Here is a 72089-nt window from a genome sequence, read left to right as displayed (position 1 = left end):
TGCGGTCCCTCCTTGCAATCCTCCTCCTCCGCTGACCACAATGCTGCCTGTGTATCCATGTAACCAATTTAAAACTGCCTTGAGCCTATTTTTAGTTTTTTTAGGCCTTGTAAGCCTGTCTGCGGTCCCTCCTTGCAATCCTTCTCCTCCGCTGACCACAATGCTGCCTGTGTATCCATGTAACCGATTTAAAACTGCCTTGAGCCTACTTTTTGTTATTTTAGGCCTAGTAAGCCTGTCTGCGGTCCCTCCTTGCAATCCTCCTCCTCCGCTGACCACACCAATGCTGCCCGTGTACCCCTGGAACCTATTTTAAAGTGCATAGAGCCTATTTCTTTATTTTATGTAATATTAAAAAAGCCATGATGGACTACGCTGTCCCATGCTACGAGCTACCCAGTCGACACTTCTTTTGCAAGAAAAGCCATCCCAGCCCTCCACCAGCACCACCTCCATTGTCCATGCACTCTGGCAATCTGTGAGTACAAAGGTGAACCTGACAACAGACGCATGGACCTGTAGGCATGGCCACGGAAGGTTACGTGTCCATTACGGCGCAATGGGTTAATGTGGTGGATGCATGGTCCACAGGGGACAGCCTACTAAGTCTGTCTGCAGTCCCTAATTCAAATTGTCCTCCACTGTCTAAATCTGAGCTTCAACCTTCTGGCTCTCATTAAGTGCTTTTTTTAAAAAAAATTGGTGGTTGGGGCCTAATAACTTTGTTTGCCGCTCCCTGGTGTTGTCCTCAACTGAATAAATCTGAGCTTCAACCTTCTGGCTCTCATTAAGTGTTTTTTAAAAAATAGTTGGTGGTTGGGGCCTAATAACTCTGTTTGCCGCTCCCTGGTGTTGTCCTCAACTGTCTAAATCTGAGCTTCAACCTTCTGGCTCTCATTAAGTGCTTTTTTAAAAAAAATTGGTGGTTGGGGCCTAATAACTCTGTTTGCCGCTCCCTGGTGTTGTCCTCCTCCTGAGTGTTCTCCCCCTCCTTGGTGTTCTCCTCCAGGTTGCCTTGTCTGAGCTTCAACCTTCTGGCTCTCATTAAGTGCTTTTTTTAAAAAAAATTGGTGGTTGGGGCCTAATAACTCTGTTTGCCGCTCCCTGGTGTTGTCCTCAACTGAATAAATCTGAGCTTCAACCTTCTGGCTCTCACTAAGTGCTTTTTTAAAAAAAATTGGTGGTTGGGGCCTAATAACTCTGTTTGCCGCTCCCTGGTGTTGTCCTCCTCCTGAGTGTTCTCCTCCTCCTTGGTGTTCTCCTCCAGGTTGCCTTGTCTGAGCTTCAACCTTCTGGCTCTCATTAAGTGCTTTTTTAACAAAAAATTGGTGGTTACGGCCTACTAACGGTGTCTGCCGCTCCATGGTGTTGTCCTCCACTGTATAAAGCTGAGCTTCAGTCTTTAGGCTTTTGGCCTATAGTAGCAGATATTAAACTGCATTTGGCCTACTAGTGTGGTTGGGCCCTTAAAACAGTGTCTGCTGCTCCTGGGTTTGCTACTCCACTAAACAAAGCAATGCCGCCTGTTTAGTCCTGTTACCAATTTTGAACTGCATTTAGCCTACTTTATTCTTTGGCCCTATATCTGTGTTTCCTCCTCATCCTGCCCATTGCCCAGCCACTGCTAGATGAGTCTGCTGGTACATTGACCTAGACCACTACATTCCCCTTGCACTCTACACAGCCAGAATCTGACCCTGCTGAAAGTAAGGTTCCCCTTCCCGCATGTTATACCACCTTACACAGGGACAAAGAGGAAGGTGCAGATGAAAGTGCAGGTTCCTTCATCAGGTGGGGGGCATACTCATTGGCGACGTCACTGGCACAGGGCCCCTCAGAGTACGCAAAAGTGTCGCTGCTGGTGGGAGGCGCCCCCGCCGTGCAAACACACCGCTGTACTTTGAGGGGCCCTGTGCCAGTGCCAATGCCAACGAGTGGGCCCCTCCTGCTTGCTTAAGATCACAGCACTTGCAACGTTGAAATACTTACCTCTCCCTGCTCCACCGCCGTGACGTAGTCCACGTTTCCTGGGCCCACTAAAACCTTGAACCAGCCCTACCCCCCCACAACTTTTGCCAAATGACCCCCAATTTCCAATGCCCAACTATTATTATAAAGTTAATTAAGATTGACAAGCTTCAGAAACAAGAATGGATGTTTTTGGCATTAAAATGGGCACTGTAGGTGTTTTCCTGGCCTCCACTCACTGCCGACTATGCTTCCCCATTGATTAGCATTGCGTTTCGTGTTTCGGTCGATCCCCGACTTTTAACGATAATCGGCCGACTGCACTCGACTCGACTTTGGACAAAGTCGGGTTTCGCAAAACCCGACTCGATCTTAAAAAAATGAAAGTCGCTCAACCCTACTTATCAGAGAAGGTCCCAGTAAACATAAGACATAAGATAAGGTAAAAAAAGACAAAAGAAAGGGAGAAGAAGATAAGAAAAAAGAACAAAGAAAAAGAAAAAAAGAATAAAGAGGAAAAAAAGAGGGAAAAAAGGGGGAACAAGATGGGACAGTATACTATATAAATGAGGCAATATAATAGCCATTAAACAGGTTATAGGGAAAACAATATGTAGGTACTTGTATAGAAAATCTGTCGGTATATTGCCAAGTTTTCAAAGTGGTATGGTGAAAATCATGCAAAATAGCACCATGCAGGAACAGCCCAATTGCTAAAGGTAATTTGCCAGAAGATGTAATAAAAATGGAAGGTAAAATATGAGAATAAATATGAGGCATAATACAATATAAGGACAGAGGTAGATAGATATCAATAAGGGGGGTGTATGTACAGATTCCTGTGATCAGGAGATGCCGGCATGCTTCCGATGATAGGTGCGGTGGAATGAAGGAGGCATTAGGAAGCTGCTTAACCCCTTCACCCCCAAGGGTGGTTTGCACTTTAATGACCAGGCCAATTTTTACAATTCTGACCACTGTCCCTTTATGAGGTTATAACTCTGGAACGCTTCAACGGATCCTGGTGATTCTGACAATGTTTTCTCATGACATATTGTACTTCATGACAGTGGTAAAATTTCTTTGATATTACCTGCGTTTACTTGTGAAAAAAACTGAAATTTGGCGAAAATTTTGAAAATTTCGCAATTTTCCAACTTTGAATTTTTATGCAATTAAATCACAGAGATATGTCACACAAAATACTTAATAAGTAACATTTCCTACATGTCTACTTTACATCAGCACAATTTTGAAACTAAAATTGTTTTTTGTTAGGGAGTTATAAGGGTTAAAAGTTGACCAGCAATTTCTCATTTTTACAACACCATTTTTTTTTAGGGACCACATCTCATTTGAAGTCATTTTGAGGGGTCTGTATGATAGAAAATACCCAAGTGTGACACCATTCTAAAAACTGCACCCCTCAAGGTGCTCAAAACCACATTCAAGAAGTTTATTAACCCTTCAGGTGTTTCACAGGAATTTTTGGAATGTTTAAATAAAAATGAACATTTAACTTTTTTTTGCAAAAAATTTACTTCAGCTCCCATTTGTTTTATTTTACCAAGGGTAACAGGAGAAAATGGACCCCAAAAGATGTTGAACAATTTGTCCTGAGTATGCTGATACCCCATATGTGGGGGTAAACCACTGTTTGGGCACATGGGAGAGCTCGGAAGGGAAGGAGCGCCGTTTGACTTTTCAATGCAAAATTGACAGGAATTGAGATGGGACGCCATGTTGCGTTTGGAGAGCCACTGATGTGCCTAAACATTGAAACCACCCACAAGTGACACCATTTTGGAAAGTAGATCCCCTATGGAACTTATCTAGAGGTGTGGTGAGCACTTTGACCCACCAAGTGCTTCACAGAAGTTTACAATGCAGAACCGTAAAAATAAAAAATCATATTTTTTCACAAAAATTATCTTTTCGCTCCCAATTTTTTATTTTCCCGAGGGTAACAGGAGAAATTGGACCCCAAAAGTTGTTGTCCAATTTGTCCCGAGTGCGCTGATACCCCATATGTGGGGGGGAACCACCGTTTGGGCGCATGGGAAGGCTCGGAAGGGGTGCCATTTGGAATGCAGACTTAGATGGAATGGTCTGCAGGCGTCACATTGCGTTTGCAGAGCCCCTAATGTACCTAAACAGTAGAAACCCCCCACAAGTGACACCATTTTGGAAAGTAGACCCCCTAAGGAACTCATCTAGATGTGTTGTGAGAGCTTTGATCCCCCAAGTGTTTCACTACAGTTTATAATGCAGATCTGTAAAAATAAAAAATATTTTTTTCCACAAAAATTATTTTTTAGCCCCCAGTTTTGTATTATTCCAAGGGTAACAGGAGAAATTGGACCCTAAAAATATTGTTGTCCAATTTGTCCTGAGTACGCTGATACCTGATATGTGGGGGGGAACCATCGTTTAAGCGCATGGCAGAGCTCGGAAGGGAAGGAGCATCATTTGGAATGCAGACTTAGATGGATTGGTCTGCAGGCATCACATTGCGTTTGCAGAGCCCCTAATGTACCTAAACAGTAGAAACCCCCTATATGTGACCCAATATTGGAAACTGGACCCCCCAAGGAACTTATCTAGTTGTGTTGTGAGAACTTTGAACCCCCAAGTGTTTCACTACAGTTTATAACGCAGAGCCGTGAAAATTTTTTTTAAAAAAATTTCCCCAAAAAATTATTTTTTAGCCTGCAGTTTTGTATTTTCACAAGGGTAACAGGAGAAATTGGACCTCAAAAGTTGTTTTCCAATTTGTCTTGAGTACGCTGATACCCCATATGTGGGGGGAACCACCGTTTGGGTGCATGAGAGGGCTCGGAAGGGAAGGAGCGCCATTTGGAATGCAGACTTAGATGGAATGGTCTGCAGGCATCACATTGCGTTTGCAGAGCCCCAAATGTACCTAAACAGCAGAAACCCCCCACAAGTGACATCATTTTGGAAAGTAGACCCCCTAAGGAACTCATCTAGATGTGTTGTGAGAGCTTTGAACCCCCAAGTTTTTCACTACAGTTTATAACGCAGAGCTGAGCAAATAAAAAATATTTTTTTTTCCACTAAAATTATTATTTAGCCCCCAGTTTTGTATTTTCCCAAGGGTAACAGGAGAAATTGGACCCCAAAATTTGTTCTGCAATGTGTCCTGAGTACGTTGATACCCCATATGTTGTGGTAAACCACTGTTTGGGCGCACGGGAGAGCTCGGAAGGGAAGGAGCACTGTTTTACTTTTTCAACTCAGAATTGGCTGGAATTGAGATCGGACGCCATGTCGCGTTTGGAGAGCCCCTGATGTGCCTAAACAGTGGAAACCCCCCAATTATAACTGAAACCCTAATCCAAACACATCCCTAACCCTAATCCCAATGGTAACCCTAACCACACCTCTAACCAAGATGATGTTTTCAGCTGTACCATGGTTATTTATATCCGTCTTTTTGATCGCGTGTTATTCCACTTTTTGTTTGGCGGTATGAGACTAAAGTGTTGTTTTTTGCCTCGGTTTTTTTTTTTTTACGGTGTTCACTGAAGGGGTTAACTAGTGATATAGTTTTATAGGTGGGGCCGTTACGGATGTGGCAATACTAAATATGTGTACTTTGATTGTTTGATTTTTTTTTTATTTAGATAAAGAAATGTTTTTATGGGAATAATATTTTTTTTTTTCTTTATTTAGGATTTTTTTTTTCTATTTTTCTTACACACATGGAAATTTTTTTACTTTGTCCCAGGGGGGGACATCACAGATCGCCGACCTGACAGTTTGCACAGCACTCTGTCAGATCACCGATCTGAGTTCCAGCGCTGCAGGCTTACCAGCGCCTGCTCTGAGCAGGCACTTGGTAAGCCACCTCCCTCCCTGCAGGACCCCGATGCCGCGGCCATTTTGGATCCGGGCCTGCTGCAGGGAGGAGAGGTAAGAGACCCTCGCAGCAACGCGATCACATCGCGTTCCTCCAGAGGTCTCAGGGAAGCCCGCAGGGAGCCCCCTCCCTGCGCGATGCTTCCCTGTACCGCCGGCACACCGCGATCATGTTTGATCGCGGTGTGCCGAGGGTTAATGTGCCGGGGGCGGTCCGTGACCGCTCCTGGCACATAGTGCCGGATGTCAGCTGCGATAGGCAGCTGACACCCGGCCGCGATCGGCTGCGCTCCCCCCGTGAGCGCGGCCGATCACATATGACGTACTATCCCGTCGGTGGTCATACGGGCCCACCCCACCTCGACGGGATAGTACATCCAATGTCAGAAAGGGGTTAAGTACAGCCCCTTACAGGATAAGAAACACTCCAAATTCCTACGTGATATGGAGGATTATCATCGGAATTCAGTGTATAAATGACGTGACCCTAATCCCCAGAGGGATAGATGCACATATAGAAGTGACTATTCTTTTAATTCATCTAGTTCAGACAATGATTCTAATCCCCATACCACCTTTCCTTTTTAAGATCAAAGGTGAGGTCGGTCAAAGCAATGCGCACAAATTAATCAGCGTCTTCTACAGATCAAACGGAACTGTACTGCACTAGAAAGCAAGGCCCTTGATAGCCTCATAACCAATAAAGCCATAGCTATCAAACCGGCTGACAAGGGGGGTGCAATCATGGTCATGAACACTTCTTATTACATCTCAATGGTTCATGAACACCTTGACGATAGGTCTACATATTTACCTCTTAATAGAGATCCCACCCTTGAGGTATATAATGAAATACATCAGATTGTTGACACTTTCAGAAACCAACACGTTATTGATTCCAAATTGAGTGAATTTCTGATTAACCAGCACCCTACCATTCCAGTTTTCTATGCATTGCCCAAAATTCATAAACATCTGACACAACCACAAGGGCGACCCATAGTAGCATCCACAAACTCTATACTCTCACCATTAGACATTGGAGAAAATTCTCACTCCACTTTTGATACATGTTACTTCCTTCATAAAGGACACCTCGGATTTCTTGGCAGGACTGTGGACATTAAGTACATTACCTAGAGATTGTTTTTGGTTACTATGGATGTTAATAGCTTGTATACCAACATAGACCACACTAGGGGCATTGAGGCAGTTTGCCTTTTTCTTGATATGTATACCAGCTTTACATTTACCCAGAAAGATTTTTGTATGGCACTTTTGGTTTTGATCCTTACCAAAAACATCTTCCTTTTTACAGACCAGTTTTTTTATTCAGAAAGTGGGCACAGCAATGGGATCTAAGATGGCGCCCCAGTATGCCAATATATATATGGCGCTATTTGAGGAGAAATACGTATATACCCATCTACTTTTTCAAAAACATGCTGTACACTGGAAAACATGCACAGACGATGTCTTCCTGATATGGAATGTGGACGAATTCTCCCTTACACAATTCTACTCAGACATCAATTCTCAGATCAACTGTATCATCACTGATCCGACTCTAAGATAACGTCCAATCTCAGAGATGTGTAATACATTTACCAACCGGGGATATCCTCACAAAATACTAGAGATGGCATCTCAATTCACCCCATCTCAAACTACAAAGGATAGCTTTCACTTCTACATATCATCCATATATGAATTTTCTAAAAAAATGTGTCCTTGAACATTGGCCACTTCATGGTAAGGCCTACCCTACTATCCCAGAATTTAGTATTCCTCCTCTGATTTGCCTCAAAAAACCCTAAAACATTAGAAATTTACTGGTAAAGGCAGTCATTGGCTCTACTAAACAGGCACAACGACATTTAACATTAATGGCCCAAAAACATTCCACCCAAAAATGTTCCCTCATTTCCCTGTTTGCACTGCCCCCAATGTTCAAATATCACTAAAGGTGACACCTTTTCAAATCCCAGATCCGGAAAACATTTACTTATTAAGGGTTTCTTTACATGTGACTCTACATATGTGGTCTATTTAATTAAGTGCCCATGATGTCTCGGATATGTTGGTGAAACTACCCAACATATCCGGGACCACATATCCCAACATAAATCTACTATTCACTGTAAAGATATGATGCTGCTGGTTCCCTCGCATTTTGTTACGGCAGGACATACAGTGTCCCAATTTAAATTCCAGGTGTTGGAAAGTGTTACTACATCTAGACGGGGTGGTGACAGAGTGCACAATCTGAAAGAGAGGGAATCATTCTGGATTTTTACATTTCAGACACTTCATCCATGGGGGATGAATAGAGAATATGAAGTCCTCCCACGATAACTTAACCTCTCTCAATTTCATACTATTTTGATAAAACGTTATTGTCAGTTTTTGAACAGACTCTATTTAAATATTTTTGCTATTATAATTATACCCTATAATGCACTAACTATATTTCTCTGATTTCTTTTAGATCCCCTTATGACTGCAATATTCTCCATAGATACCGTTTTCCTACTGGGTGACACTCCCTCATGCTGTTTGTTTTCCATTCCTTTTACTTTTAGCACTTAAGGACCTCAGTGTCAATCTTATTCCCCTCTCTCCTTCATTTTCCAGTATCCTATCCTGGTTCTTTGTTTTTATTCCCTTTAGTTGCATTTTCTCCCCTTTACTATTATTTCCCCTTCCCCTCCCTTCTTCTCCTCCTATCAATAACTCCTGCCTTCATTAATTTTAACTATTCTGTTTCTCCTGTGTCAGTGTGAGCCGGCTGTGATTCAACCGCTATCCAAATCATCTGGATCATCATCGAACTGTATGGATTATCTTCACATTGGACAGGTGAGAGATATGGTTGTTTATTATATTTCTCATTTTCCAGGCGATATGGCTTCAATTGTTTAGATTTAAAGGTGAGTATAACTGTGCTTTTTTATTTCTATTTCAAATAAAGGAGTCTGCCACTATTTTAATAAAATATTTAAATATACAGATTTCATTCTAGGTGTGTCTTTTTTACAATCTAACTAAGGGGATAGTAATGGGGGCATCTTATAGACGCCTCTCCATTACTAACCTGTGGGCTTGATTAAATCAACCCCACAACCATTACCTCATTTGCCATCACACCAGGGCAAGTGGAAAGAGCCAGGCAAAGTGCCAGAATTGGTGCATCTAATAGATGAGCCTTTTCTGGGGAAACTGCAGGCTGCTATTTTTAGGCTGAGGGAGCCAATATCACCAGTCTGAGAATACCAGCCCCCAGCTGTTTGCTTTAGCTTGGCTGGTTGTAAAAAAAAAAGGCAGGACCCCATGCATGTTTTTTTAATAAAAGTATTTATTTAAATAATTAAAAAAAAACATTGTGGGACCCCTCTATTCTTTATAACCAGCTATAATAAAGCTGACAGCTGATGGTTGCCCACAGGTGTCAGTTTTGCATGTCTGGTTTTCAAAAATAGGAGAGACCCTATGTCACTTTTTCATTTATCTATCTATAGCACAGGCACCGGCTGATCAATACTCCCATCAGCGGCTCCTGCTTTCGCTATTACCAGCAGACATTTTGTCCGCTGACGCCATTACAGATATATCACAATTAAAAACTATACCATGGCATTATAAAACCTTTCACCAGTGCAACCCTAAGTCTTTCATGGTCAGAGGGATCCAACACATTCAATGCATGATTAGAGGGGGAGATATCAAACGTCTCCTTGCACAGATTGAGTGCAAATGGATTGTGACCCTGGGAACAATAATTCCTCATAGCCTCAATGAGTCCTTGGGATTTGCATCCTTTCTCTAATATTGCTATTTATGGATTTATATAGTGGTTCTTGATCTGCTACCCCCTTTTCATTTTTAATAGTTTTTTTTATATATTTTATTTGGTTATTTGCTAATTTTGTTCTTTTTGCCTCTAGCTCTCTGCCCAGTATTTTGACATTCCTGCATTCCTCCATGACTATTATTCTTTTATTTCAAGACAGCGCATATACTTTTTGGAGACTCTTTACCACGGATTACAGACTGTATCAGAGATCCAGTGGACAATTTTTTTTTTTTTTTACTTCACTTTGTCATTTTCCGTTCATTTTTTGCTGTTGTCAGTAGTGTTGAGCGATACCGTCCGATACTTGAAAGTATCGGTATCGGAAAGTATCGGCCGATACCGGCAAAGTATCGGATCCAATCCGATACCGATACCCGATACCAATACAAGTCAATGGGACTCAAGTATCGGACGGTATCCCTGATGGTTCCCAGGGTCTGAAGGAGAGGAAACTCTCCTTCAGACCCTGGGATCCATATAAATGTGTAAAATAAAGAATTAAAATAAAAAATATTGCTATACTCACCTGTCCGACGCAGCTTGGACCTCAGCGAGGGAACCGGCAGCGTTGTTTGTTTAAAAGTCGCGCTTTTACTTGGTTACGTGAAGTCCCGGCTTGTGATTGGTCAGGGAGGCTGGACACGCGCGCTTTTTAAAATACGCGCATGTCCAGCCTCCCGTGACATCACGGCTTGTGATTGGTTAATGGCGGCCATGTTGCCGGGACGCGGACCAATCACAGCAAGCCGTGACGTAATTTCGTCACGGCTTGCTGTGATTGGTCTGCGTCCCGGCAACATGGCGCCGTGACCAATCATAAGCCGGGACGTCACTGGAGGCTGGACACGCGCGCTTTTTAAAATACGCGCATGTCCAGCCTCCCGTGACGTCACGGCTTGTGATTGGTTAATGGCGGCCATGTTGCCGGGACGCGGACCAATCACAGCAAGCCGTGACGTAATTTCGTCACGGCTTGCTGTGATTGGTCCGCGTCCCGGCAACATGGCCGCCCTGACCAATCACAAGCCGGGACTTCACGTAACCAAGTAAAAGCGCGAAATTTAAACGAACAACGCTGCCGGTTCCCTCGCTGAGGTCCAGGCTGCGTCGGAGAGGTGAGTATAGCAATATTTTTTATTTTAATTCTCTCTTTTACACATTATTACATTAATGTTGTTGCGATACCCGATACCCGATACCACAAAAGTATCGGATCTCGGTATCGCAAATTCCGATACAGCAAATATCGGCCGATACCCGATACTTGCAGTATCGGAATGCTCAACACTAGTTGTCAGTATACATGTATGTATAATTGCTATTAAAGGGAACCTGTCACCCCCAAAATCAACGGTGAGCTAAGCCCATTGGCATCAGGGGCCAATCTACAGCATTCTGGAATGCTGTAGATAAGCCCCAGATGTATCCTGAAAGATGAGAAAAAGAGGTTAGATTATACTCACCCAGGGGCGTTCCCACTGCGGTCCGGTCCGATGGGTGTCGCGGTCTGTTCCGATGGATGTCGCTGTCCGGTCCAACGCCTCCCATCTTCTTACGATGATGTCCTCTTCTTGTCTTCATGCTGCCGCTCCAGCACAGGTGTACTTTGTCTTCCCTGTTGAGGGCAGAGCAATTTACTGCAGTGCGCAGGTGCCGGAATGGTCAGAGAGGCCCGGCGCCTGAGCACTGCAGTACTTTGCACTGCTCTCAACAGGGCAGGCAAAGAGTGCCTGCGCAGGAGCTGCAGCATGAAGACAAGAAGAGGACGTCATCCTATGAAGATGGGATGCCCCGGACCGGACAGCGACGCCTATCAGATCGGACCGCCCACCCAGGTGAGTATAATATAACCTCTTTTTCTCATCTTTCAGGTTACATCGGGGGCTTATCTACAGGCTTCCAGAATGCTGAAGATAAGCCCTTGATGCTGGTGGGCTTAGCTCACCGTCAATTTTGGGGGTGACAGATTCCCTTTAAATACTTCTCATTAGGAAATATGTCAATTGATTGCATTTATACACTTGTATAAATATTATATAGATAGATAGATTGTCCATCTTTCCTATGTCATCTTGTTGTTCTTTCCATTTATTCATTGTGGTTATGCACCTTTTAACTTGCACTGAATTTTTTTTTTTGGGGGGGATTATACTTACTTCACTTGTCCCTTTGCTCATCCTTGTGCACGTGTGCGCCCTCTCTCTTGCTTCCAGCTCCGTTCATCTCTCCCTTCCAGTGTGTAGTTGCTTGGTTACGGCTAGGCGCTGGCCATTCCATGTGACTGCATCCAGCTGGTGGGCAGTCGGGAGTGAGCGGTGTTGTTGGGAGAGAGTTCTCATGCACTGTGACACCCAAGGTGATTAACTACTGTGAATCATGTGTTCTGGGCAACTGGGTATATAGAGGCACATGTGATTGTATTGGCCACGCCCCCTGAGGAAGCAATATTCATTTTGAAACGTATGTCGGGGACTGCTTACCGGTGCACTTTACTTACTGCAGCAATGGGTATATTTTGGATTTTTTTTCTTTGATTACACTCATCCATATGATCCTGGATTTTCTGATGTTTGTAGTTGAACTAACTTTCCTCATAGTCATTCCCACAATACCCATTATGATACTTACCTCTTGTGGTTGGTCTCTGGGGAAAGTTTTTGCATCAATGTATTTGCTATCAACCTCTGTTACTACTTTACTTGGACACTTTGTCCCTCTGAACGGAGCTATGCTTATCATATATTTTGAAGCAGGCTACTAACATGAGTTTTTAGATGAGTGTCTTTTCACCCTGCATTTATTTTACATCTTAGCGCAACCGGCCAGCATTTTTTTCTTCGGGTATTCTGATTACTGCATATGCCATTTACTCATTCACTTTACCATTTTAATGTGTTCTGTCTTCTGCATTTATGTGTCTTTTTGTATTTGATTAAAAATGTAAATATTTTTTGGTAATTTTGACTCAGGTTCTCCTTTTTCCAATTGCTCAGTCAGTGGGTCTGCTCTACATTATATTTGTTTTGGGTCTTATGTGCATACAATTGCGTTACGACTATGCTTATCTTGAGAATTTTTTTCTTATTAATTGTTCCTGTTTTTTCACAGTTACTCGCTCCAAACCCAACATGGACTACAAGGCATGTGAACAGACATGGTTAACACATATTGATGAGATATTTAATGATATATCTGGAGTTTCGGTGGCAGGTAGCAGCAGTGATTCACAGGAGGCCATTAAAACTTAAAAATGTATTGCATAGACGCGCCAAGGTTTTGGTGGAACCAAGTATATGGAGAAAGGGCTTATCCCAAGAGGCATGGAGGGTCCATGTGTTCCCTTCATTCACAATTGAGGATATTACCATATGACAAAAATGGGAGAACCTTGGAAGCGGTTGCTCCAAAGGTTTCATGGAGCTGCTGGCTCAAATGAATAAGGATACTTTATTAACCCTTGAAATTGAGGAAATACAAAATAAGCTTTAAAAGGAGATGTCCGGAGAGGATCTGATAGATCTTAACCGGGAATTGGATAATGAACTTACTAAATGGGAAAAAGAAATTTTCGAAGTCAACAGAAAAAAATTTCAGAGAGACATGGGGGATCAACAATCAAACACTGTCTATAAATGGAATTGCAAACTAAGATCTTTTAGGGGTACTTTCAGAGGAAGATCTATGTCTATTACTTCTCATGCATCAAGTGAAAGCTCAACCAAGTCTAGTACCAGATTCATGGAATTACATAATATGGGCGTCAACCGAGAAATTGCAGGTACAAAACGCAAGATCTCTACATCTACTAATAAAAAGAATATAAATGTACCTGAAGTTATTACAGTAATTTATCTAATCATGTCTTAACACCTATCCAAATAGATGTACTTTCTAAAGGGATAACTTTCTCTCCAACTAATTCTTTCAATTTTTTCACAGCAAAAAAGGATTTGTATTTATTTTCGAGAAAGTTGATCCTACAGAAATTATACGCTGGTGGGAAAAAAGATCCAGTCACTGATGGTCAGTTGGAGGAAGAGGCCTTATCGGCCTTGGAAGAACTGTTAAGGGAGCAGGATATTGGTATTTCAGGTATGTTCCCTCAATCTGCATATCCACGATCCACTAGGTTTTCCCCCTTGTCTTTGTGTCCGGCAGTAGAGATCTTTACAAAATTAGTCATTGAGGACTTCTGTCAAATATCAACTCGACGGAGATTTGACAACCTCACTGAAAAACAGCATGTTGCCATAAAAGAGATACTGACCTGTCTGGATATTGTGATCAAACCTGCTGACAGGGGGGGAAACATAGTGGTATGGCCTGAGCAACTGTATGAGAGGGAGGCTTACAGGCAGTTGAGGGACTAAAAGACCTACCTAAAATTAGTAGATCACAGCCCCTTAAAGGCCTTCTCAGATGATTTGGAAGACATATTGGTTAGAGTTTTTGAGAGGAGAATTATCCCCAAAAAGATTCTAGAAGACCTTCTGACAAAGTCTCCAAAGATTCCAACCATATACTTTTTGCCAAAGATTCATAGAGATCCAGTTGAACCACCGGGGCGTCCTATTGTGTCAGGCATGGGAGGCTTGTGTGAACCAGTATGCAAATTTATTGATTTTATTGAATTTATTTAAAATCTTTGGTTGAATCCCTGCCCTCCTATGCTCATTACACAATGGACGTCCTGGCAAGAATCGATGGAGTGACTCTGGAGAAGGACATGCTGTTGGCAACTGCCAACACTGAGTCCTTATACACTTGCATCCGACACCAGGACGGATTAGAGGCATGCAGATTTTTCCTGGCAGGTAGCAACTGGGATGGCCCGACTTGTGATTTAATTTTGGAATTATTGGATTACGTTTTAACACACAATTTTTTTGCTTTCCATGATGTTTTTTATTTACAGTTACGCAGCGCTGCCATGGGTGCAGCCTGTGCACCCTCTTTTGCTGGCCTCTTCTTTGGGTACTGGGAGAGGGAGGTTTTCGGCAGGGAGGGGATGACCATGTGAGTCGCCCACCAGGGACGTGGGGTACCCAGTACTGGGTCTGGTGTTCACAGAATCATGAAATTCTTGCAAAAGGCATAATCTGAGATACACAGGGATGAACAGCTTGTATCTGGGGTATTGGAAGGAGCCAAGGACTGAGCAGTACGGATCTCAGCTTCCGGCTCAGAGGAAACCATGGCCACAACAACACCCTGAGGGAGAATGGAGGAAGGAGGTTCAGGAGGAGACACAGAATCAAGACTATGAGACAGGGCATCCGCCTTCACGTTCTTAGACCCTGGTCTGAACGTGATAGAAAAATTGAATCGTGCAAAAAACAAAGACCATCGGGCCTGTCTAGGTGTCAACCACTTGGCAGATTCAATACAAGCAAGATTTTTGTGATCCATCACAACAGTGACTGGATGAACAGCTCCCTCCAAAAACTGTCTCCACTCTTCAAAGGCCAACTTGACCACAAGCAACTCCCGATTACCTACAACATAGTTTCTCTCAGCAGGAGAAACATTTTTAGAGAAGAAAGCACATGGTCGCAGGATAGATAAAGTCTCAGGACTTTGAGACAATACAGCCCCCTCCCCGACCTCAGAAGCATCTACTTCCACAGTAAACGGCCTCTGGAGGTCTGATTGCACCAGAACAGGAGCTGACATAAAATATTTCTTTACATTTTCAAATGCCCCAACCGCTTCGGGGAGACCAAACCTTTAGCCTCGCCCCTTTACGAGTGAGGTCCATAAGAGGCTTGACAATCTGAGAAAACCCTCTAATAAATTTTCTGTAATAATTTGAGAACCCTAAAAAGCACTGTAGAGCCTTAACGTCCCTGGGTTGAACCCAATCAAGAATGATATTTCTTGAACAGAAAAGGCATATTTTTTCAATTTTAGCGAACAACCAATTAACTCTCAACCTTTGCAAAACCAAATGGACATGTTTATGATGTGAATGCAGGTCATGTGAGAAAATCAGAATGTCATCCCAATAAACCACAATAAATCTCCCAATATAATCAGAAGAAATATCATTCATAAAATTTTGAAAAACTGCAGGTGCATTTGTTAGACAAAAAGGCATGCTGAGATTTTCAAAGAGACCTTCAGATGTTAAAAATGCTGTCTTCCACTCATCACCCTCACAAATCCGTATAAAAATATATGCCCCTCTAAGATCCAGTTTGGAAAACTATTTGGCCCCAGAAAGTTGATTATATAGATCAGGAATGAGTCTATGTGGATAAGTAATTTTAACCATTATTTTGTTTAATTCTTGGAAATCGAGGCAGGGATGAAGACCTCCATCTTATTTTTTAACAAAAAAGAATCCGGCAGCTACCGGCGATGAGGAAGGGTGTATATGACCTTTTCGTAAATTCTCGCTAATATACTCTTTCATGGCAGACCGCTCAGGGCCAGACAAGTTATACAAGCGAGCCTTGGGTAATTTGGCATTAGGAATGAGATTAATTCACAGTCATAGGGGCGGTGACAAGGTAATATCTCAGACTCTTTTTCCGAAAAAACATCTCCAAAGTTTTTCAGGTATTCCGGAAAACCCTCCAGACTAACGGAACAAACATGCACAGGTTTAAGACATTTTTCAATACAAAAAGGACCCCATTTGACAATATCTCTCCAATTCCAGTCAATAATTGGATTATGCGTATGCAGCCAAGAAACACCCAACACAATTCCAAAAGGTAAATTGTCCAAAACATAACAGGAGATATTTTCCATATGAAGAGACCCCACCTTGAGTGTGAACTCCACTGTAACTAACCGAACCAGATTTTTGAGCAACGATGTTCTGTCAATGGACACAATTTGAATAGGGCTTTCTAGCTTAACTATTATACAACAAAAAAGCTACTTGAAATAATTAAAGAAGAATCATATAAAATTTATGAATATTTTATTTAACACCAATAAGGCAATACACAAAAATATTTAAAAACAAGAGGGGCAGTTGATAGCACTCAAAAACAATATATATAAAAATCCATAACAAATGTTACTTTTATGACATTAAGTACTGGTAGTCCGCTATGATATCAAATTGGTATATATCCCAAGTGGGACAAGAATAAAAAAGGTGCAATTTAATAATTATACCAAAGAAAAATTAATCAATCAACTGTAAGAATAATTTAGAAAGTGCATAGTGCTAGTGCATAAAGAGATGTATACTAACCAGTACTCATAATAAATGTGCTGACACTGCCACCTCACACTCCAACGCGCGTTTCACACGTCTTGCTTCCTCAGGGAGTGATGTGAGGGAGGTCATACTTAGCTTTATATATCCAATAAATCAAGGCCGCAGCCAATCCAGCAAAGAATCGTTAATGGCGGCGCATCGCATGCTGCCCCGGCGAGGCACCCCCGCCCAACGCCAACCCGCGCCGTCACAAGAGGGCGCGTCGCGCCATCCGTGACGTCACAGGACAGGCATGTGACGGAGCATGCGCACACCAGGGAACCAAGGGATGCGCACAGTACTTGCTGGTCATATCCGGTATGATGCCTTGATGTCGGCGCATCGCATGCTGCCACGGCAACGGGATCGCCACCCCACATCCCGCGGCAACATCACAGAAACGCGCCATAGCGCGATCTATGATACAACAGGCGGGGCATGGGACGGCGACGCCGCAACCCGGAAACAGGAAATGCGCACAGCAGCACAGCGGACATGATAACTAAGGGTAAAGATATGTGGGCGAACCAAGTAGTTATAATAAGGGGAATTTTAACAAACATATATCCAACATAACATAATTAAATGATTTTAAATAGTGAATAAAATATATGTGCCACAAAGAATATACATATAGCCAAAATAGGGCATAAAGTTTGTAAAAACTACATTATAATTAAATAATCTTAAATAGTGAATGAAAAATATGTGCCTCAAAAAATATACATGTAGCAAAACTAATTGTCACCATAAGGGGGCATAAAGTTTATAAAAAGCTACATTATGATAAAAATATGCAAATATACAGTGCATCAATTATAAACATAAGCCAATAATAATAAATATTGATATGAAAAAGTGACATTTTTTATTATTTCTATCAATATAAAGTGATAAATTCTTCTTTAAGGTCCATAACCACGATTTTTCTTCACCAAGGTGCATCCTCAAAATTTTATTATATATGATAGATACCTAAATACAAAAGAAGAGAGAAAAAGACACAAACCAATGAATGACCATTCAGCACAAACTACTTAGGCGAACCCCAAATTTAAATAAAATAACCAGAGGACAGAAGGTCCCCTTAGACCAACCCTAAACAGGACAAACAAACAAAATTTAAAACTAACATCATTTTGATACAAAATGATGAAAGAAGAAGAAAAGATTAAAAACTAAATATCTAAATGGCAATATAGGCAACAGCTAAAGAATCAAACTACAAAAAACTTTCGAATCCCCATTGATCATTTAAGCCGTATGGTTTCATTGTTCTCAAATCTGTGATCCATCGGCATTCCCTTTGAGCTAATTTGTTCATAATATTCCCTCCCCGAATACCAAGATGTGCAACATCAATACCTCTTATCTGGAAGTCTATTGCTCCTGTTGGATGAAATTCCCTATAATGGGCAGGTATTGTCTTCAGTTTGGCAATCTCCTCTCTCTGTGAATCTTCTGAATTGAGTAATCTTGCTGTGCGAATATCCTTCACATGTTCTAATACACGTACCCGCAATTGTCTTGACGTTAAACCTATGTATATAAGTCCACACGGGCATGTTAGATGATATATCACTGCCGTTGTTTTACAATTAATAGAGTGGACGATTTTAAAATCGCGGGTCTTGGCCGAATTGCTAAAGCTTTCAGTTTTTATCATATACTTGCATGCACTGCAATTTCCACAAGAACGTGAGCCCCACTTGGGGCCTTTTGAGTCAAAAATAAAGTTGGATTTTGGTGCAACATAGTGACTATGTACAATAGTTTCTCCAATAGTCTTACTCCTTCTTGCCACGACCTGTGCTTTATCTTCAATAAATCTTGTCAATTCTAGCTTAACTGTCTCTAATCCTAACTTCAGAACCAGTTCCGCATCTATGAAATTAGCAGCAGAGCTGTAGTCAATAAAGGCAAATGTGAACAGACACTGATCTTGAAAAAGAGGTTCAGCATTCAACAACACCTTATCAGTAGTGTTGAGCATTCCGATACCGCAAGTATCGGGTATCGGCCGATACTTGCGGTATCGGAATTCCGATACCGGGATTCCGATACTTGCCGCGTATCGGATACCGGAATCGGAAGTTCCCAGATTCAAACTGCACGAATTCAGCTAATGAGAATGATTCCAAGTGTGGGCACATCCTGTTCAGCATGGAGGGCATGAAACTACTGGCAAGGCTGTGATTGGCTGCTGAAATGATGTCATGCTGCAGTTTAAAAGTCGCTGGCGCCATTTTGCGCTTACTCTGCTGTGAATTCAGTTAGTGACAGGACGCTGTTTGCTGACTGAGGGCCAGTTTAGAGATAGCGATTTGCTTCATTGTTCTTTTCCAAGGCTAATTTAGCAACCGCTGTGTTCACCTACTAATCACCTTGCTTTTGCCTTGCAGCGCTGTTTTCACAGCAATCTGCAAGGTCTCTGTGTGTGTGTGTGTGTGTGTGTGTGCAGCCCACTCTCTAGTCTGTATGCAGCCATAGGCCATAGCTGGTTGTATTCAGTTCAGGGAGGGTGGTTTACTGCCTCATACTGTTCAAATTTTTTTTTTTTCAAGTAGTGCAGGTTGCTGCACATATTTTCAAAAAATTCCTATTAGTGTCTTTCCACCCGTATCCAGCTAACTTGTGGAAAAACACTACATAGGAAAACGTAGAGGAGTGTTTTTGGGCCTTGCAGCGCCGTTTACGGCTGTCTGCACGGTCTCCGTGTGACTGCAGCTCGCCCTGTAGTCTGTGTGCAGCCATAGCCGGTTGTATCCAGCTCAGGGTTCTTCACTGCGTCATACCGTAAAATCAATTTTCCTTTTGTTTTAAGTAGTGCAGGCTGCTGCACATTTTTTCAAAAAATTCCTATTAGTGTCTTTCCACCCGTATCCAGCTAACTTGTGGAAAAACACTACATAGGACAACGTAGAGGAGTGTTTTTGGGCCTTGCAGCGCCGTTTACGGCTGTCTGCACGGTCTCCGTGTGACTGCAGCTCGCCCTGTAGTCTGCGTGCAGCCATAGCCGGTTGTATCCAGCTCAGGGTTCTTCACTGCGTCATACCGTAAAATCAATTTTCCTTTTGCTTTAAGTAGTGCAGGCTGCTGCACATTTTTTCAAAAAATTCCTATTAGTGTCTTTCCACCCGTATCCAGCTAACTTGTGGAAAAACACTACATAGGAAAACGTAGAGGAGTGTTTTTGGGCCTTGCAGCGCCGTTTACGGCTGTCTGCACGGTCTCCGTGTGACTGCAGCTCGCCCTGTTGTCAGTTCAGCCCCCAAAAATAAATAAATAATAAAGTTCACCAAACACACCACTTTACATTTGTGTAGGCCACATTAGCTCATATAAAAGTCTAGTCCACACTTTAGAAAATTAGTGTTTCTTATACCTGTTAGGACTCGGAGCTGTTCAGGAATAAGCACACAAAGCCGTTAGTACTTTTCTGCTTATGTTTATCAGTCAACCAAGATGAAGAAGGCAGGGAGTAAGGCACGTGGGCGTGGGCGCGGAGCAGGGAGAGGACGTGGGGATTCTGTGCCTGCTGCGGGCACCGGTGACTCATCAGCACCCACTTTCAGCAGGGAACAGTCGTTCATGCGCAGCTTTGTCGGAGAGCGCCGTACACCGCTGCTGCGTGAAGACCAAATTGAAGCCGTTGTTGGATGGATGGCAGCTAATGCATCAACTTCAATTAGTGCCACATCCTCTCAGACACAGAGCACTGGAGAGCACCCATCTGTCTCTTCACCACCTGCCAAATTGCCCAGGCAGACAGAGAGCCCAGGACAGGAGCCGTCTCTACTTCTGTTCTCTGAATCTCTTGGCTTGGAAACAGGGGGCCAGCCAAGCAGCATTGGAGAAATGGAAGAAGAGGCAGGGTGCAGTGATGCCCAACAGCTTTTTCTCCCTGAGTCTGAAGAGGCGGGTGGGCCAGTGCCTCCGGTCACCACATCGCAGGACGCATCCGCTGATGACACTCAGGTGCCACTTTCTGGTGCGTGCTCTGCTGCTGAGACTACCCAGGAGGAGCAGTTGGTGGCAGAGGGCAGTGTAGATGATGAGGTCCTTGACCCATCTTGGCGTGAGGGACAGGAAGGTGGTATGAGCAGCTCTGAGGAAGAGATTCCCCGAACGGGCCAAAGAGGGAGAGGGAGGGGGAAGACTGCGGATCCTGCAGCCTCCACTTTGGCACCCGTTAGGAGCATGTCTCTTTCAAAAGCCAAAAAGGGTGCTCCCAAGACTTGCAGTGCCTGGTCCTTTTTTGACACAGTTGCAGATGAGATTTGCTATGTCAAATGCAAGGTGTGTCATCACAAAGTCAAAAGAGGTCGAAATGTCAGCAACCTCAATACCTTCAACATGTGGAAACATGTGCGGACCAGGCACGTGGCGGAGTTAGAAAAACACACTGAAGAGCTAGGCCAACCAACAGCGGCAGCTACCACCTCTTCAGCTCGTGTTGCCTCTTCCTCCAGCTCACACGCAGCTGGTTCGGCTTCCTCCCAGGATCGCCGTGGAAGAACCTCTGGCCCTGTTGTCCAGAGACCCACTGTAATTCCACCCGCAGCACCATGTTCCCAGGCATCCTCACACTCCCAGCCCAGTCTACAGCCATCGGTAGTACAGGCATGGGAGAAAAGGCGGCCTTTCTCGTCAAACCACCCACGAGCACAGGCTCTGACTGCAGGCATTGCCAAACTTCTGTCACTGGAAATGCTGTCATTCAGGCTGGTGGAGACTGACAGCTTCCGTGACTTGATGTCATTGGCAGTCCCAAAGTACAATGTGCCCAGCCGCTTTTACTTCAGCAGGCAAGCTGTCCCTGCCCTGCACAAGCATGTGGAGGGACACATAAAACACGCGCTACTGAACGCCGTCAGTAGCAAGGTCCACCTCACCACCGATGCGTGGACCAGTCAACATGGACAGGGGCGATACCTTTCCCTCACAGCCCATTGGGTTAATGTTGTTGAGCCGGGTACAGATCGTGCGAGTGGCGCAGGACGTGTCCTGCCCACTCCAAGGATTGCAGGAATCCAGTCTGTACGCATTGACTCCTCCTCTTACACCAGTTCCTCAGAATCATCGCTGCAGGAGCCGTCACAGTCCACCTCCACATGGACCCGTGAACGTTTACCTGTTACGACCGACATGAGCACAGCCGTGGCCAAACGTCAACAGGCCGTCTTGAAATTAATTTCTTTGGGGAATCGAAGCCACACAGCGCAGGAGCTCTGGAATGCCATCAAGCAGGGGAGCGATGTGTGGTTTGTGGCAGCGAATCTCCAGCCAGGCATGGTAGTGTGTGATAATGGCCGAAATCTGGTGGCAGCTCTGGGCCTCGGCAACCTCACTCACATCCCATGTCTGGCACATGTGCTCAATTTGGTCGTGCAGAGTTTTTTGAGGGACTATCCGGATCTTGATGCACTGCTGCACAAGGTCCGCCTAGAGTGTGCTCACTTGCGGCGTTCCAGCATGGCAAAATCACGCATTGCGGCTCTGCAGCGCCGATTCCGCCTTCCGGAACATCGCATCATATGTGACCTACCAGGTGGAATTCCACGTTACATATGTTGGAGCAGTTGTGTGAGCAGCAGCAAGCAGTAATGGAGTACCAGCTGCATCAGGCGCAAAGAAGTCGCACTCCGCGCCATTCAGACTTCACAACCACAGAGTGGGCCACTATGAAGGACGTCTGCCAGGTTTTGCGTCCCTTCGATTATTCCACGCGGATGGCGAGTGCAGATGATGCACTAGTCAGCATGACTGTCCCCCTTATCTGCCTGCTTGAAAAATCACTGCAAGCGCTAAGGGATGATGTTGTGGACGAGGTGGAGGATGAGGATTCACCATTTCCATCATCTTCTGGACAGTCAGCGCCACGTGGTTCCTCACAAACGCGTAGGCAGGGGACACTTTGTGAGGAGGATGAGGAGGAGTCAATGGAGGAGGAAGACATCCATCCAGAGGAGGGAGTTACACAATTGTCCAGTAGTCAGTGTGTACAGCGAGGGTGGGGTGATGACGAGCGGGCAGAGATCACACCTCAAGCAGGGGACAGCGTTTCTTGGCCAGTTGGCAGTCTGCAGCACATGGTGGATTGCATGCTGCAGTGCCTGAGACACGACCGCCGCATCGCCCACATTCTCAGCATGTCTGATTATTGGGTGTTCACCCTCCTCGATCCTCGCTACTGGGACAACGTAGAAAGCCTCATCACACCGTTGAACCGGGAGCGAAAAATGCGGGAGTACCAAGAGACACTGGTGAATTCCATCATCTTCTCCATTCCAACTGAGAGAAGTGCTGCTAGTGCATTACAAAGCAGCTCAGTGCGTCCAGGCAGTGGAGGAGGCTCTGCACAAAGAGGGAGCAGAAGCAGTGCCTCTGCCCAAGGCAAGACCAGTATGGCCCAACTGTGGCACAGTTTTGTGTGCCCGCCACAAAAGTCTACACCATCACAGACGGATCCAGTCAGCAGGAGGCAACGGTTCCGTCAGATGGTGACAGAATACATGTCTTGCCCTCTTGCTGTACTCCCAGACGGCTCTTCCCCTTTCAAGTTTTGGGTCTCAAAGCTGGATACATGGCCAGAGCTAAGCCAGTATGCATTGGAGGTGCTGGCTTGCCCTGCGGCTAGTGTACTATCGGAACACGTCTTTAGTGCTGCAGGTGGTGTACTAACTGACCGTCGCATGCAACTATCCTCCGATAACGTTGACCGGCTTACTTTCCTGAAAATGAACCAGGCCTGGATCTCGCAGGAAGTCTACAGTATCCAGGTCTCCAGTTGTGTTAATCTTTCTACCACCTGAACTTTAATTCCTGGGCTCCAACACCGCCAATTGAGGCTCAGAAGTGCCGTCTGCACAGTCAAAACATACGACCCAGTGTTATTGGGTGTCAGTAACGTCAGCTGATCCCCAGCTGTGTAGCCGGCAATGTGTCCTGCGACCGCCACGCTGACACAACAACTGAAATGTAAGGGAACCTGTCCCCCCCCCCCCCAAGGCGTTTGTTCCTGAAAGAGCCACCTTGTGCAGCAGTAATGCTGCACAAGGAAAAGGTAGCTATTTTTGTTTAGCTCCTTGCACACGCAGAACTTAACACTTATAAAATGTGTTCACTGATACCGTAAAACCGTCCCGGAGGTGGGACTTTCCTTCGTAATGTGACGCAGCACAGCCGTCATTCTTACCCCCCCCGGCGCCGTGCGCCGGCTCCTCAGCGTTGTTTGATTCTGTCTCGAAGCCTGCGCTGTTATGTTATCTCTTGGCCAGGCACACTTAGCGCTGCCCCTCTTCTGACATCATTTGGTGTCATGCTGACTGTGCCTGTGCGGCCGCCCTGGCCGAGATCCCGCCTCGCAGTGTCTTCTGATTTAATCACACTGCGGGCCTGGGATCCATGGGCATGCGCAGTGCATATCTTCACCTCCGCCTCTCACTCATCTCCCTTCGCCTTCTTCAGACTGTGCGCCGTCAGCTGATCCCTAATAGCATGCCACGGCCGTGACACCGCACAGTCTGAAGAAGCCGGAGGGAGGGGAGTGAGAGGCGAGGATATGCACTGCGCATGGCCACGGATCCCAGGCCCGCGGTGGGATTATATTAGACGACACTGCGAGGCGGGATCTCGGCTAGCGCGGACGCACAGGCGCAGCCAGACTGACACCAAATGATGTCAGAAGATGGGCAGCGCTAAGTGTGCCTGGCCAAGGGATAACATAACAGCACAGGCTCCGGGACGGAATTAAACAACGCTGAGGAGCCGGGGCACGGCGCCAAGGGGGTAGGAATGACGGCTGTGCTGTGTCATATTACGAAGGAAAGTCCCACCTCCGGGACGGTCTCACGGTATCAGGGGACACATTTTATAAGTGTTTAGTTCTGTGTTTGCAAGGAGCATAATGAAAAGAGCCACCTTTTCCTTTTGCATCCTTTGTGCTGCACAAGCTGGCTCTTTCAGCTACAAACGCCTTGGGGGGGGTTAGAAGTTCCCTTTCGACTTTCTCCAATCAGGCTTCGGCCTACACTGTGTTCCTCTGCTCCTCCTGCTGTCCCTGGGCTCCAACACCGCTAGTTGTTGCCTGGTAGTGCTGTCCGCACAGTCAACAGTCGCTCCTCTGTTATTGGGGTTCAGTAACGTCAGCTGTTCCCCAGCTGTGTGTGTGGCAATCCCTCCTCTCTCCTCCACCTCCTCCTCCTGCTGTCCCTGGGCTCCAACACCACTAGTTGTTGCCTGGTAGTGCTGTCCGCACAGTCAACAGTCGCTCCTCTGTTATTGGGGTTCAGTAACGTCAGCTGTTCCCCAGCTTTGTGTGTGGCAATCCCTCCTCTCTCCTCCACCTCCTCCTCCTGCTGTCCCTGGGCTCTAACACCGCTAGTTGTTGCCTGGTAGTGCTGTCCGCACAGTCAACAGTCGCTCCTCTGTTATTGGGTTCAGTAACGTCAGCTGTTCCCCAGCTGTGTGTGTGGCAATCCCTCCTCTCTCCTCCACCTCCTCCTCCTGCTGTCCCTGGGCTCCAACACCGCTAGTTGTTGCCTGGTAGTGCTGTCCGCACAGTCAACAGTCGCTCCTCTGTTATTGAGGTTCAGTAACGTCAGCTGTTCCCCAGCTGTGTGTGTGGCAATCCCTCCTCTCTCCTCCACCTCCTCCTCCTGCTGTCCCTGGGCTCCAACACCGCTAGTTGTTGCCTGGTAGTGCTGTCCGCACAGTCAACAGTCGCTCCTCTGTTATTGGGGTTCAGTAACGTCAGCTGTTCCCCAGCTGTGTGTGTGGCAATCCCTCCTCTCTCCTCCACCTCCTCCTCCTGCTGTCCCTGGGCTCCAACACCGCTAGTTGTTGCCTGGTAGTGCTGTCCGCACAGTCAACAGTCGCTCCTCTGTTATTGGGGTTCAGTAACGTCAGCTGTTCCCCAGCTGTGTGTGTGGCAATCCCTCCTCTCTCCTCCACCTCCTCCTCCTGCTGTCCCTGGGCTCCAACACCGCTAGTTGTTGCCTGGTAGTGCTGTCCGCACAGTCAACAGTCGCTCCTCTGTTATTGGGGTTCAGTAACGTCAGCTGTTCCCCAGCTGTGTGTGTGGCAATCCCTCCTCTCTCCTCCACCTCCTCCTCCTGCTGTCCCTGGGCTCCAACACCGCTAGTTGTTGCCTGAAAGGGGTGTCCGCACAGTCAACAGTCGCTCCTCTGTTATTGGGGTTCAGTAACGTCAGCTGTTCCCCAGCTGTGTGTGTGGCAATCCCTCCTCTCTCCTCCACCTCCTCCTCCTGCTGTCCCTGGGCTCCAACACCGCTAGTTGTTGCCTGGTAGTGCTGTCCGCACAGTCAACAGTCGCTCCTCTGTTATTGGGGTTCAGTAACGTCAGCTGTTCCCCAGCTGTGTGTGTGGCAATCCCTCCTCTCTCCTCCACCTCCTCCTCCTGCTGTCCCTGGGCTCCAACACCGCTAGTTATTGCCTGGTAGTGCTGTCCGCACAGTCAACAGTCGCTCCTCTGTTATTGGGGTTCAGTAACGTCAGCTGTTCCCCAGCTGTGTGTGTGGCAATCCCTCCTCTCTCCTCCACCTCCTCCTCCTGCTGTCCCTGGGCTCCAACACCGCTAGTTGTTGTCTGGAAGTGCTGTCCGCACAGTCAACAGTCGCTCCTCTGTTATTGGGGTTCAGTAACGTCAGCTGTTCCCCAGCTGTGTGTGTGGCTATCCCTCCTATCTCCTCCACCTCCTCCTTCTGTCCCTGGGCTCCAACACCGCTAGTTGTTGTCCGGAAGTGCTGTCCGCACAGAGCCAAACACCTCGCCAATGTGTTAGTGGGGTTCAGTAATGCCTGCTGCTCCCCTGCTGTGTATACGGCAACGTGTCATGCGACCGCCACTCAGGCACAACAACTTAAATTTAAGGGAACCTGTCCCCCCCCCAGGCATTTCTTACTGAAAGAGCCACCTTGTGCAGCAGTAATGATGCAAAAGGAAAAAGTGCCTCTTTTCGTGGTGCTCCTTGCACATGCTGAACCTAACACTTATGAAATGTGTCCCCTCCCACCGTTAAACCGTCTGGTAGGTGGAACTTTCCTTCGTAATGTGACGCAGCACAGCCGTCATTCTTACCCCCTTGGCGCCGTGCGCCACCTCCTCAGCGTTGTTTGAATCTGTCCCGGAGCCTGCGCTGTTATGTTAGCCCTTGGACATGCACACTTAGCGCTGCCCGTCTTCTGACATTATTTGGTGTCAGGCTGGCTGCGCCTGTGGGGCCGCGCTGGCCGAGATCCCGCCTCGTAGTGTCTTCTGATTTAATCCCACTGCGGGCCTGTGATCCATGGACATGCGCAGTGCATATCTTAACATCCGCCTCTCACTCATCTCCCTACGCCTTCTTCAGACTGTGCAACGTCAGCTGATCCCTAATAGCATGCCACGCCCGTGACGCCGCACAGTGTGAAGAAGCCGTAGGGAGGGGAGTGAGAGGCGAGGATATGCACTGCTCATGCCCATGGATCACAGGTCCGCAGAGTGATTACATTAGATGACACAGCGAGGCGGGATCTTGGCCAGCATGGCCGCCCAGGCGCAGCCAGCCTGACACCAAATGATGTCAGAAGACGGGCAGCGCAAAATGTGTGCATGGCCAAGGGCTAACATACCAGCGCATGCTCCGGGACAGATTCAAACAACGCTGAGGAGGCGGTGCACGGTGCCAAGGAGGTAAGAATGACGGCTGTGCTGCGTCATATTACGAAGGAAAGTTCCACCTACCGGATGGTTTAACGGTGGGAGGGGACACATTTCATAAGTGTCAAGTACAGCGTTTGCAAGGACCATAATTAAAAGAGCTAAGTTTACCTTTTCCAGCATTAGTGCTGTACAAGATGGCTCTTTCAGCTACAAACGCCTTGGGGGGGTTAAAGGTTCCCTTTCAACTTGCTCCACTGCAGGCTTCGGCCTACACTCTGCTCCTCCTGCTGACCCTGGGCTCTAACACCGCCAGTTGGTGCCCCGAAGTGCTGGCTGCACAGAGAAAAACACCCGCCAATGTGTCAGTGGGGTTCAGCACCACCAGCTGTTCCCCTGCTGTGTAGCCCGCAACGTGTCCTGCAACAGCCACGCAGACACAAAGCTGCCGCCAGTGCAGGCTTCGGCCTGCACTCTGCTCCCTCTCCTCCTGCTGACCCTGGGCTCTAACACCGCCTGTTGGTGCCTGGTACTGCTAGCTGCACAGAGCCAAACACCTCGCCAATGTGTCAGTGGGGTTCAGCACCGCCAGCTGTTCCCCTGCTGTGTAGCCGACAACGTGTCCTGCAACAGCCACGCAGACACAAAGCTGCCGCCAGTGCAGGCTTTGGCCTACACTCTGCTCCCTCTCCTCCTGCTGACCCTGGGCTCTAACACCACCAGTTGGTGCCCGGTACTGCTAGCTGCACAGAGAAAAACACCAGCCAATGTGTCAGTGGGGTTCAGCACCGCCAGCTGTTCCCCTGCTGTGTAGCCGGCATCGTGTCCTGCAAAAGCCACGCAGACACAAGAACTGAAATTGAAGGGGACCTGTCGCCCCTCCCCCAGGTGTTTGTATGTTTTACAGCCACCTTGTACAGCAGTAATGCTGCATGTGTGCAAGGTGGCTCATAAACTTATTCTCCTTGCACACGTGGAACGGAACACGTCTACAATGTGTCCCCTGAGACCATTAAAACGTCCCTGAGGTGTGACTTTCCTTTGTAATGACACGCAACAACCCCCTTGGTAGCACAGCCCTTCTTCTGACATCATTGTTTGGCTGGCTGCGCCTCTGCGGCCACCCTGCCCGACACAACGCCCCTCGGTGTCTTATTTATTTTGACTGCGAGGGTGTGATTGACGGGCATGAGCAGTGCATATCTTCGCCAGGCTGTCACTCAGCTCCTTCCGCCTTCTTCAGACTGTGCGGCTTCATGGCCATGGCATGCGATAAGGGATCAGCTGACGCCGCACAGTCTGTAGCAGGTGTAAGGACCCGAGCGAGAGGCGAACATATGTACTGCGCCAGGCCATGAATCCCAGCCCCGCAGTGTGAAACACTGTAAAGACACTGCGGGGCTGGGATTCATGGGCATCGCGAACCGCACCAGCCGACATGAAATGATGTCAGAAGACGGGCAGCGCATGGCCAAGGGATAACGCAACAACGCAGACTCCTGTACATCAAAATGCGATGCTCAGGAGGCCGCGCCAAGCACCAAGGTGGTATTTTTGCCAGCTGTGCTGTGTCTCATTACGAAGGGAACTCCCGCCTCCAAGACAGATTGACTGTATAAGGGCCAAAATGTTGTACGTGTTTCATTCAGCTTGTGCAAGGAACAAAATGAAAAGAGCAACCTTTGACTTGTGCAGCACTACTGCTGCATAAGGCGTGGCTCTTCTAGTTTGTAACACCTGAGGGGGGGTTAAAGGTTACCTTTAAAATTGGTTCAATTAGGCTTCGGCCTACACTCTGCTCCCCCTGCAGAGCCTGGGCTCTAACACCGCCAGTTGGTGCCCCGAAGTGCTGGCTGCACAGAGAAAAACACCTGCCAATGTGTCAGTGGGGTTCAGCACCGCCAGCTGTTCCCCTGCTGTGTAGCCCGCAACGTGTCCTGCAACAGCCACGCAGACACAAAGCTGCCGCCAGTGCAGGCTTCGGCCTGCACTCTGCTCCCTCTCCTCCTGCTGACCCTGGGCTCTAACACCGCCTGTTGGTGCCCGGTACTGCTAGCTGCACAGAGAAAAACACCAGCCAATGTGTCAGTGGGGTTCAGCACCGCCAGCTGTTCCCCTGCTGTGTAGCCGGCATCGTGTCCTGCAAAAGCCAAGCAGACACAAGAACTGAAATTGAAGGGGACCTGTCGCCCCTCCCCCAGGTGTTTGTATGTTTTACAGCCACCTTGTACAGCAGTAATGCTGCATGTGTGCAAGGTGGCTTATAAACTTATTCTCCTTGCACACGTGGAACGGAACACGTCTACAATGTGTCCCCTGAGGCCATTAAAACGTCCCTGAGGTGTGACTTTCCTTTGTAATGACACGCAACAACCCCCTTGGTAGCACAGCCCTTCTTCTGACATCATTGTTTGGCTGGCTGCGCCTCTGCGGCCGCCCTGCCCGACACAACGCCCCTCGGTGTCTTATTTATTTTGACTGCGAGGGTGTGATTGACGGGCATGAGCAGTGCATATCTTTGCCAGGCTGTCACTCAGCTCCTTCCGCCTTCTTCAGACTGTGTGGCTTCATGGCCGTTGCATGCGATAAGGGATCAGCTGACGCCGCACAGTCTGTAGCAGGTGTAAGGACCCGAGCGAGAGGCGAACATATGTACTGCGCCAGGCCATGAATCCCAGCCCCGCAGTGTGAAACACTGTAAAGACACTGCGGGGCTGGGATTCATGGGCATCGCGAACCACACCAGCCGACATGAAATGATGTCAGAAGACGGGCAGCGCATGGCCAAGGGATAACGCAACAACGCAGACTCCTGTACATCAAAATGCGATGCTCAGGAGGCCGCGCCAAGCACCAAGGTGGTATTTTTGCCAGCTGTGCTGCGTCTCATTACGAAGGGAACTCCCGCCTCCAAGACAGATTGACTGTATAAGGGCCAAAATGTTGTACGTGTTTCATTCAGCTTGTGCAAGGAACAAAATGAAAAGAGCAACCTTTGACTTGTGCAGCACTACTGCTGCATAAGGCGTGGCTCTTCTAGTTTGTAACACCTGAGGGGCGGTTAAAGGTTACCTTTAAAATTGGTTCAATTAGGCTTCGGCCTACACTCTGCTCCCCCTGCAGAGCCTGGGCTCTAACACCGCCAATTGGTGCCCCGAAGTGCTGGCTGCAAAGAGAAAAACACCCGCCAATGTGTCAGTGGGGTTCAGCACCGCCAGCTGTTCCCCTGCTGTGTAGCCCGCAACGTGTCCTGCAACAGCCACGCAGACACAAAGCTGCCGCCAGTGCAGGCTTTGGCCTGCACTCTGCTCCCTCTCCTCCTGCTGACCCTGGGCTCTAACACCGCCTGTTGGTGCCCGGTACTGCTAGCTGCACAGAGCCAAACACCTCGCCAATGTGTCAGTGGGGTTCAGCACCGCCAGCTGTTCCCCTGCTGTGTAGCCGGCAACGTGTCCTGCAAACGCCACGCAGACACAACAGACCTACAAATGTCTGCAGTGCAGGCTTTGGCCTACACTCTGCTCCCCCTGCTGACCCTTTGCTCCAACACCGCTAGTTGGGGCTCTAGGAAGACAAGCTTGAATAGGTCCCCATCCTGGTTCCAGCACCGTCAGCTGGTTCCGGGCAGAGCCTTTGGCTTAGGTGCCTCCTTCTGGGTATCCGAGTTCCACCAACATCAGGTGGTCCTTGGTAGTGCTTTCAGGCATGGGTACCTCCTGCTTAGTAACCGGGTTCCAGTAACGTCAGCTGGTCCTCGGTAGTTCCATTGGCTCTTGGACCTTCGGCTACCCATCCGGGTTCCAGTACCGTCAGCTGGTTCTCGGCAGTGTCTTTTGCTCTTGTACGTTCTGCTCCCCATCCTGGTTCCAGTACCGTCAGCTGGTTCCGGGCAGAGCCTTTGGCTTAGGTGCCTCCCTCTGGGTATCCGAGTTCCACCAACGTCAGGTGGTCCTTGGTAGTGCTTTCAGGCACGGGTACCTCCTGCTTAGTAACCGGGTTCCAGTAACGTCAGCTGGTCCTCGGTAGTTCCATTAGCTCTTGGACCTTCGGGTAGCCATCCGAGTTTCAGTTCCATCAGCTGTTTCTCTGCATTTTCTCAGCCTTCTTGTACCTTCTGCTACATTTCCAAGTTCAAGACCCTAAAGACGACGACCCGGAAGACCACCCCTAAGATGACGACGACACCAGAGACGACAACCACTGAGATGACGACGACCCTGGAGACAATGACCCTGAAGACCACCCCGATGACGACGACCCCGGAGACGACGACCCTGGAGACGACGACCCTGGAGACGACGACGACATGGGAGACCGAGAAGCAGAAGAACAAGAGGCTGCAGAACAAAGAGCAGAAGAACATTAAGCATAACACTAAATATCAGAGCAAAAGATATTATCTAAATTATAAGCAGAAGAAGACTAAGCAGTGTATGGGGGTGAGTCCGTTCCTCCTCGTGGTGCCCCTGGATAAAGCCTGATGCTGCAGGCCAAACTGAACGCGGACAAATGTAACTCTTTTGTGACAGGCAGAACGGAAGGTGTAATCTTCAAACTTTTATAGATAACAACTACGGGAATGCCTGTCACAAATAAGAATATGATGAAGAAGTTGAATATGAAGAACAATAGTTAAATAAAAAGAATATGAACAATGTAAAAAAAAAAAATATAGGTAGAAGATGAAGAAGATGAATAAGGTGAAGAAGAAGTTGATGTCAAAGATGCTGATGATGATGAAGAAGAAAGTGTGGGAGAAGTAAAAAAGAGGGTGAAGGGCGTGGAAGTAGTGAAACATCAATATCTGACAAAATAAAAAAAATCTTAACATAGTCAATATCTTTGTAACTCCGAACGTCTTTAAAAAAAATTTAAATTCATGCTATTCTATTTGATTGGGCTAAATCTCTATGCCTTTAATGTCTCCGCCACCTCCCCCAATACATCCTACATTATTCTTAGTTGTTTTCCTTCATGTAGAATGAACCTACAAGGAAAGAAAGGGTTTATTTTAATTCCGATATTTTCGTCCCATTGACTTGCATTGGGATCGGGTATCGGAATCGGCGAGATCCGATACTTTGACGGTATCGGCCGATACTTTCCGATACCGATACTTTCCGATATCGGAAGGTATCGCTCAACACTACTTATCAGAGGAGTAAAAGGGTACCTTTAAGTCTGAGTGACCTCCTCGACAATCACCCAGACTTAGGCTTTTCCCGACGGTTTGTTTTCTGCAGGTCGTGCCAAACAATCCTTTAAAAAAATGTCCAGTTTGGCCACAATAGAGACTAAGTCCAAGTTTCCGCCGGCATCTACTCTCCTTAATCCTAGAGCTGGCAGCACCAATCTCCATAGGTTCCACCTCTGGTGCACAAACCGGAACAGTTGGACAAAAAGGAGACTCTTTTTGCACCTCGCATCTCTCACGCATCCTCTAATCCATGCGGATAGCCTGATTCATGGCCTCCACCAAACAACAAGGTGGAGCATGTAGAGCCAGAACGTTCTTAACAGATTCCGAAAGACCCCTGAGGAATTGGCCTCTGAGAGCTGCGTCATTCCACAGGACCTCAGAAGACCACTGACGAAACTCTGTACAATAGTCTTCTGCTGTGCGGTTCCCCTTTGTCAGGTCCATGATCCTTGTCTCTACCACCTTGACCCTGTCAGGTTCGTCATAGACCTGTCCTAAAGCATCAAAAAAGGCGTCCACTGAAAGACGTTCAGGAGCAAGAGAGGGTAGTGAAAATGCCCAGGTCTGGGGACCCCTCCGCAAGAGTGACACTATAATTCCCACCCACTGTAACTCATTCCCTGATGACCGGGGTACAAGGAAAACAATAATTTGCAACTCTCTTTAAAAATTCTGAACTGGTCCTTTTCTCCAGAAAATTTGTCAGGGGGTGCAATAACAGGTTCAGGGGGGCTGAACAAGACGTCAGATGGTACCGAAGTCATAACAGTGGTCTGAAGAGAGAGATTCTGAGGGGCAGTAAGAGTACGAGAAATCTGGCCCTGTAACTGAGCATGAGAGGAAGTCAGATTTGCCACCTGATCACACAAAGTATGTAACGGATCCATAGGTGGGAAACTGAAAATTTTTTAACGGTCAATCGTAATGTGATGCTAGTCACGGCAGTAAATATCCGGCAGCTACAGGGGAGGAGGAAGGACATATATGACCCTTCTGTAAATTTTTATTGACCATATTGTGACGCAAGTCACGGCTGTAAATATATATACTACTTACTGTAAGTAAAGAGAGGTCAAACAATCCGAGGTCAGGTCGAGGAAATGGTGCAGTATGACAAGGGGAAGTCAGAGATGAAGTCCAATACATGAGCCGAGGTCAGGAAAGCCAGAGAGACAAAACAGATACAGGGAGCAGGCACTAGCAAAGTCAGGTCAGAGTTCGGGAAGATAATCAAATCAAGCAGGATCAGGCACAGAGCGCAGAGGGATCAATGTTCCAGAGGCAGCAGCAAGTGTACAATTAACACCGGGGGAAGGAACTAGCATGCATAAGTAGAAGCCTAATTAACCCCTTCATGACCTTGGTATTTTCCGTTTTTCCGTGTTCGTTCCAACGCATGGGGACATCACACACCAGTCAATGAGCTGGAAGCTGCAAATGCTGCTGAGGTACGGCAAGGGCAGCTGAAGCTGTAGCTGACTTTCTAAAATGGGCAGACAGGCGGCATACTTTCACTAGCAGATCCGGCAGCTCCAAATAGCTTTTGAGAAAACGTTGAACGACAAGGTTAAGCACATGGGCCAGGCAAGGAACGTGTGTGAGCTCACCTTGCCTCAGAGCCACCACCAGGTTCTGGCCATTGTCACACATGGCCATTGCCTGACTGTAGGTTCAGCGGTGTCAGCCAAAAATCTGACTGCTCTTTCAGCGCTGTTCACAACTCTTCAGCATTGTGCGGTTTGTCACCTAAGCAGATTAGCTTCAGCACAGCCTGTTGCCGCTTGGTTGAGGCAGTGCTGCAGTGCTTCCAGCTTCTGACTGATGTGCTCATTTCAGAGATGGAGGCTGAAAAGGAGGAGGAGGAGGTGCATGAGCTGTAGACTATGGGGGAAACCCTGATTGACATAGGGCCCGCAATCCTCTGTGTCAGGAAGATGTGTATTAGGTCTAGGGAAGTGGACCCTTTGGGTCACGGCTTCAGAGCCCCGAGGACGAGTGGACCAGTTGATGCCTCCCCCTATACAGGGAGAGTTAGGGACAAGCCCAAGGAGGGTGAAGCCGCAACTGCCGGAACCAAAGGGATGACTGTAGTTAGAGCACAGAGAGAACGACAGGCAGCGGGGAGACGGGACTAGTGAAGTAACTAAAATGGCGAAGGCAGCAAAGACAAGGTACTAACCGATAATATGCTGGTACTCAAGAGGTGGAGACAACAAAGCCTTTGGACTGGCCGGGAGCGGCAGGAACACAGGACTTGGCAGGACACGGCAGGAACACAGGACTTGGCTGGACACGGCTGGAACACAGGACTTGGCAGGACATGGCAGGAACACAGGACTAGGCTGGATACGGCAGGAACACAGGACTTGGCAGGATATGGAAGGAACACAGGACTTGGCTGGATATGGCAGGAACACAGGACTGGGCAGGAGACAGCAAACTAAGGACATAAGAGGCACTGTGGAGATAACACGCATCAGAGCCAAGGAACCTGAGGGATTGCTGGTGGTTAACCAGCAAACGCAATAGATGCAAAGGCGTCTAAGCAGGGCAGGCGCTGGGGAGAAGTACCCGACAGGCGCCACCATATTGGAGGCGGAGCCACCGAGTCACGACCTCCCAGCAGCCCCAGCGACGAAAGGAGCTCGTCTGCGCATGCGTGAAGCACAGGAGGGACGAGCGCTGGAAAAGCAGGAAGACAGAGAAGAGGAGGGAGCATCGGGAGCGCGCCGGCCGGACAGGTAAGTATGAAAAGGCGGTGTAACAGTACCCCCTCTCTTACCCCCCCTCTCTTTAAAACTGGAAAGGAATTTTTTTAAGATCACAGGAGCGTTGATGTTCTCCAGGGGTTCCCAGGACCTCTCCTCGGGACCAAAGCCCTTCCAATCGATTAAGTAGTAAGCCTTACCCTTAACAAATTTCCTAGCAAGAATATCCTTAACCTCAAAAGCAGCATCGGAAGAAATAGGAAAATGAGAATGTGACGGAGCAGAATGAAAATGATTAAAAATTGCGGGTTTGAGAAGTGAAACATGAAAAGAGTTAGGAATACGTAACGAGGACGGCAACTTCAACTTATAGGCTACATCATTAATTTGACTAGAAATCTCAAAGGGACCAATGTAATGTGGGCCAAATTTTTGAGAGGGAATCTTGAGTCTGATGTAACGAGAGGATAACCAGACTTTGTCACCTGGACGATACGGAGGAACATCTAAACGCTTTTTATCAGCATATTTTTTCATTCTGAAACTTTCCCTCTGAAGCGCCTCCTTAGCCTCCTGCCAAATTTTGGAGAATTCCACAGATAAGAAATCTGCCGCCGGTACACCGGAGGTGGGGGAAACAGGGAGAGGAATGCCGGGATGTTGCCCATAAACAATGAAAAAAAGGAGATTTAGACGAAGATTCGCTAGTATGGTTATTATAAGCGAATTCTGCCCAAGGAAGAAGAGACACCCAGTCATCATGATGAGCATTAGTAAAATGGCGAAGATAAGATGTAAGAATTTGATTCACCCGCTCCACTTGACCGTTTGACTGGGGATGGTATGCAGAAGAAAAATTTAGCGATACCTTCATAAGTCCACACAGAGCTCTCCAGAAACGGGAGGTAAACTGAACTCCACGGTCGGACACGATATGCTGAGGGAATCCATGAAGCCGAAATATCTGATGAAGAAAGACCTTTGCATGCTCAGGAGCTGAAGGTAAACCAGGTAGAGAGATGAAGTGAGCCATTTTGGAAAATCTATCTACCACCACCAAAATTACAGTACAATTCGAAGATTTCGGCAAATCGGTGATGAAATCCATTGCAATGTGACTCCAGGGGACCGAGGGCACAGGAAGTGGATGGAGAGGTCCAGAAGGAAGCTGTCGAGGAACTTTGTTTCTAGCACATGAAGAACAAGAGGCAACAAAATCCAGGACATCTTGCCGAAGTGAAGGCCACCAGTAATGGCGAGAAATCAGGGAGAGAGTCTTCTTGCCTCCAACATGACCAGCGAATTGGGAAGAATGACCCCAACGTAAAACTTTCAGTTTGTGATGATTGGATACGAAGGTCTTTCCCGGGGGTGTAGCGATCACCTTCAACGAGACAATCTTAGCCGGGTCAAGAATATGTGCTGGTCTCTCCTCTTCATCCTGAGATTGAAAAGACCTTGACAGAGCATCAGCTTTAATATTCTTATTCCCGGGTCGGAAATGCAACTCAAAATCGAAACGTCCAAAAAACAAAGACCATCTGGCCTGTCGGGGATTAAGCCTCTGAGCGGACTGGACATAGGACAGATTCTTGTGATCGTAAAAATAACAAAAGGATGTACAGCCCCTTCCAGGAGGTACCGTCACTCTTCTAGAGCCAATTTTATGGCCAGTAATTCCTTGTCACCTGGAATAGTTTCGCTCCAGAGGAGAGAAAGCTTTGGAGAAGAACCCACAGGTGACAAAACGACCTGAGTTAGACCTCTGAAGTAAGACCGATCCTGCTCCAATAGAGGATGCATCAACTTCAAGGATAAACGGTTTGTTGGAATCAGGTCGACGGAGTACTGGTGCTGAAGCAAACTCTTGCTTTAGAGTTTGGAAAGCAGCTTCGGCCTCGGCAGACCAGAGCTTAGAGTTTGCCCCTTTGCGGATCAGAGCAGAAATTGGTTTGGTCAAAGAAGAAAAATGAGGGATAAACTGTCTATAGTAGTTGGCGAAGCCTAGGAATCGCTGAATAGCCTTCTCTCCTGAAGGACGAGGCCAGTTTAGAACGGCCGACACTTTTTCAGGATCCATCTTCAGACCATCTTCAGAGACAATATAACCCAGGAAAGGTACCGAGGACTGTTCGAAGACTCATTTCTCTATCTTCGCGAAAAGATGATTCTGTCTTAACCGTAGTAAAACTTGGCGAACATCACGCCGATGAGTAGACAAATCTGGAGAGAAGATGAGGATGTCATCCAAATAGACCACGACTCTGGTATAGAGGCAATCACGAAAGATATCGTTGACAAACTCTTGGAAAACCGCAGGAGCATTGCAAAGTCCAAAAGGCATTACCAAATACTCGTAGTGACCGTCCCGAGTGTTGAATGCGGTTTTCCACTCGTCTCCCGCACGGATACGGATCAAATTGTAGGCTCCTCAGAGGTCCAGCTTGGTAAAAATAAAAATTTGTGCTCCTCTCAGGGGGTCGAAGAGTTCAGGAATAAGAGGCAAAGGGTATTTATTCTTCACAGTGATGTTATTTAACCCTCTGTAGTCAATACACGGATGAAGGGTACCATCCTTCTTTTTCACAAAAAAGAAACCAGCCCCAGCTGGAGAAGAAGATTTTCGAATGAACCCTTTGGAAAGATTCTTTTGAATATACTCCGACATAGCTTGGGTCTCTGCCGACAAGAAAGGATAAATTCTTCCTCTAGGAGGAGTGGTACCAGGTACAAGGTCTATGGGACAATCGTAGGGACGATGTGGTGGAAGAGTATCTGCTTCCTTTTTGTCAAAAACGTCCGCAAAGGAGGCATAAACAGAGGGCAATCCGGTGGGAATGGGAGTAGGACAGGGGACACCAACAGGACGCACCGGCAACAGACAACAAGCCTGACAAGAATCCCCCCAGCGAAGAATGTTGCCCCTATGCCAATCTAAAAAGGGTTCGTGGACCCGTAGCCACGGAAGACCGAGAAGAATGGGATGAGAAATGTTGGCTAAAACAAAAAACGAGATTCGCTCCCTATGAAGAGCCCCTACTTGAAGCTCAACAACCTGAGTGACTTGAGTGACAGTCTCTTGCAGAGGTCTTCCATCTACGGAAGCTAGAAAAAGAGGATTCTCTAAAAACTTAACGGGGACAGAGAACTTAATAACCTCCTCTAATCTAAAATTTCCTGCAGCACCGGAGTCCACATAGGCCTCAAGAGAAATGCGCTTATCATGTGCGTGCAATAAAACTGACAGAGTGAGGGGTAGAGAGGTTTCACATGCACCTAGGGAGGCCTCTCTTACCTGGCCTAGGTGGAGGAGTTTTCCGGACGTTCAGGGCAGACTCGAAGAAGATGAGAGGAACTCCCACAGTAAAAACAGAGACCCTGGGCGCGTCTCTCCTTCCAACGTTGTTCGGAGAGTTTAATGCGATCCACTTGCATTGGATTAGGGGCAGAGACCGAAGCAGAGGCTCTGGGCCGTGGACTAGGAGGTCTACGAGAGGGCATGGACGAGCGAGGGAATTTTCTCTCCCGAGCTCGCTCCTGAAAGCGAAGGTCTATGCGCATAGCCAAGGAAATTAAATCCTCCAAATTAGTTGGAGTATCACGACCTGCCAATTCGTCTTTAATACGACTAGAAAGCCCCCGCCAAAACGCCCCTACTAACGCCTCATTATTCCAACCCAAGTCTGAAGATAAAGTCCGAAACTGAATAGCGTATTGCCCCACCGTCAAGGAGCCCTGCAGTAAATTAAACAAAGCCTCAGTAGTTGAGGCCAAGCGACCCGGCTCATCAAAAACCTGACGAAAGGTCTCCAAGAATGGAGTGAGCTGAAGTACCACTGGATCATCCCGCTCCCAAAGAGGATTTACCCATGCTAAAGCATCTCCCTCTAAATGGGAAACAATGAAAGCCACCTTGGCCCGATCCGTAGGATACTGCATGGGAAGGAGCTCAAAATGAAGACGGCACTGTTTGAGAAATCCCCAACATTGTTTTGGATCCCCGTTATAGCGAGGAGGTTTGGCCAAATGGGGAGTGGGATGAGGAGCAAGAGCTGGGGAAGGAACGGACGTAGCAGACTGGAGAGAAATCAGTCGACTATCTACAGAAGCCATATACCCCAGAATTTGGGACTGAGTGTCGCGCTGCTGAGCCAGCTCTTGTTGTAAACTGGCCAGCTGAGAGGCATTCCCCGGGTCGGAGACCTGGAGGGCAGAGAGACGGGAGTCCATAGACTTCATGAAAGACATCATGCGGGATTGGTTCTCCCGCAGAAAAAGAAGCTCTTTCTGCACGGCTGCAGCTCCAGCGGGGTCCATGGCCTTTGTGTTCTATTAGGTCTAGGGAAGTGGACCCTCTGGGTAACGGCTTCAGAGCCCCCGAGGACGAGTGGACCAGATGATGCCTCCCCCTATGCAGGGAGAGTTAGGGACAAGCCCAAGGAGGGTGAAGCCGCAACTGCCGGAGCCAAAGGGACGACTGTAGTTAGAGCACAGAGAGAACGACAGGCAGCAGGGAGACTAGTGGAGTAACTAAAATGGCGGAGGCAGCAAAGACAAGGTACTAACCGATAATATGCTTGTACTCGAGAGGTGGAGACAACAGAGCCTTTGGACTGGCCAGGAGCGGCAGGAACACAGGAATTGGCAGGACACGGCAGGAACACAGGACTTGGCTGGACACGGCTGGAACACAGGACTTGGCAGGACACAGCAGGAACACAGGACTAGGCTGGATACGGCAGGAACACAGGACTTGGCTGGATACGGCAGGAACACAGGACTTGGCTGGATACGGCAGGAACACAGGACTTGGCAGAATACGGAAGGCACACAGGACTTGGCAGGATACGGCAGGAACACAGGACTTGGCTGGATACGGCAGGAACACAGGACTGGGCAGGAGACAGCAAACTAAGGACGTCAGAGACACTGCGGAGATAACACGGATCAGAGCCAAGGAACCTAAGGGATTGCTGGCGGTTAACCAGCAAATGCAATAGACGCAAAGGCATCTAAGCAGGGCAGGCGCTGGGGAGAAGTACCCGATGGGCGCTGCCATATTGGAGGCGGAGCCACCGGGTCACGACCTCCCAGCAGCCCCAGCGACGAAAGGAGCGCGTCTGCGCATGCGCGAAGCACAGGAGGGACGAGCGCCGGAAAAGCAGGAAGACAGAGAAGAGGAGGGAGCATCGGGAGCTCGCCGGCCGGACAGGTAAGTATGAAAAGGCGGGGTAACAATGTGTTCCATCCCCGACTGGGTCCCAGCTTCCACTATGTTAACCCAGTGTGCCATCAGTGAGATGTACCATCCCTGACCACAAGCACCTGTCCTCGTGTCTGTGGTTAGGTAGACTTTCCCAGTAACAGCATTCTTGAGGGCACGGGTAATGTGGTGGTACACGTGCTGGTGTAATGACAGTACGGCACACCGAGAGAAATAGTGGCAACTGGTGATAGAGTACGTTGGGACAGCCGCCACCATCAGGTTGCAGAAAGATTCCATCCCCACGAGCTTAAAAGGCAACATTTTGAGAGCAAGCAGATGAGAAATGTGAGAATTTAGTACTGTGGCCTGTGGGGCATTGGCTGCGTATAGACAACTGAAGGCTGCGCTGGGACAAGGACGTGGAGGGACTTGATGATGGTGCTAGTTGACTGTGGGCAACAACAGGTGCAGGGCACGAGGCATCTTTGCATGCACTGTGGACTGGGTATTGGCTTGTATGAAAAACAGTGGAGAAGCAGTGGTGTCTCCTGCAGACAGTGTCCTTGGAGCTTGGGGTTCGGCCCACAAAGTCGGGTACTTTGCTGCCATGTGCATGATCATGCTGGTGATGGTCAGGCTGGTAGTTTTGCTACCCCTGCTGATGCGGGCATGGCAGGTGGTGCAAATGGCCTGTTTGGGGTTATCGGCAGAGTCTTTAAAAAATAACCAGACTCAGGAAAATCTAACAGTTGGAATGACAACTTCCATTATGTTGGTGTTACGGGGAACCGATGCATGCCTTCTGTCTGCGACCACGACACTGCTTCTTCCTGCCTTTTGGGGTGCTATGCCTCCTTCTCCATGTGTGCTGCAGTCCTCACTCTGCATGTCCTCCTGCCAGGTTGGGTCATTTACTATGTCATCCACCACCTAGTCTTCCACATCTGCACCCTGCTCATCCTCCTGACTTTCTGACAATTGTGTCTCATCATCGTCCACCTCTTGTGATATTTTCCCACCATCGCCTTCGTGAGACCGTGGCTGCTCAAATCTTTGGGCATCGCTACATGTGATCTCATCTTGCCTCACTTCAAGTTGATCGGCCGAGAGTCCGGAATCTTTAAAGTGAAAAGTGAACAGCTCTTCAGAGTGTTGAAGAGTGGGATCAGTTGTCTCAGGGCACTCGACATGATGGAAGGAAGGAGGATCAGAGTGAGTAATACGCGGTCCAGACTCACGGCTACTCAGACTTGACCGTGTGGAAGACGTGGTGGTGGCAAAGTGACCAAACAACAACCATTTCACACTGCTCTGGCTTCAATAGTGCTGTGCTGTGGTCCCCTAGAAACTGTGACAGGAAGGTCGAGCGAGAAGATGTGGGCCTTTGTTGTGGCCCACTTTCAGCTTGTCCACGGCCTCGTCCTCTGCATGCACCATCAGCATCACATCCACTTCCCCATCCCTACCACCTTGCCTTGCCCAGTTTAAATGGACTGCTGAAATATGTTAAAAGTTCCATACAAATGGATTAATTTTGAGAAAACTTATATGTGATCAGTGTGCTGAAAAAAATACACTTTTAATTCAATGGAATGTTGGTAATTTTTTTTATTCTGTTTTTAACAAATTTTATTAATAACTAGTGTAAGACACACCAAACCAGCTCAGAGGAGCACTCAAATGCAACAATTTTTAACCCACAGATAGAGGAGGCATCTGACAGAGAAACCACAATGTTCAATATGTGGTCTTTTTTAAATTTTTTGAAAAGAAAATTACTGTCACGAAGTAGGCTAACACAACATCAAAAAAGTGGAATGTATGCCTGAAAAGCAAGGTTTTTTTTAGCCCACAGATAGACTGTGCGTCTCACTGAGATAACAGACTGTTTCAATATGTGGCCTGGAGTTTTAAAAATTGTTTTAACCTCAAAATACTGTACAGACCAAGGGTAGCAGACAGACAAAAAAGTGAAATGTATGCCTGAAAAGCAAGTATTTGGAGACCACAGATAGACCGGGCGTCTGACTGAGATAACAGACTGTTTGAATATGTGGCCTGTCGTTTTTTAATTTTTTTACCCCAAAATACTGTATAGATCTAGGGTAGCAGACAGACAAAAAAGTGGAATGTATGCCTGAAAAGCAAGTATTTCTACAGCACAGATAGACCAGGCGTCGGACAGAGATAACAGACTGTTGTAAAATGTGGCCAGGAGTTTTAAAAAATTGTTTTACCCCAAAATACTGTATAGACCAAGGGTAGCAGACAGACAAAAAGTGGAATGCATGTCTGAAAAGCAAGTATTTGTACAGCACAGATAGACCGGGCGTCGGATGAAGATAACAGACTGTTTCAATATGTGGCCTGAAGTTTTTTACATTTTTTTACCCCAAAATACTGTATAGAACTAGGATAGCAGACAGACAAAAAAAGTGGAATGTATGCCTGAAAAGCAAGTATTTGGAGACCACAGATAGAACGGGCATCTGACTGAGATAACAGACGGTTTCAATATGTGGCCTGAAGTTTTTTAAATGTTTTAACCCCAAAATACTGTATAGCCCTAGGCTAGCAGACAGACAAAAAATTGGAATGTATGCCTGAAAAGCAAGTATTTGGAGACCACAGATAGACCAGGCGTCTGACTGAGATAACAGACTGTTTCAATATGTGGCCTGGAGTTTTTTTTTTTATTTTTACCCCAAAATATTATATAGACCTAGGGTAGCAGACAGACAAAAAAGTGGAATGTATGCCTGAAAAGCAAGTATTTGTACAGCACAGATAGACCAGGTATCAGATGGAGATAACAGACTGTTGTAATATGTGGCCTGGAGTTTTTTTAATTTTTTTTACCCCAAAATACTGTATAGACCAAGTGTAGCAGACAGACAAAAAAGGGGAATGTGTGCCTGAAAAGCAAGTATTTGGAGACCACAGATAGACCGGGCGTCTGACTGAGATAACAGACTGTTTCAATATGTCGCCTGGAGTTTTTCAATTTTTTACCACAAAATACTGTATAGACCTAGTATAGCAGAGAGACAAAAAAGCACAGATAGACCAGGTATCAGATGGAGATAACAGACTGTTGTAATATGTGGCCTGGAGTTTTTTTATTTTTTTTTACCCCAAAATACTGTATAGACCAAGTGTAGCAGACAGACAAAAAAGGGGAAAGTATGCCTGAAAAGCAAGTATTTGCACAGCACAGATAGAACAGGTGTCGGACGGAGATAACAGACTGTTGCAATATGTGAAAAACCTAAATAGAAAAGAAATACCTTAAATATTGATCCTAAAAAACAAAGAATACCAAGCAGCATGTATCACCCAAAAGATGTATTCAATGAAAAAATATTTTTATAAAAGATATTTGATTTTATTAAGAATTAAAAATTCATAACACATGATTATTCACAAAACATATCTAAAACACATAATATTACAGGGAAATTGATGTAATAAAATCTTTATTAAAAATTAATGACATGTAAGGCAATGTAGAAAACAAAGTTTGACAGGGGACACAGAATGTCAGACGGACCCAAATATCTGAGAAAGTCTCATTGAGATAGTTATTGTAAGATTAAATAATGAAAATAATACCAAAAGCAACTCCATAAAAAAGTAACCACCACATGTCACAATATATGATAAAAAATAAAAAAAACACTATAAGGTGAATACTGTGATCAAACACGTGCACCCACAACCATGAATACAATTCATGAAGTAAAATTAATATAAAAAATCAAATCAATAGTGGATATAAATATAAAGTGAGGAAGTGCAATGAATAAGGAGTTGCTGGAGTAAGCATATTTAAGTGGCCATGTGGCCAGAACAAGGGAAATATCTCATATAAATACAATAGAGAATGTATTGAAGGTCACATACCAAATAAACTGACACTCTGCTGTCCCCTGCACACCACTCCAATGCGCGTTTTGCTTCTGCTTCGTCAGGGAGTTTTAGCCCACAGATAGACTGTGCATCTGACTAAGGTAACAGACTGTTGCAATATGTGGCCTGGAGTTTTTTTTTATTTTTTTACCTCAAAATAATGTACAGACCAATTATAGCAGACAGACAAAAAAGTGGAATGTATGCCTGAAAAGCAAGTATTTGTAGACCACAGACAGACCGGGCGTCTGACGGAGATAACAGACTGATCAAAATGTGGCCTTGATTTTTTTGGGCCCACCAAAATTTGTCAATAAGTAGGCTACGACACTAAAAATAAAAATCGGAGTACTAAAATTGATAAATATTTAGCGCATTGATATTATTATTATTACTATTTATTATTATAGCGCCATTTATTCCATGGCGCTTTACATGTGAGGAGGGGTATACATAATAAAAACAAGTACAATAATCTTAAACAATGCAAGTCACAATTGGTATAGGAGGAGAGAGGACCCTGTCCGCGAGGGCTTACAATCTACAAGGGATGGGTGAAAATAGAGTAGGCGAGGGTAGAGCTGGTCGTGCAGCGGTTTGGTCAATCGGTGGTTACTGCAGGTTGTAGGCTTGCCGGAAGAGGTATGCGATGCGTGTGACGTACAAATCACAGTGATAAATACTGCATAAAACTGTAGCTAAATATTTTTGGGCCAGCTAAAGATTTTTTGGTCAGCAAAATGGTGTTTAAAAATGTTGTAAGACACTCCAAAAAATCCTATAGTACCAAAAAAAAGGCCAGACTTTTCTGCGCACTCACATCTGAGGCCTGTTACAAAAAACACATTTTAAATTGTTAGATTTTCACGCTCTTGTATTAAAATGACCTGGCTGTAGTCTGCAGTGTGACCAAGCAAATAAATGTAGAAAAAATGGGGCTATGGGTTGCTTTGTAATAAAATTAGAAGGTATAAGGAGCAAAAACAAAAATCCTAGCCATGGATACCTGCAGCTAGGTATATATAAAATATGCAGCAGCAGACAGTAATGGAGCCTTTTGATGTATGCAGTGAGATCTATGTACTCACATACAGTGCCTGCATGCCTTGCACTGATGTGGATATGTGCACATAGAATTCCCTGCCTACCTAACACTGCAATCTATGTACCCCCGAATTAGCCCTGAAACGGACTGTTGGTTTATCAGGATTTGTGGATTAAACAATAGTAGACCCACACTAACTAATAAAAGAATGAATCTGACCCTGTCTCAGCAGCAGCTCTCCCTACACTAGCTGAGTTCGGAGCAGAATGCACCGAGCACAGTAGCGTCAGGTCTTTTATAGACCTGATGATGCTGTGCGGCCAACCAATCACTGTAATACCACAACAAAGATGGCTTTGGTATTACTGTGCATGGCAGACAATCCCAGCATGTTCATTGGCGCTCTAAAAGGCGCCAAAATTTAAAGGCGGAGACCCGAGCTCCCACCGAATAATCCCGGAAATATTTGGTGCTCGCCAAGTACACCGAGCACCGTGATACTTGGACGAGTACCGAGTAGTGGCGAGCATGCCTTTATGAGATGTTCACTTAGTCTGATGATGATCATTCACACGTATTCATAAAGTTATTTGCCTTTAAGCGATTAGCCTTAGTCTTGTCTGGCAGCTTTTCACTGTCATGGGTGGACATTTACCATGTATTTTCATTAGGATACACTTACCTGAATCACATTTAACTGGGCACACCATGAACAGTACACATTTTTTGTGTACCTCATTGATATTGACCTTGGTGTCTTTAGCCTCATACTTCACAAGTACTTTGAATATTCATGTATCCACCAATGGACACGAAGAATGTTACAGTATTCTCTTAACACTTTATTTTATTCTATTTCACAATATAATATCTCTCTAGGGTATTTATTCATAATGGTAGATAACTATTCAATAGACAGTTTTTGGACATTGACCTATGATATACAGTACTACGGGACATAGACCTATGGTGTTTGAGGGATTACCCAAAAAAATGAGAATTACTTATTTAGTTTTTTTTATTCAAGATAGCATCTCGAAAACATTAACAACCTTCAAAATACAGTCCATTGGATGGTTTGCACTTGACCCAAAGGTTTTTCCACTGTCCAAATATTTTTTATATTCTTCTGTACTAATATTGTTAAGTGCCTCCAGATATTTTTTCTTAACCTCTTCTACATCCTGAAAATGCTTTCTTCATTCTTGGGAATAAGAAGAAGTCATAGGAGGCTAGGTTGGGTGAGTAAGGCCTCTTTCACACTTCAGCCTTTTGGCGTCAGTCTGAAACCGCCATTTTCGTCAAATAGCGGATCCGCCATTTTTTTGGGCGGATCCGCTATTTTCCCATAGACTTGCATTAGAGATGGATTGTGGCGGATGGTCGTCCGTCCCATCCGCCATGTGACGGATCCGTTAAGATTTGGCGGACGTCGGTATGTAGGGCCGACGGTTTGCGATGGCCCCATACCGATGGAAGTGTGAAAGTAGCCTAAGAGAGGGTCAGAAACCGATGTTATGCCATTTTTTTTTATCAAAAACTGGTTGATTTTTAATGCTGTGTGGGTAAGCGCGTTGTGTTGATGCGAATTGAGATACTGATTTGGCTTTTATCCTAAGTCATATTGCACGACTCTTTAACCCCTTTCTGCCATTGGATGTACTATTCCATCCATGTGAGGTGGGCCCTAATTCCCAAGGACGGAATAGTACGTCCAGCACGATCGGCCGCGCTCACGGGGGGAGCGCGGCCGATCGCGGCCGGGTGTCAGCTGCCTATCGCACTATGTGCCAGGAGCGGTCACGGACCGCCCCCGGCACATTAACCCCCGGCACACCGCGATCAAACATGATCGCGGTGTGCCGGCGGTACAGGGAAGCATCGCGCAGGGAGGGGGCTCCCTGCGGGCTTCCCTGAGACCACCGGAGCAACGCGATGTGATCGCGTTGCTGCGAGGGTCTCCTACCTCCTATCCCTGCAGGCCCCGGATCCAAAATGGCCACGGGGCTGCATCCGGGTCCTGCAGGGATTACTTCCGGGTGCCGTGCAGGCTGCAGATGAAAGCTGCAGCCTGCACGGCTGTAAGTGAGATCGGTGATCTGACAGAGTGCTGTGCACACTGTCAGATCACTGATCTGTGATTTCCCCCCCCCTGGGACAAAGTAAAAAAGTTTTAAAAAAAATTCCCACATGTGTAAAAAAAAAAAGAAAAAAAAATTCCTAAATAAAGAAAAAAAAAAAAATTATTCCCATAAATACATTCCTTTATCTAAATAAAAAAAAATCAAACAATAAAAGTACATATATTTAGTATCGCCGCGTCCGTAACGACCCCACCTATAAAACTATGTCACTAGTTAACCCCTTCAGTGAACACCGTAAAAAAAATAAAAAAAAACGAGGCTAAAAACAACGCTTTATTCTCATACCGCCAAACAAAAAGTAGAATAACACGTGATCAAAAAGACAGATATAAATAACCATGGTACCGCTGCAAACGTCATCTTGTCCCGCAAAAAACGAGCTGCCATATAGCATCATCAGCAAAAAAATAAAAAAGTTATAGTCCTCAGAATAAAGCGATGCCAAAATAATTATTTTTTCTGTAAAATAGTTTTTATCGTATAAAAGCGCCAAAACATAAAAAAATGATACAAATGAGGTGTCGCTGTAATTGTACTGACCCGAAGAATAAAACTGCTTTATCAATTTTACCAAATGCGGAACGGTATAAACGCCTCCCCCAAAAGAAATTCATGAATAGCTGGTTTTTGGTCATTCTGCCTCACAAAAATCGGAATAAAAAGCGATCAAAAAATCTCCCGTGCCCGAGCATGTTACTAATAAAAACGTCAACTCGTTCCGCAAAAAACAAAACCTCACATGACTCTGTGGACTCAAATATGGAAAAATTATAGCTCTCAAAATGTGGTAACGCAAAAAATATTTTTTGCAATAAAAAGCTTCTTTCAGTGTGTGACAGCTGCCAATCATAAAAATCCGCTAAAAAACCCACTATAAAAGTAAATCAAACCCCCCTTTATCACCCCCTTAGATAGAGAAAAATAAAAAAATTTAAAAAATGTATTTATTTCCAGTTTACCATTAGGGTTAGGGCTAGGGCTAGGGTTAGGGTTAGGGTTGGGGCTAGGGCTAGGGTTAGGGTTAGGGTTGGGGCTAGGGTTTGGGTTAGGGTTAGGGTTGGGGCTAGGGTTAGGGCTAGGGTTAGGGTTGGGGCTAGGGTTAGGGCTAGGGTTGGGGCTAGGGTTAGGGTTGGGGCTAGGGTTAGGGTTGGGGCTAGGGTTAGGGCTAGGGTTAGGGTTAAGGCTACAGTTAGGGTTGGGGCTAAAGTTAGGGTTAGGGTTGGGGCTAAAGTTAGGGTTAGGGTTTGGATTACATCTACGGTTGGGAATAGGGTTGGGATTAGGGTTAGGGATGTGTCTGGGTTAGAGGTGTGGTTAGGGTTACCGTTGGGATTAGGGTTAGGGGTGTGTTTGGATTAGGGTTTCAGTTATAATTGGGGGGTTTCCACTGTTTAGGCACATCAGGGGCTCTCCAAACGCGACATGGCGTCCGATCTCAATTTCATCCAATTCTGCGTTGAAAAAGTAAAACAGTGCTCCTTCCCTTCCGAGCTCTCCCGTGCGCCCAAACAGGGGTTTACCCCAACATATGGGGTATCAGCGTACTCGGAACACATTGGAGAACAACTTTTGGGGTCCAATTTCTCCTGTTACCCTTGGGAAAATACAAAACTGGGGGCTAAAAAATAATTTTTGTGGAAAAAAAATTTTTTTTTATTTGCATGGCTCTGCGTTATAAACTGTAGTGAAACAATTGGGGGTTCAAAGCTCTCACAACACATCTAGATGAGTTCCTTAGGGGGTCTACTTTCCAAAATGGTGTCACTTGTGGGGGGTTTCTACTGTTTAGGTACATTAGGGCCTCTGCAAACGCAATGTGACGCCTGCAGACCATTCCATCTAAGTCTGCATTCCAAATGGCGCTCCTTCCCTTCCGAGCCCTCCCATGCACCCAAACGGTGGTTCCCCTCCACATATGGGGTATCAGCGTACTCAAGACAAATTGGACACCAACTTTTGGGGTCCAATTTCTCCTGTTACCCTTGGGAAAATACAAAACTGGGGGCTAAAAAATAATTTTGGGGGGAAATTTTTTATTTTTTATTTTCACGGCTATGCGTTATAAACTGTAGTGAAACACTTGAGGGTTCAAAACTCTCACAACACATCTAGATGAGTTGCTTAGGGGGTCTACTTTCCAAAATGGTGTCACTTGTGTTTTTTTTTACTGTTTAGGTACATTAGGGGCTCTGCAAACGCAATGTGACGCCTGCAGACCATTCCAGCTAAGTCTGCATTCAAAATGGCGCTCCTTCCCTTCCGAGCCTTCCCATGCGCCCAAACGGTGGTTCCCCTCCACATGTGGGGTATCAGCGTACTCAAGACAAATTGGACAACAACTTTTGGGGTCCAATTTCTTCTGTTACCCTTGGGAAAATACAAAACTGGGGGCTAACAAATAATTTTGTGGGGAAATTATTTTTTTTTTTTTCACGGCTATGCGTTATAAACTGTAGTGAAACACTTGAGGGTTCAAAACTCTCACAACACATCTAGATGAGTTGCTTAGGGGGTCTACTTTCCAAAATGGTGTCACTTGTGGTTTTTTTTTACTGTTTAGGTACATTAGGGGCTCTGCAAACGCAATGTGATGCCTGCAGACCATTCCATCTAAGTCTGCATTCAAAATGGCGCTCCATCCCTTCCGAGCCCTCCCATGCGCCCAAACAGTGGTTCCCCCCCACATATGGGATATCAGCGTACTCAGGACAAATTGGACAACAACTTTTGGGGTCCAATTTCTCCTGTTACCCTCGGGAAAATACAAAACTGGGGGCTAAAAAATAATTTTTGTGGGAAAAAAATGTTTGTTATATTTTTATGGCTCTGCATTATAAACTTCTGTGAAGCAGTTGGTGGGTCAAAGTGCTCACTACACCTCTAGATAAGTTCCTTAGGGGGTCTACTTTCCAAAATGGTGTCACTTGTGGGGGGGTTTCAATGTTTAGGCACATCAGTGGCTTTCCAAACGCAACATGGGGTCCCATCTGAATTCCTGTAAATTTTGCAGTGAAAAGTCAAACGGCGCTCCTTCCCTTCCGAGCTCTCCCATGCGCCCAAACAGTGGTTTACCCCCACATATGGGGTATCAGCGTACTCAGGACAAATTGTACAACAACGTTTTAGGTCCAATTTCTTCTCTTACCCTTGGGAAAATAAAAAATTGGGGGTGAAAAGATAATTTTTGTGAAAAAATATGATTTTTTATTTTTACGGTTCTGCATTAGAAACTTCTGTGAAGCACTTGGTGGGTCAAAGTGTTCACCACACCTCTAGATAAGTTCCTTAGGGGGTCTACTTTCCAAAATGGTGTCATTTGTGGGGGGTTTCAATGTTTAGGCACATTAGTGGCTCTCCAAACGCAACATGGCGTCCCACCTCAATTCCTGTCAATTTTGCATTGAAAAGTCAAACGGCGCTCCTTCCCTTCCGAGCTCTCCCATGCGCCCAAACAGTGGTTTACCCCCACATATGGGGTATCAGCGTACTCAGGACAAATTGTACAACAACTTTTTAGGTCCAATTTCTTCTCTTACCCTTCGGAAAATAAAAAATTGGGGGCGAAAAGATCATTTTTGTGAATAAATATGATTTTTTATTTTTACGGTTCTGCATTATAAACTTCCGTGAAGCACTTGGTGAGTCAAAGTGCTCACCACACCTCTAGATAAGCTCCTTAGGGGGTCTACTTTCCAAAATGGTGTCACTTGTGGGGGGTTTCAATGTTTAGGCATATCAGGGGCTCTCCAAACGCAACATGGCGTCCCATCTCAATTCCAGTCAATTTTGCATTGAAAAGTCAAATGGCGCTCCTTCGCTTCCGAGCTCTGTCATGCGCCCAAACAGTGGTTTACCCCCACATATGGGGTATTGGCATACTCAGGACAAATTGTACAACATCTTTTGGGGTCCATTTTTTCCTGTTACCCTTGGTAAAATAAAACAAATTGGAGCTGAAGTAAATTTTGTGTGAAAAAAAAGGTAAATGCTCATTTTTATTTAAACATTCCAAAAATTCATGTGAAACACCTTTAGGGTTAATAAACTTCTTGAATGTGGTTTTGAGCACCTTGAGGGGTGCAGTTTTTAGAATGGTGTCACACTTGGGTATTTTCTATCACATAGACCCCTCAAAATGACTTCAAATGAGATGTGGTCCCTAAAAAAAAATGGTGTTGTGAAAATGGGAAATTGCTGGTCAAATTTTAACCCTTATAACTCCCTAACAAAAAAAAAATTTGGTTCCAAAATTGTGCTGATGTAAAGTAGACATGTGGGAAATGTTACCTATTAAGTATTTTGTGTGACATATCACTGTGGTTTAATTGCATAAAAATTCAAAGTTGGAAAATTGCAAAATTTTTAAAATTTTTGCCAAATTTCCGTTTTTTTCACAAATAAACGCATGTAATATCAAATAAATTTTACCACTATCATGAAGTACAATATGTCACGAGAAAACATTGTCAGAATCACCGGGATCCGTTGAAGCGTTCCAGAGTTATAACCTCATAAAGGGACAGTGGTCAGAATTGTAAAAATTGGCCCGGTCCATAACGTGCAAACCACCCTTGAGGGTGAAGGGGTTAAAGGGTTGATTGTGACTTCCAACAGGTGGTACTATAGCGTTTAAGTCTTTTTCTCAGAAGAGGCAATTTGTATATTGTGTTGATGACGCAGCCAGTCTCCCGATCGCTACAATTCAGCTAGTTTTTTTTTCACTGCCTCACGTAATCGCTTCAGCACTTGCAGATAGTAATGTTGGTTCACAGTAGTGCTCTGGTGAACAAATTCAACGTGATCGACTCCAATAAAGCAAACCATCATGGATTTCAAATTTGATTTCACTTGTGGTGCTTTTTTTGTTCTGGGCGATGAAACTGTCTTCCACTGGCTGGATTGCTGTTTTGTTTCAGGATCATAGACGTTACTCCGAGATTCCTCCTCTGTGATGACTTTTGACAAAAAAATCAGGGTCACCCCCCTTACTCGTCTGACCTAGCCCCCTTATTCCTTATTCTTCTTATTCCCAAGAATGAAGAAAAACCTGAACAGTTTTCAGGACGTAAAAGAGGTTAATAAAAAAAAATAGCTGGAGGCCCTTAACAGCACTACTTCAGAAGAATATAAAAAAACAGTTGAACAAATGTAGGGACAAGTGCATATCATCTCTTGGACAGTATCTTGGAGGGGATTAATGTTCTCAAGATGATATCGTGAATTATTTTTTTTTTAAATAAGTATTTATCATTTTTTTGTGTACCCCATCATATGGTAACTTTATTGCGAGTGTATGCTATATGACATGAACTAGCATTGTGTATAGTTCCTCTTTGTAGAGATGATGCACTCTTGAACATTAGTGTTTGTAATGTGAACAAGTCCAGAAATTGGTTTGTTATCCTAACAGCATATGAAGGGTTAGTTGCAAGTCTGAGCCATGAAGTAAGAGCAGACTAAACAAACAAACAGGAGTTAGGAGTTTTCTGAAATAATCACCAGCTGAGAGAACTGGAGAGGTAAAACTAGGCACTAGGCACTGATGAGTTAAAAGGTAGGCACAAAGTAACAGGACACACAACTAACTTAATACTTAGACACATATAAATTTATGAATTGGTCTTAAAAGGTTTTGGGTGATGATTAGTGTTGAGCATTCCGATACTGCAAATATCGGGTATCGGCCGATATTTGCTGTATCGGAATTCCGATACCGAGTTCCGATATTTTTGCGATATCGGAAATCAGAATTGGAAGTGTGCGGTGCATATGGTTCCCAGGGTCTGGAGGAGAGGAGACTCTCCTTCAGGCCCTGGGATCCATATTCATGTAAAAAATAAATAATATGATAGGGAAATCAGGGACCACCTTGATGTGGCCTTATAATTCTTATAATTCATATACGTGATTCCTAGGCTGACAGCATATGTCCCAACATGTCTGAGACTTTGCTAAGTCATACCTGCTGACAACGTGATTACTGATCAGAATTGCTGACTGCTTATTAAAGTTGTTGACGAGAGTTAGGCCTAATAAAGATAAGGTCTAGCACCTTAGCCCCTTACGTGTCTAAACTCAAGTCACCCCTCATGTAAAATCACCTGGCTAGAGAGTTGTCCTTATTAGGAATTAGACCTGATGAATTAAGAATGATCTCACATGCAATAAACAGCTGATTGGTGCTCGGACATAATGTATACGGCTACTCAAAAGTGTATATAACTGGATGTCTTTTCCTGTAATAAACATGGTGATGATCAGATACCACATCTGTCTCTGTCCATCATTCTCTGGAGAATCCTCGAATTTGGCAGCCATCCAATATCCCTGGGGGTCTGACTTGCAGACCACCCCAACATATTTGGCGTCCCTGGGTGGGCGGCCATAACGGGAGACCGTCAATATCTGGAGGCCCGGCGCATCGCAGACCTGAGACCAGGACACACAGACAACATCACCGGTGAAGGTAAGAACCTTAGCTTCTTACAATCTCTCTGTGTCTCCACCTGTCTCACAATCTGCAGCCGACTTCTGGGTATGTTATAGTCTGGTCTATCCCTACAAGGCTGTCCATATTTGTTTGGCAAAGAACCATAGAATATCCTAGTGATACTTAAAAAAGGCATATTGGATTGGTCAATTTTATATGCTGTTATATGTCAAGTATATGACTGAAGAGTGACTGAGTGTGTGAATTTGCCCTTGAGGAGACGTCCTCTTGGGGGAGGAGTGATAGAGATACGGTGTAAAAAGCCGGTTGAATCGGGTTAGGGTCTCTGCAGTTCCCTCCGGTGACTCCTTGGGGCATCCTGGGTCAGAGATCAAGTCTGTTTGTGTCCATCTGTCCTTGAACGCACAAGCTGCCCCTCCCTAGATGGTGCTAGTAGGTCGAGAGAGAATTTTAGTCACATTAATCTGCTTGCTGTTAGCTAGTTTTGTTCTCTGGTTAGTATATAGGGTTTCTGTGTATGCCATAGTAAGTCTGAAGGAGATGCCCTTAGATATACCAGGAGGCCTGAGTAGGATTAGTGAGTGACGCTGCGGCGGTCACACGGGCCAAATCACTAATCATTAATTCCCGCACGCCTATTAGCTGTACGTCGGCATAGGTTGCGAAGGAGCGGAGAAGGGGATTACTGTTATGATCTGGTGACCTTGGAGCCGCATGAAACTTTCTCTGGAGTCGGTGGAACCTGTACTGACCGCAAATCCTGAACTAACACCGCAACTAGAAGTAGCCATGGGGTGTGCCTAACATACCCTAGACACCTCGACACAGCCGGAGGACTAAATACACCTATAGATGGAAATAGGAATGCTACCTTGCCTCAGAGCAGACTTCCAAAGGATAGGCAGCCCCCCACGAATAATGACTGTGAGTAGGAGAAGAATAGACACACGCAGGTAGAAAACAGGATTTAGCAAAAGAGGCCACTCTAGCTAAATAGGAAAGGATAGGACAGATTACTAGGCGGTCAGTATTAAAACCCTTCCAAAAATATCCACAGCAGATAATACAAAAAGTTCCACAATCTAACTAAAGACATGGAATGTATATCTGCCACTCCAGAGAATCCAACAAGACTAAGAAAATACTGACACAATCTAAGCTGGACAAGAAAACACAAAGAATAGCACTGAATTGTGAAGCACACAACATGTGTGCCACAGGAAAAAAAAAAACAGACACTTATCTTTGCTGATTTGGCAGAAAGGCAGGAGGAACCAGGCTGAGGTCCTACACCTCCCAACAACAATTGACAACTGGCAAGGACTAATGAATCCTGCACGCCTAAATACCCCAGTCAGAACTGCAATCAGCAGATACACCTGACCAGGACTGCAACTCAGGGGCAACTGCATTACCACCTACAACCACCGGAGGGAGCCCAAAAGCAGAATTCACAACAGATTATGTTTCTAGCACACCAACACTGTGTGTGTAGGTTAGCTGCCAATACTGTGTGTGTAGGGTAGCACGTGCTACGAGTTAGAGGCCGTGAGAAGTGGGCACCATAGGGGCTACACAGTAAGATATCAGTGTTAGTCAGGGACACCAGAGAACGCAGAGAGAGAGAGAGCAGGCAGAAATGGGGAACATAGACAGCAAAGAGCACAGGGAGGGGTGCAGCGCTTATGAGATATTGAAGAAGAGGAAAGGCAAAGCTGCTGTGAGAGACTCTAGAAAGTTGTTGAAAGGTTTGGGCATGAAGAATGACCCATTAGATTCCTTCCTTTGGAACTCAGCTCTGAAAGGGAGTCAAGGGTGGATTACAGATAACAAGTTGTTAGTGCAGGCAAGGGCTTGGACAGATGTAGCAAACGAGTTAGAGAGAGAAGGAGGTTGGGTTAAGGTAGAAACACCGCACGGAATGAGATTCAGACAGAAAGCTAAAATGCCTCCGCCATATCAACCCCACCTCACGGCTCCTGCTCTGCCAGGTCCGGAAGGGTGGGTGTGTGTTTGTGGACAGCAGAACCCCGACTGGAGTGAACAATGTTCTGCCTGCGGGAGACCAAGACCCTACGGGGCGACATGACTTTACGACAGGACTTTATCCTGTCATTCACACCCAGACCACGACACAAGAACCTGGGTCCAATGTGACAGTAAAACCAGAAGAAAGCTTACTCACACTAGACGATGGAGAGTATCAACCCCCAACTCTCCAGACTATGGACGCAACTGGTACTGCTGCAGCAACATCCACCCCAGACGTCCAACTGCACCCATGACTGCGACGACTGTCTCCCATTACAAACCATGGGGCCCAAAAGACCACATGACATTGGTCAAGGATGCACCAGACCCATATGACTTACCCATGGCCTTTTACAGATGGATGGTAGGATTGAATAATACCTATACATGTACCTGGGCAGACTTAGAGTCCTCCTCACCACAGCCACATCAGTGAAGCTTGAGGGGAAGCCCACCTGGATCCATGCAAGCCACTGCAAGATCCTGGAACGGAAGAGTGATCATCCTGCTCCTGATGATGCTGATGACCCTTCCCCAAAGAAGACAGACGGCTCAGACAAGCCAGCGCAACACTTATAATAAAATAGCCCCGCTTAGACTTGATTTTGTGAAAAATGTGGACTGGATACACTACATTTATTATAATCAACAAAGATTTCTAAAGTATACTAGGGAAGCACTGATAAACCTGGTAAATCACTCCACAGACAAATAAAGATGCCATCAGTTAAATCACACACATAAAACTTGACGCTCACACTAATGAATATATGAAATACTATGATTGAGAATAGGATATGATCTCCCCATCTTATGGGGGATTCGACTGAAGAATTGACAAGAAAGTCCGACATTGGCACTAGGCCAGTGACAGCACCTATAGGATAGGGGCAGAATCATATCTAATCTCAAAAGGGGGGACTGATAGGGAAATCAGGGACCACCTTGAAGTGGCCTTATAATTCTTATAATTCATATACGTGATTCCTAGGCTGACAGCATATGTCCCAACATGTCTGAGACTTTGCTAAGTCATACCTGCTGACAACTTGTAGATCAACTTGGCACACACGTGATCAGATGCAAAATGTGATTTTTAATTGAAGAGAGTACATACATAGGACGTTTCGGTCATAGACCTTCTTCAATGTACTAGACAGAATAATAAATGATAACAAAAATAAATAAAATAAAATAAAGTATATACAATAAATTTATACAATTCATGGTCTCGTGCATATTGCAGAGTAAATGATTCATATAGCTGCTATGTAATAGGCCAAATACAGTAGTAAGTCGGTCCCTTATGTAAAAGCAGTATAAGAAGAAACGTCCAAATATAGGGGCACAAGTGATGTTAAGGGTGAGGGCTATTAAGTGGTGATTATGGTAGTGAGGCATTGTGCATTAGGTGGAAAAAACGAGAGAATGGAAGACCTACCCTCTCTTTTGGAGAAGCTGGTATACGTATTTTGTGGGCGGCTTCACCTGTAATATGTACAGGATGTCTAAAGCTATTCAATTGTGCCGTGGCTACAATAGCATACATATGGGTGAACATACCCTTAAGAAAAATCCTATGGTCCTTGGTTCAGGTACAGTCAGCTAGTACATTGAAGAAGGTCTATGACCGAAACGTCCTATGTATGTACTCTCTTCAATTAAAAATCACATTTTGCATCTGATCACGTGTGTGCCAAGTTGATCTACAAGTATATATGGTTTGGGCACCTACTTGTGCACCACCCCTAAATAGTAGTGCCTACGGCTATCTATCATACCTGCTGACAACGTGATTACTGATCAGAATTGCTGACTGCTGATTAAAGTTGTTGACAAGAGTTAGGCCTAATAAAGATAAGGTCTAGCACCTTAGCCCCTTACATGGCTAAACTCAAGTCACCCCTCATGTAAGAATCACCTGGCTAGAGAGTTGTCCTTATTAGGAATTAGACCTGATGAATTAAGAATGATCTCACATGCAATAAACAGCTGATTGGCGCTCGGACATGATGTATACGCCTACTCAAAAGTGTATATAACTGGATGTCTTTTCCTGTAATAAACATGGCGATGATCAGATACCACATCTGTCTCTGTCCATCATTCTCTGGAGAATCCTCGAATTTGGCAGCCATCCAATATCCCTGAGGGTCTGACTTGCAGACCACCCCAACAAATACAAATAAAAAATATTGATATACTCACCCCTCCGGCGACCCCTGCTCTTAGCGGTGCCTCCGTTCCTAAGAATGCAGGGAGTGAAGGACCTTCGATGACGTCGCGGCTTGTGATTGGTCGCGTGAGCGGTCACATGAGCGGTCATGCGACCAATCACAAGCCGCGACGTCATCGAAGGTCCTTAACTCGGCATTCTTAGGAACGGAGGCACCGCTAAGAGCAGGGGCCGCCGGAGGGGTGAGTAAATCAATATTTTTTATTTTTATTATTTATTTTTTACATGAATATGGATCCCAGGGCCTGAAGGAGAGTTTCCTTTCCTTCAGACCCTGGGAACCATTCCGATATTTTGTGTCCCAATGATATGCATTGGTATTGGGTATCGGCGATATCCGATATTTTTTGTATATTGGCCGATCCAATCCGATACCGATACCTTTGCATATCGGAAGGTATCGCTCAACACTAGTGATGATGTAACTGGGCAACTTGTGCAACTCAATACCAACTACACAAATTCACCACAAGACCGATAATGAAAAATTCAAAAAATCTTTATTGAAAATGAAGTGGACAAGACATAAATTAAGACCATATAAGAGAGTGGTCCCCAACGTTTCTGACCTTGAGAGCCACATTCAGCTCTGAGAGAGGGTCGTGGGCCACATCCAGCCTTGATAGAGGGTCTCGATCGACATTCAGCTCCCGCACCCCTCACAATAGTGGCAACCAAAGCCCCCATTACAGGCATAATGGTAGCTAAAGTTTTTCCACAAAAATCAATCACCCCAACGCAGTATACAAAGATCCAGGGGTTCCTACAATACCCCCATTCAGTATTCTCCTATAAAGCACTCCCAACACACTGTCACATCCAGATTCAAACACCTCCTCTGACAGGTAGTGTCATCTTGTCTCCAGTGTACCATACTTACATCATCTCAAAACCCCTAAGACCAGTATATGTGCATCCAGATCTTCTCTTCTGTGCAGGGCTGCTCACAAAATTCACCATTTTCAGATGTGCTCTTCATACCTGTTTGCTAGAACTGGAACTAATGTACCAAGCTGACAGACAGCCACGAGCCACAATTCATGGGACTGCGAGCCACATGTGGCTCCCGAGCTACAGGTTGGGGACCCCTGATATAAGACAAAACAGTCAAGATAAAATAAATACAATAAATGAGGGTGCAGTAATACAGTGCAAAAATTATGATGTGAATATATAGTAAAGAGTAGGGTTGAGCGACTTTCATTTTTTAAAGATCGAGTCGGGTTTTGTGAAACCCGACTTTGTCCAGAGTTGAGTCGAGTGCAGTCGGCCGATTATCGCTAAAAGTCGGGGATCGACCGAAACACGAAACCCAATGCAAGTCAATGGGGAAGCATAGTCGGCAGTGAGTGGAGGCCAGGAAAACACCTACAGTGCCCATTTTAATGCCAAAAACATCCATTCTTGTTTCTGAAGCTTGTCAATCTTAATTAACTTTATAATAATAGTTGTTCAATGGAACTTGGGGGTCATTTGGCAAAAGTTGTGGGGGGTAGGGCTGGTTCAAGGTTTTAGTGGGCCCAGGAATCGTGGACTACGTCACGGCGGTAGAGCAGGGAGAGGTAAGTATTTCAACGTTGCAAGTGCTGTGATCCTGAGCAAGCAGGGGGGCACACTCGTTCACATTGGCACTGGCACAGGGCCCCTCAAAGTACAGTTGTGTGTTTGCACGGCGGGGGCGCCTCCCACCAGCAGCGACACTTTTGCGTACTCTGAGGGGCCCTGTGCCAGTGACGTCACCAACGAGTATGCCCCCCCCACCTGATGAAGGAACCTGCACTTTCATCTGCACCTTCCTCTTTGTCCCTGTGTAAGGTGGTATAACATGCGGGAAGGGGAACCTTACTTTCAGCAGGGTCAGATTCTGGCTGTGTAGAGTGCAAGGGGAATGTGGTGGTCTAGGTCAATGTACCAGCAGACTCATCTAGCAGTGGCTGGGCAATGGGCAGGATGAGGAGGAAACAGATATAGGGCCAAAGAATAAAGTAGGCTAAATGCAGTTCAAAATTGGTAACAGGACTAAACAGGCGGCATTGCTTTGTTCAGTGGAGTAGCAAACCCAGGAGCAGCAGACACTGTTTTAAGGGCCCAAACACACTAATAGGCCAAATGCAGTTTAATATCTGATACTTTAGGCCAAAAGCCTAAAGACTGAAGCTCAGCTTTATTCCGTTGAGGGCAAAAACCAGGGAGGGGCAGACACCGTTAGTAGGCCCTAACCACCAATTTTTTAAAACACAGCACTTAATGAGAGCCGGTAGGTTGAAGCTCAGCTTTATTCAGTTGAGGACAAACACCAGGGAGGGGCAGACACCGTTAGTAGGCCGTAACCAAAGTTGAAGGCCAAATGCAGTTTAATATCTGATACTATAGGCCGAAAGCCAGAAGGTGGAAGCTCAGCTTTATTCAGCTGAGGGCAAACACCAGGGAGGGGCAGACACCGTTAGTAGGCCCTAACCACCAATTTTTAAAAACACAGCACTTAATGAGAGCCAGAAGGTTGAAGCTCAGCTTTATTCAGTTGAGGACAAACACCAGGGAGGGGCAGACACCGTTAGTAGGCCGTAACCAAAGTTGAAGGCCAAATGCAGTTTAATATCTGATACTATAGGCCGAAAGCCAGAAGGTGGAAGCTCAGCTTTATTCAGTCGAGGGCAAACACCATGGAGGGGCAGACACCGTTAGTAGGCCCTAACCACCAATTTTTTAAAACACAGCACTTAATGAGAGCCAGTAGGTTGAAGCTCAGCTTTATTCAGTTGAGGAAAAACACCAGGCAGGGGCAGACACCGTTAGTAGGCCGTAACCAAAGTTAAAGGCCAAATGCAGTTTAATATCTGATACTATAGGCCGAAAGCCAGAAGGTGGAAGCTCAGCTTTATTCAGTTGAGGTCAACACCAGGGAGCAGCAAACAGAGGTATTATGCCCCAACCAGCACTTAAAAAAAAAAATTAGAGCCAGAAGGTTGAAGCTCAGCTTTATTCAGTTGAGGACAAACACCAGGGAGGGGCAGACACCGTTAGTAGGCCGTAACCAAAGTTGAAGGCCAAATGCAGTTTAATTTCTGATACTATAGGCCGAAAGCCAGAAGGTGGAAGCTCCGATTTAGACAGTGGAGGACAATTTGAATTAGGGACTGCAGACAGACTTAGTAGGCTGTCCCCTGTGGACCATGCATCCACCACATTAACCCATTGCGCCGTAATGGACACGTAATCTTCCGTGGCCATGCCTACAGGTCCATGCGTCTGTTGTCAGGTGCACCTTTGTACTCACAGATTGCCAGAGTGCATGGACAATGCGGTCTTTTACATGCTGGTGGAGGGTTGGGATGGCTTTTCTCGCAAAAGAAGTGTCGACTGGTTAGCTTGTAGCGTGGTACAGCGTAGTCCATCATGGCCTTATTAATAGTAAATAAAATATATAACTATGCTCTATGAACTTTTAAACAGGTTCCAGGGGTACACGGGCAGCATTGGTGTGGTCAGTGGAGGAGAATTGCAAGTAGGGGCCGCAGACAGGCTATCAAAGGCCTAAAATAACAAACAATAGGCAGGCATGGCAGTTTTAAATCGGTTACATGGATACACAGGCAGGCAGCATTGTGGTCAGTGGAGGAGCATTGCAAGTAGGGGCCGCAGACAGGCTATCAAAGGCCTAAAATAACAAACAATAGGCAGGCATGGCAGTTTTAAATCGGTTACATGGATACACAGGCAGGCAGCATTGTGGTCAGTGGAGGAGTATTGCAAGTAGGGGCCGCAGACAGGCTAACAAAGGCCTAAAATAACAAACAATAGGCAGGCATGGCAGTTTTAAATCGGTTACATGGATACACAGACAGGCAGCATTGTGGTCAGTGGAGGAGTATTGCAAGTAGGGGCCGCAGACAGGCTATCAAATGCCTTAAATAACAAACAATAGGCAGGCATGGCAGTTTTAAATCGGTTACATGGATACACAGGCAGGCACTCCAGGCAGCATTGTGGTCAGTGGAGGAGTATTGCAAGTAGGGGTCGCAGACAGGCTAACAAAGGCCTAAAATAACAAACAATAGGCAGGCATGGCAGTTTTAAATCGGTTACATGGATACACAGGCAGGCAGCATTGTGGTCAGTGGAGGAGTATTGCAAGTAGGGGCCGCAGACAGGCTAACAAAGGCCTAAAATAACAAACAATAGTCAGGCATGGCAGTTTTAAATCGGTTACATGGATACACAGGCAGGCAGCATTGTGGTCAGTGGAGGAGTATTGCAAGTAGGGGCCGCAGACAGGCTAACAAAGGCCTAAAATAACAAACAATAGTCAGGCATGGCAGTTTTAAATCGGTTACATGCATACACAGGCAGGCAGCATTGTGGTCAGTGGAGGAGTATTGCAAGTAGGGGCTGCAGACAGGCTATCAAAGGCCTTAAATAACAAACAATAGGCAGGCATGGCAGTTTTAAATCGGTTACATGGATACACAGACAGGCAGCATTGTGGTCAGTGGAGGAATATTGCAAGTAGGGGCCGCAGACAGGCTAACAAAGGCCTAAAATAACAAACAATAGGCAGGCATGGCAGTTTTAAATCGGTTACATGGATACACAGGCAGGCAGCATTGTGGTCAGTGGAGGAGTATTGCAAGTAGGGGCCGCAGACAGGCTAACAAAGGCCTAAAATAACAAACAATAGTCAGGCATGGCAGTTTTAAATCGGTTACATGGATACACAGGCAGGCAGCATTGCGGTCCGTGGAGGAGTATTGCAAGAAGTGTCTGACACAGTTAGTACTCCCAAAAAATAAATAGATGTTAATGTCTCGCAAAACAACTATAAATTAAAAAAAAGGGTGGCATGCTTAGGTACAGGGGTGGGCTCATCTGCACAGTTTATGACAAAGTAATTTGGCAGTAAATTAGTATTTACTGGTGTCAATATAGGACACTGACCCAGACTACTTTAACTAGCATCATAGATGTCAACAAATTGGTATTGTTTGTCAGTGCCAGGCATTGAATGATGTCAGCGCATAGACTAAACATTGGTGGAGCTGTGCGAGATAATTTTGCACGTGGTAGAGCACAGTTTGAGCTGGGGGGGGGGAACTCTCTTGTGGCCGGCGGTACCGCCCCAGGGCCCCTCATGTTACAACGGTGTGTCTGACGTTGGGTGCGCACCACCACCGCCAGAGACACTACATTGTACTATGAGGCACCCAGTGGCAGTGCCGTCGACCAAAAGCGAGCACACCCACCTCTTCTGACAAACAGCGCTGTAACTAACGGGTGCTTGCGCCAAGTGTCGAGAGTGAGACAACGGCCCCGTGGGGGGAGTTTTCCCATTGGGGGATGTCTAAACATGTCGTATGCTGGTCAAACAGCTGCTGCAAATTAAGAGATTTGAACACTCAGTAAGACCAGTCCACAAGCAAGACCTTTTTATAGGAAAGCTAGGTGTCAGCTGGGAAAGGTGGGTCAAAATAATTTGAAATCCAGGAGTGGTTCATATTAATGAAGGTGAGATCATCCACATTTTGGGTAGCCAGACGAGTCCTTTTTTCGGTTAATATTGAACCAGCAGCACTGAATACTCTTTCTGATAGCACACTAGCTGCTCCTGCAACGCATATTCAGCCAATTCAGGCCAGGTGTCTAATTGGATGCCCAGTAATCAAATGGGAATGACGGTTGAGGGAGAACATCAATAAGGGCTGAAAAATAGTTAGTAACCATACTGGACAAATGTTGTCTCCTGTCACTTTGAATAGATGCTGCAGTACCTGTCCTGTCTGCGGTCATTGCGAAATCACTCCACAACCTGGTCAGAAAACCCCTCTGTCCAACGCCACTTCTGATCTGTGCACCTCTAACACCTCTGCCCTGTAGCCCCCTGCAGCTCGTGTGAGAACCATCACCGGCGCTGTGTGCTGGGAATGCCTGAATCAAACAGTCTACAAGAGTAGTTTGTTTGGTTGCTAATATTTGTTCGAGGTTCTCATGTGGCATAATATTTTGCAATTTGCCTTTATAGCGAGGGTCAAGGATGCAGGCCAACCAGTAATCGTCATCGCTCATCATTTTAATAATGCGTGGGTCCTTTTTGAGGATACGTAAGGCATAATCCGCCATGTGGGCCAAAGTTCCAGTTGTCAAATCTGCGGTTGTGCTGGTTTGAGGGGGCAGTTACAGGCAAATCTACGTCACTTGTCTCCCTTACAAAAACAGAACCCGGCCTTGCAACGCCACTAATTTCTGTTGGCCCAGGAGAAGCTTCCTCATTAAAAAAGTACTCATCCCCATCATCCTCCTCGTCCTCCTCCTCCTCTTCGCCCGCTACCGCGTCCTCTACACGGCCCTGACCAGACAATGGCTGACTGTCATCAAGGCTTTCCTCTTCCTCGGCTGCAGACGCCTGCTCCTTTATGTGCGTCAAACTTTGCATCAGCAGACGCATTAGGGTGATGCTCATGCTTATTATTGCATTGTCTGCACTAACCAGCCGTGTGCATTCCTCAAAACACTGAAGGACTTGACACAGGTCTTGTAGCTTCGACCACTGCACACCTGACAACTCCATGTCTGCCATCCAACTGCCTGCCCGTGTATCCTCCCACAAATACATAACAGCACGCCTCTGTTCGCACACTCTCTGAAGCATGTGCAGTGTGGAGTTCCACCTTGTTGCAACGTCGATGATTAGGCGATGCTGAGGAAGGTTCAAAGAATGCTGATAGTTCTGCATACGGCTGGAGTGTACAGGCGAACGGCGGATATGCGAGCAAAGTCTGCGCACTTTGAGGAGCAGGTCGGGTAACCCCGGATAACTTTTCAGGAAGCACTGCACCACCAGGTTTAAGGTGTGAGCCAGGCAAGGAATGTGTTTCAGTTGGGAAAGGGCTATGGCAGCCATGAAATTCCTTCCGTTATCACTCACTACCTTGCCTGCCTCAAGATGTACAGTGCCCAGCCATGACTGAGTTTCTTTCTGCAAGAACTCGGATAGAACTTCCGCGGTGCGTCTGTTGTCGCCCAAACACTTCATTGCCAATACAGCCTGCTGACGCTTGCCACTAGCTGTCCCATAATGGCACACCTGGTGTGCAACAGTGGCAGCTGCGGATGGAGTGGATGTGCGACTGCGGTCTGTGGATGAGCTCTCGCTTCTGCAGGAGAAGGAGGAGGAAGAGGAGGAGGGGGGGCGAACGCCTACAGGCAACTCTTCCTTGACCGTGGGCTAGGCAGAACTGTCCCAATATTGCTGTCCCCTGTGGACCCTGCATCTACCACATTCACCCAGTGTGCCGTGATGGACACGTAACGTCCCTGGCCATGCCTACTGGTCCATGCATCTGTTGTCAGGTGCACCTTTGTAGTCACAGACTGCCTGAGTGCATGGACGATGCGGTCTTTAACATGCTGTTGGAGGGCTGGGATGGCTTTTCTAGAAAAGAAGTGCCGACTGGGTAGCTCATAGCGTGGTACAGCGTAGTCCATCAGCGCTTTGAAAGCTTCGCTTTCAACTAACCGGTAGGGCATCATCTCTAATGAGATTAGTCTAGCAATGTAGGCATTCAAACCCTGTGTACGCGGATGCGAGGATGAGTACTTCCTTTTCCTAACAAGAGTCTCATGTAGGGTGAGCTGGACTGGAGAGCTGGAGATCGTGGAACTAGCGGTGGTGCCGGTGGACATGGGTGAGTGAGAGAGGGTTGGAGATGGTATTCTTGCCGGTGCCCTACATGCAGTGTTTCCTACTACTAACCTGGTGATTCCCTGACTGCTTTGGCCTGGCGACGAAAGCTGCACAGATACTGCAGGTGGCGCGGGAAATGGTGGGCTTACAGGGAAGGAAGGGATGTAGCGTTGCTGACTAGCTTCATTGGCCGAGGGTGCTGCAACCTTTAGGGACGTTTGGTAGTTAGTCCATGCTTGCAAATGCATGGTGGATAAATGTCTATGCATGCAACTTGTATTTAGACTTTTAAGATTCTGACCTCTGCTTAAGGTAGTTGAACATTTTTGACAGATGACTTTGCGCTGATCATTTGGATGTTGTTTAAAAAAATGCCAGACTGCACTCTTTCTACTATCGGATACCTTTTCAGGCATTGCAGACTGAGCTTCTTTAACCGGATGGCCACGCTGTCCTCCAACTGGTTTTGTTTTTGCCACGCGTTTTTGGCCAGATACGGGCCCGGTAGATGGAACCTGTTGTGATGTTGATGCCTGCTGCGGCTCCTCCTCCTCCGCTTCAGAACTACTGCCGCCTGCACCCTGTTCCCCCAATGGCTGCCAATCGGGGTCCACAACTGGGTCATCTATGACCTCCTCTTCTATGTCGTGTGCAATTTCGTCTGTGTCACCGTGTAAGCCGGTGGTATAGCGTTCGTGACGGGGCACCATAGTCTCCGCTGGGTTTGATTCTGCCTCAGTACACTGCGAGGGCAATGTTCTGGTCTGAGTCAAAGGAACAGCATAGTAATCTGGCTGTGGCTGTGCATCTGTGCACTCCATGTCTGATTCAACTTCTAACGGGCATGGCCTGTTAACTGTTTCACTGTCTAACCCAGGAACGGTATGTGTAAAGAGCTCCATGGAGTAACCTGTTGTGTCGACTGACGCATCCTTAACTGTTGTTTTTAGTGAAGGACACAAGGAAGCGACTTGTTCCTGACCGGGAGCATCCACTGACGATGCACTGCTCTGACATTTGGCACTTTCCGAGGAGGAGGTGAAAGAGTTAGATTCAGAGTCAGCAATGAAAGCCAATACTTGTTCCTCCTGCTCCGGCTTCAAAAGTGGTTTTCCTACTCCCAGAAAAGAGAGCTTTCGAGGCCTTGTGTAGCCAGACAACGAACCTGGCTCAACAACTCGAGACTTAGGTGCTGTACTGCTTTTACCACGACCACCTGATGCTCCACCACCACTACCATCATTACCAGCTGACAATGACCGCCCATGGCCACGACCTCTTCCACTAGACTTCCTCATTGTTTGCAAAACGTAACCAAAGTAACGCTATTTGTTACTGTAAAACAACTTATCAGGTGAACTCAAACTTCTGTAGGATTTATATATACCTTTATAGGTGCCTGACACTGAAAGGAAAATCAGGCCCAATGTTACACACTAGGTTTTCTGTGCCCCAATAATTTGAGACAGATGGCACACACAGGACCAGCACTCAAGCAGAAATGCCAATCTTAATCTCCCACTATTTTTTTTTTTTCTGGGAAAATTTACCCTAGAAAAAAAAAAGGCCCAGTATTACACAGTGGTTTTTGGTGGCACACAATGAGAGACAGATGCCACACACAGCAATGGCACAGAGGCAGACTTGCCAATATTTATCTCACACTAATTTTTTTTTTGGAAAAGGGAGAATTTAGCAAAAAAAAAAAAAAGGCCAAGTATTACACAGTGTTTTCGGTGGCACACAATGAGAGACAGATACCACACACAGCAATGGCACGGAGGCAGACTTGCCAATATTTATCTCCCACTAATTTTTTTTTGGGAAAAGGGAGAATGTACCCCAAAAAAAAATAAAAATGGCCAAGTATTACACAGTGTTTTCGGTGCCACACAATGAGAGACAGATGCCACACACAGCAATGGCACGGAGGCAGACTTGCCAATATTTATCTCCCACTAATATTTTTTTTGGAAAAGGGAGAATGTACCCCCCCCAAAAAAAAATGGCCAAGTATTACACAGTGTTTTCGGTGCCACACAATGAGAGACAGATGCCACACACAGCAATGGCACAGAGGCAGACTTGCCAATATTTATCTCACACTAATTTTTTTTTGGGAAAAGGGAGAATTTAGCAAAAGAAAAAAAATGGCCAAGTATTACACAGTGTTTTCGGTGGCACACAGTGAGAGACAGATACCACACACAGCAATGGCACGGAGGCAGACTTGCCAATATTTATCTCCCACTAATTTTTTTTTTGGAAAAGGGAGAATGTACCCCAAAAAAAAATAAAAATGGCCAAGTATTACACAGTGTTTTCGGTGCCACACAATGAGAGACAGATGCCACACAAAGCAATGGCACGGAGGCAGACTTGCCAATATTTATCTCCCACTAATTTTTTTTTTGGAAAAGGGAGAATGTACCCCCCCAAAAAAAAAAAATGGCCAAGTATTACACAGTGTTTTCGGTGCCACACAATGAGAGACAGATGCCACACACAGCAATGGCACAGAGGCAGACTTGCCAATATTTATCTCACACTATTTTTTTTTTTGGAAAAGGGAGAATTTAGCAAAAAAAAAAAACTGGCCAAGTATTACACAGTGTTTTCGGTGGCACACAATGAGAGACAGATACCACACACAGCAATGGCACAGAGGCAGACTTGCCAATATTTATCTCCCACTAATTTTTTTTTTGGAAAAGGGAGAATGTACCCCCAAAAAAAATAAAAATGGCCAAGTATTACACAGTGTTTTCGGTGCCACACAATGAGAGACAGATGCCACACACAGCAATGGCACGGAGGCAGACTTGCCAATATTTATCTCCCACTAATTTTTTTTTTGGAAAAGGGAGAATGTACCCCCCCCCCAAAAAAATGGCCAAGTATTACACAGTGTTTTCGGTGCCACACAATGAGAGACAGATGCCACACACAGCAATGGCACAGAGGCAGACTTGCCAATATTTATCTCACACTATTTTTTTTTTTTGGAAAAGGGAGAATTTAGCAAAAAAAAAAAACTGGCCAAGTATTACACAGTGTTTTCGGTGGCACACAATAAGAGACAGATACCACACACAGCAATGGCATGGAGGCAGACTTGCCAATATTTATCTCCCACTAATTTTTTTTTTGGAAAAGGGAGAATGTACCCCCCCCCCAAAAAAAAATGGCCAAGTATTACACAGTGTTTTCGGTGCCACACAATGAGAGACAGATGCCACACACAGCAATGGCACAGAGGCAGACTTGCCAATATTTATCTCACACTATTTTTTTTTTGGAAAAGGGAGAATTTAGCAAAAAAAAAAAACTGGCCAAGTATTACACAGTGTTTTCGGTGGCACACAATGAGAGACAGATACCACACACAGCAATGGCACGGAGGCAGACTTGCCAATATTTATCTCCCACTAATTTTTTTTTTTGGAAAAGGGAGAATGTACCCCAAAAAAAAATAAAAATGGCCAAGTATTACACAGTGTTTTCGGTGCCACACAATGAGAGACAGATGCCACACACAGCAATGGCACGGAGGCAGACTTGCCAATATTTATCTCCCTGCAGTTATCTCAGAAAAGTATGGCAGGCAGCTATAAAAAGGACTGCTGCACACAAAAGTGTGGACAAACACACAAGATAGCTGTGCAGAAAGGAAGGAAAAACAGGATTTGTGCTTTGAAAAAAGCAGTTGGTTTGCACAGCGGCGTACACACAGGCACAGCAACGCAGCTATCAGGGTCAGGGAGCCTTCTAGTGCAGCCCAATGAGCTACAGCGCTGAGGAAAAAAAAATGTAGCTTCCACTGTCCCTGCAATCAAAAGGTGGTGTTGGACAGTGGAAATCGCTACAGCACAAGCGGTTTGTAGCTTTATGTACCCTGCCTATCACTATCCCTGCTTCCGAAGAAGCTGCAGCAACCTCTCCCTACGCTCAGATCAGCAGCAGTAAGATGGCGGTCGGCGGGAACGCCCCTTTATAGCCCCTGTGACGCCGCAGAAAGCAAGCCAATCACTGCAATGCCCTTCTCTAAGATGTTGGGGACTGAGAATTATGTCATCACGCTGCCCACACTCTGCGTCCACCTTCATTGGCTGAGAAATGGCGCTTTTAGCATCATTGAAACGCGACTTTGGCGCGAAAGTCGCATACCGCATGGTAGACCCCACACAGGGATCGGCTCGGTTTCATGAGACGCCGACTTTGCCAAAAGTCGGCGACTTATGAAAATGAACGATCCGTTTCGCTCAACCCTAGTAAAGAGCAACCAAGACAAAATAATCAGATAGAATATCTTTATAGACCTTATTAATGATCAAAAAGTGTTTGATTCTTGATATCCCTACCTATAAGCATAGTAGTTGAAGGTAGTAGAAAGTGCAGACTATTATAATAATAATTTTATTTTTATAGCGCAGACATATTCCGCAGCACTTTACATTTTAGAAGAGACTTGTACATACAATAGACATTACAGCATAACAATAAGCACATAGATCAAAACAGATACCAAGAGGAATGAGGGCCCTGCTTGCAAGCTTACAATCTATGAGGAAAAGGAGCGACACGAAAGGTGGATAGTAACAATTGCTTTCGTTGTTCGGACCAGCCAAAGTGTAAGAATCGGGTGTTCATGTAATGCTGCAGGAACCGGTTATTAGCCTAGGAATGTAACAGTACAGACACAGAGGGCTATTAAATGCATAAAGAGTGTGAGAACATGATGCGAGGAACCTGGTTATGGTAAAAATTTTGAATGGGCAATGCAGGGATAGTTAGGTTAATGTGTTGAGGTATTAGGACTGTGGCCGCACGGTCCCCCGCTACTCACCTCTGCACTCCTGTGTCCCAGCTCACCACTGGATGGGGATCGCGGCGTGTTGCTCCTGCACTGTTAGCCTCGCGGTCAGCGATGGAGCTTCCGGTCTCGCGCAGGCACCCTAGGTCGCGGCCACGCGCATTGCCGGTACTCTTAGCTACTGCGGTGCCCTGACCTGGAAGTACCACCTGGTTAATGGAGTCGAGCTGACAGGTGTAATGACTGGCACAAGGTAGAGGCATTGGTGTAACGATTGGTGAGGGATATGATCCTGGCTGCAGCATTCAAGACAGATTGGAGAAGGGAGAGTTTGGTAAGAGGGAGACCGATTAGTAGAGAGTTACAATAGTCCAGATGAGAAAGAATAAGAGAAACAGTGAGAGTTTTTGCAGAGTATAAAGTAAGAAAGGGCCAAATTCTAGAAATGTTTTTGAGGTGCAGATAACAAGAGCGAGCCAGTGATTGGATGTGGGGGGTGAATGAAAGCTTGGAATCAAGTATGACCCCAAGACAGTGGGCGGGTTGCTGGGGAGTAATGGAGGAACCACATACAGAAATGGCAATGTCGGGCATAGGTACATTAGTAGAGGGAGGAAACATAAGGAGTTCAGTTTTTGACTGGTTTATTTTCAGATAGAGGGAGAACATGATGTTAGAGACAGCGGTAAGACAATCACTGGTGTTATCTAAAAAGGCAGGCATGATATCAGGAGAAGTGTAGAATTGGCTGTCATCAGCCTAGAGATGATACTGGAAACCAAACCTACTGATTGTTTGACCAATAGGGGCAGTATACAAAGAGAAGAGGAGGGGGCCTAGAACCAATCCTTGAGGAACTCCAACAGTAAGGGGAAGAGGAGAGGAGGAGGAGCCAGAAAAGATACAGTGAAGGAGCGGTCAGAGATAGGAGGAGAACCAAGAGAGAATGGTGTCCTTGAGGCTGATGGAGCAGAGCACAGTGAGGAGGAGCTGATGATCCACAGTGTCAAATGCTGCAGAGAGATCCGAGAGAATTAGCAGGGAGCAGTAACCATTAGATTTAGCTGTTAGTAGATCATTAGCGACTT

The sequence above is a fragment of the Ranitomeya variabilis genome, chromosome 2 (genome assembly GCF_051348905.1).
Source record: "Ranitomeya variabilis isolate aRanVar5 chromosome 2, aRanVar5.hap1, whole genome shotgun sequence".
NCBI lineage: Eukaryota > Metazoa > Chordata > Amphibia > Anura > Dendrobatidae > Ranitomeya > Ranitomeya variabilis.
The sequence above is the reverse complement of the archived record's forward strand: the minus strand, read 5'-3'. Positions refer to the sequence as shown.